This window comes from Arachis ipaensis, chromosome B4 (genome assembly GCF_059453495.1).
Source record: "Arachis ipaensis isolate K30076 ecotype BB chromosome B4, ASM5945349v1, whole genome shotgun sequence".
In the NCBI taxonomy this organism is placed as follows: domain Eukaryota; kingdom Viridiplantae; phylum Streptophyta; class Magnoliopsida; order Fabales; family Fabaceae; genus Arachis; species Arachis ipaensis.
The window spans coordinates 72,263,920-72,336,008 of NC_142439.1; the positions used below are offsets into that span (position 1 = coordinate 72,263,920).

A 72,089-nucleotide genomic window follows, 5' to 3' on the forward strand; every position below is an offset into this window, starting at 1 on the left:
ATGACGATTGAAGAGGCTAAACCAACAAAGATGGCCCTACAACTGGCAGACAGATCGTTCAAGTTTCCTCATGGCGTAGTAGAAGATTTGCTGGTGAAAGTGGAAGATTTCATCTTTCCAGCAGACTTTGTAGTGCTGGACATGCAAGAGGAAACTAAGGCTTCCATCATCCTGGGAAGGCCGTTCTTGGCCACTGTTGGAGCAGTCATTGATGTACAAAAGGGGGACCTCACCCTGAGATTACACAATGAAACGATGACATTCAATGTGTTCAAAGCCATGAGTTACCCACCAGAATAATTGGGAGAACGTATGAGGTTGGACTCACTTGAAGATGCAGTATAGGAGAGTTTTGAAGAAGAAGAACCTGAAGGATTAACAGAGGAGGAGTCAACATTTAGTGAAGAAGTTGCAACAACAGAGATTCATATACAAGGGGCATCGAAAGAAGAGAATGAAAAGTCAGAAGCACCCAAACATGAACTCAAAGCACTACCACCCACTCTCAAATATGCATACTTAGGAGAAAATGAAAGTTACCCAGTGATCATAAGCTCGTGCCTCAGCCAAGATCAAGAGGATGAACTACTCAAAGTATTGCGAAAGCACAAGGATGCCATTGGATGGACTCTTGCTAACATGAAAGGAATAAGTTCAGCCATATGCATGCATAAGATACTACTGGAAGATGATGCCAAACCATCCATTCAATCCCAAAGGAGGATGAACCCAATCATGAAGGAAGTGGTACAGAAAGAAGTTATGAAGTTATGGCAGGGAGGGGTAATCTACCCGATCTCAGACAGCCCCTGGGTCAGCCCCGTGCATGTCGTGCCCAAAAAGGGAGGAATCACTGTAGTTCCCAACGAGAAGAACGAACTAATTCCTACAAGGACCGTCACAGGATGGCGGATGTGCATAGACTATCAGAAACTCAATGAGGCTACACAAAAGGACCATTTCCCCTCCCATTTATGGATCAGATGTTGGAAAGACTCGCAGGACATGCATATTACTGTTTTCTTGATGGTTATTCAGGATATAACCAAATAGTGGTTGATCCCAGAGACCAAGAGAAAACTTCATTTACTTGTCCATATGGAGTATTTGCCTACAGGCGCATGCCATTTGGGCTATGTAATGCACCTGCAACTTTCCAATGCTGCATGCTTTCTATCTTCTCAGATATGATAGAGAAATTCATCGATGTTTTTATGGATGATTTCTTGGTATTCAGAGATTCCTTTACTAGCTGCCTGAGTCACCTTGCCTTAGTATTGAAAAGGTGCCAAGAGACCAATCTGGTCTTGAACTGGGAGAAATGTCACTTTATGGTGACAGGAGGAATAGTCCTTGGCCATAAGGTTTCTAACCAAGGCATTGACGTGGACAGGGCTAAAATGGAACTTATTGAAAAACTGCCTCCACCCAGTGATGTCAAGGCAATTAGGAGCTTTTTAGGGCATGCTGGCTTTTACAGAAGATTTATTAAAGATTTTTCAAAGATAGCCAAGCCCTTAAGCAATCTCCTTGTATCTGATACACCATTTATCTTCGATGAATCATGCATGCTAGCATTTGAAAATTTGAAAATAAGGTTGTCCTCTGCTCCTATCATTTCCCCACCTGATTGGAACTTACCATTTGAATTGATGTGTGATGCATCTGATTTTGCAGTTGGGGCAGTGTTAGGATAGAGGAAAGATAACTTAGTCCATGTGATATACTATGCTAGCAAAGTCCTCAATGATACTCAAAGAAATTATACCACTACTGAAAAGGAGTTGCTAGCAATAGTTTTTGCATTTGACAAGTTTAGATCATACCTCATCGGTGCTAAAGTGATTGTTTTCACAGATCATACAGCACTTAAATACTTGTTTGCCAAGCAAGAATCAAAACCAAGACTAATAAGATGGATCTTATTGTTGCAGGAATTCAATATTGAAATCAGAGACAAGAAAGGAGTAGAGAACAAGGTAGCAGATCACCTATCCAGAATCCCACATGAGGAAAGTGGAACACATGATACAAGTGTGAACGAGCTCTTCCCTGATGAGCAGCTGATGACAGTTCACAAAGCACCATGGTTCGCAGACATTGCCAACTTCAAGGCAACTGGGGCCTTACCTCCAGAGATCAATAAACATCAAAAAAGGAAGCTCATGAATGATACAAAATACTTTGTCTGGGATGAGCCATATCTCTTCAAGAAGTGTTCAGATGGAATCCTTAGAAGATGTGTTTCGGAAGAAGAAGGACGAGAGGTCCTATGGAATTGCCACGGCTCATGCTATGGAGGCCACTTTGGAGGGGACAGAACTGCAGCAAAGGTGTTACAAAGTGGATTCTTTTGGCCCACCCTTTTCAAGGATGCCAAAGAACTAGTAAAGAGCTGTAATGAATGCCAAAGATCTGGAAACTTGCCCAAAAGAAATGAGATGCCACAAAATTTTATCTTGGAATTGGAACTGTTTGATGTGTGGGGAATCGATTTCATGGGACCATTCCCAACCTCATATTCAAACAAGTACATCTTGGTAGCAGTGGATTACGTTTCCAAGTGGGTAGAGTCTATTGCAACCCCAACAAATGATAACAAGGTGGTCATGAACTTCCTCAGGAAGAATATCTTTAGCCGGTTTGGAGTCCCACGAGCACTCATTAGTGATGGAGGGAGCCATTTTTGTAACAGACCACTAGAAGCTCTTCTCCTACGATATGGGGTAAAACACAAGGTGGCTACGCCTTACCATCCCCAAACAAGTGGGCAAACGGAGATATCCAACAGAGAGCTAAAGAGGATTTTGGAAAAGACCGTGGGTGCATCAAGAAAGGATTGGTCAAAGAAGCTGGATGATGCTCTTTGGGCATACAGAACAGCATTCAAAACTCCACTTGGAATGTCCCCATATCAACTGGTGTATGGGAAAGCTTGTCATTTACCACTGGAGCTGGAACACAAAGCTCTCTGGGCTCTCAAGATACTAAATTTTGACAGCATTGCTGCTGGTGCAAAGAGGATCCTGTAACTGCAAGAGATGGAGGAATTTATATCTCAAGCCTATGAAAATGCCAAGATTTATAAAGAAAAGGCAAAGAGAAGACATGACCTGCATCTGGCACCAAGGAGTTTTGAAAAGGGGCAACAAGTACTCCTTTACAACTCCAAATTGAGACTGTTCCCTAGCAAATTCAAGTCAAGGTGATCAGGACCCTTCCTTGTCACAAATGTCTCCCCATATGGCCACATAGAAATCATGGATAAAGGTTCAGAGAGGACGTTCACTGTGAACGGACAAAGACTCAAACATTATATGGGCAACATGGAGGAAAAACCCAGAGTAAAGTATCATCTCAATTAATTGAGGAATCGTCGAGCTAGCGACGATAAAAGAGTGCTCTGTTGGGAGGCAACCCAATCTCAGGTAGTTTCCTTTTCATCTTTATTTCAATAAAGGTCACAAGTTGTTTCCCATGCATTGCGAGGAGCTAAGTTTGGTGTTCCACACCAAATCAATCCAAAAGTGAAAGTGTAATTCTAAGTTTGGTGTTCCACCAAAGGATCTTAGTTAGAATCACACTCCACTCCCAAAACACATTGCTAGCTCCAACCAATCAAGGGAAACCACTTAGATGTAGTTAGACTTTAGTTAATAATTGTTTTGTTAATAACAAGATATGAGATTCTCTGCATATATGCAAGGTTTTGTACTGGGCAAAGAACTAAGTTTGGTGTAAGTTCAGAAGTCACAAGCATACATGCAAGCTAACTATTTCTCAAGTGCTTTGGGAACAAGCAACTTCCAATAACTTTGCAGGAATCTTATGAGGAAATGGTGCACCTTCACCCAAGGAAGTGAGGTAGCAAAGACTAGGATGATGACAAAAAGAGGGCAACTAGAAACCATCACCCGAAGGTTGTATTGTTACTTAATTCCATAAACTTAGAATGTTGAAAGTTGGAAGTCCGAATGCACTTTTGATTAATAGTTACTCGTTAGTTGGAACCCTTTTAAATTCTGTCTTTTAAGCTTTTTGTTGAATAGGTCTATGCTTGCTAGTCTTTATGTCACTGCCTCCTTACTTTGCTTACTTGTATGCTTGTCCTTTTGAATCAAATGAAACGAGAATGAGTGTTTTATAAAAGACCAGAGTGGAGTTCATACTACGGAGTAAGTTCCTGAGTTTGTGGTGTGGTCATAAGTTAGCTAAGTTGGTTCAACCACAAGGTGGGAAGACAACTATCTGTCATGAATACTATGCTTTGAACATACCCATGAGACTAGCTAAATAATAAGATCCTAATAAGAAAAAGGGAAAGAACAATCAAAGTTGAAGAATAAAAAAAAATAGCAAGAAAAGAGGCTAGGCACCAAGGGTTTGAGTCTTGAGGGATGTGTCTGTGGTGTTCCTGTACCAAGGATCTGCTTGGATTACTAAGTTCTCAGGGGTGCTTTATCACCTGGTAACTTGGGTTAACTAACTCAGGATTATCAGTTGAAAGTCCACCATCAAGAGCAATCTTTGCTACAGAACATTTAGTAGCCCAAAGAGGTGCTGGACACCAAGACCTCAAGGAAAGAAAATAAACAAACCATGTGCCTGTGGTGTTTATGTATGGGGGAGAGACTTGAGGAAGTAAGTCCTTAGGGGTGCTTCAACACCTAGCACCTTGAACCAACTGGTTCGGGAGTGTTGGCTGAAAGCTTATTTTAAAGAGTTGCCCCCTTACAGCGCACTTAGCCTGAGAACACAAATAAGCCCTGAAATGACAACAAAAGGATCAATGAATAAAAGTCTCATGGGATGCAATCACAGTGAGTATTCTAGGACATGATAAAGGTCTGAAAGCCAGTGAAAGAATGAACCTAAGTTGCTATGCATGAAACCACCATAAAACCAGAAACATGACTTCCACAAGAATGACTCATTTCTCTTGGCATTCCATTCATCATTCTCTTGTTCTAGTAATTGCTTAGGGACAAGCAAGCTTTAAGTTTGGCGTTGTGATGCCAGGGCATTTTGGCCAGTTTCACAGACCTTTTCTTTACTGTTTTTAGGGCAGTTTCATGCATTTTCTTAGAAAATAAGCTAGTTTTGGGTAGATATTCACTTACATCTTGATTCAAGCATACATTGTGCATTTTACATGATTTTATGAGAATTTTGCATGAATTATATGATAAATTGGATGATGCATGACTCATGACTTGGACTAGAACTTTGATGCACTTTGTTGCTTGATTTCAGGACAAAGGAAGCAAAGAAGAACCACGTTAGCAGTCACGTTAGTCCCACTAACGTGACCTCTAACGTGGAATGGGTGCTAACTTGGAAAGTTAATGAGAAAGGTAATCGCCAATAACGCCCTCGAAGCCATCACAAGCCCACGTTAAGAGTCACGTTAACTAAGTTAACGTGAACTCTAACGTGGAAGAAGACAATAAGGCCAACATTAGTAACACTCCCCTTTGTCACTAACGTTGGACCAAGCTCATAATTGGCCACGTTAGTTGCCACGTTAACTTAGTTAACGTGGCTTCTAACGTTAAGAAGCAAAAGGGAAGCCAACGTTAGTGACATTCACCTTTGTCACTAACGTTGGCCAAGCTTCCATAAGCCACGTTAACTCCCACGTTAACTTAGTTAACGTGGAAGCTAACGTGGAGAGAGCAATTGGTCGCCAACGTTAGTGACACTTACCTTTGTCACTAAAGTTGGGGTGAACCACCAAGAGCCACCATGAGCAACGTTAACTCCCACGTTAACTTAGTTAACGTGAAAGCTAACGTGGATAAAGAGATGAGGAGCCAACGTTAGTGACACTCACCTTTGTCACTAACGTTGGAGATGGCTAGCATGACTACGTTAGAGCCCACGTTAACTAAGTTAACGTGGACTCTAACGTAGGGAAGGGGGAAGCTTATCAACGTTACTGGGAAAGGTAAGTCCCAATAACGTGTGCGAAGGACCAAGAGGCAACGTTAGTGGTAACGTTTGTGCCACTAACGTTGAGGTTAACGTGGCTCATACTTGGGTGAGCAACGTTAGTGAAAAAGGTGATTGTCACTAACGTTCTCGAACCTACACTTTCACTTAACGTTAACACCACTAACGTCCTGAGCTAAAAGTCCCTGCCTACTTCACACTTTCTCTCTGCAAGCAAAGCTAAGCCCAATGAAGAAGATAACTGCTTCAAACTCAGGATCCAAAGGCCCATACCCAAGACTTGAAGAGCCAACTAGAAGATCAGAAGAGTAGTATATATAGGAGTAGCTTTGAATTAGTTAAGGGAGCTGGAAACTTTAGGGAGCCTTTGGCATAGAACTACTCTCTGTATTTACTTTCTCTACACTTCTAGTTTTACTTTCAGCATGTATTCTCCATCTTTGTTTTCATTTTCCAGAGCTATGAACAACTAAACCCCTTTCATTGGGTTAGGGAGCTCTGTTGTAATTTGATGGATCAATTTTAGTTTTCATTCTCGTTCTTCTATCTTTTCTCTTGATTTTACTAGAAAGCTTTCAATCTTCATCCAATTGGATAGTTATCTTGGAAAAGAAGCTATTCATACTTGGATCTCTTCTGAACCTTGAAAGAGAAATGAAGGGATCATTCTAGAAAAGCTTTCTCATGCTGGACCAAATTGGGTTTGGATGGATATGTGACTATAATCCTTCCAACACTTGATTTGGGAAATGCATGTGGTATAATCAGTGACCATACTTCATCTCTTCTCATGAGCAATTGACCAAGGAATTGGCTATTGATCAAGATTGGAGAGATTGAATTACAAGGAATTGTAATTAAATCACTTAAGATTGCCAAGGAGATCAATGAATGCATTGATTGAGGAAGAGATGAAAATGAACTTGATCCGGAGAATGCAACATCTCCTTAGCTCAATGAACTCCCCATTTCTGATCTTACCCATTCTCTTTAATTTCTGCCATTTACTTTTATGAGCAATTGCCCCATTCCCATTTAAGATTCTGCAATTTACTTTTCGCCATTTACATTCAGCTCTTTATTTCTAGCATTTACTGTTTCTACTATTTACTTTCCCGCCATTTAATTTTCTGCAATTCTCAACTCAAATTTTGGTTCGCTCAACTAGAACATTCCTTTAATTAAAGTTGCTTGATCAATCAATCTCTGTGGGATTCGACCTCACTCTATTGTGAGTTTTTACTTGACGACGAATTCGGTACACTTGCCGAAGGAAATTTGTTGCAAGACAAGTTTTCAGCGTATCAAGTATAGACTTAGTTGCTGCTATGGACCTTCAATGAATAAATATCCTTAGAAAAAAAAATCAAAATGGAAAAGAAGAAAAGCCAAGAATTGGCAACAAAAATGAAAGAAACAAATAAGAAAGCTAGACACCAATAGCTTGGACCTTAGGACACATGCCTGTGGTGTCTTTGTATTAGGATCTGCTTGGATAATTAGGTTCTAAGGAGTATTTTAAAACTCGGTAACTTGGATTAACTAATCCGGGATTATCAACCAAAAATCCACCATCAAGAGCAACCTAATTACAAGACATTCAGTAACCCAAAGAGGTGATGGGCATCAATGTCTTTAAGAAGAATTCTAAGCTAAATTGAGCCAAAAGGGTGCTGCAACACTTGACACTGAGCTACAATTGAAAAATAAGTTTCTAAAGCAAAGAGAAGAAAGAAAATCTAACAAAGATCAATAAAGAATAAGGCCTTATAGCAACAACTCTAGTTAACACTCAAAGGGACATTTCACCTTTGGAAGTTCACAATAATTGAGCTGCATTCTGTCTGTATAAAACCCCATGAACCAAATTCAATCACCTGCTAATAAGGACATATATGCTTATCTGTCTTCATTCCCTTTTCTCATGTTTTAGTGCTTTCTTGGGGACAAGCAAGATTTAAGTTTTGTGTTGTGATGACAAGTCATCTTATGCTAGTTTAACTAGAAATTTTCATTTGTTTTCATTAGGTATCATTCACTTTCTTGCACAATAAGTAAGTGATTGGAGTGGAATTTCATGTTTATCTTGATTCAATCAAACATCATTAATTTTATACAAAATCATGAGATTTATGCAAGAATTAGGTGATTATTATGAATGATGCAAAACCTTATGATTTTGCTGAGACTTTGATTGCATGTTTGGTTGATGCGTACATGTGGATGTAATTGGCGCTCATTTGCAAAGAGAGCGCTACGTTACCTAATTGAGTGCCCACGACAAAATTTAAATTTGGAATTGAAATTTTGCAACCGACGCGCACGCGTATATGACGCGCACGCGTATATGACGTGCACGCGTCGATGAGGAATCTGGGATGAAGCATGCAAATACGTGGGTGGCACGGAAGCTTGGAATTGACATTTTTCCACCCACGCGCATGCGCAGAGGACGCGCACGCGTGGGCAATGTTCATGGCGCGAACGTAGCGCTCATTTAATGAATGCTATCAGGGACGCGGACGCGTGAATGGTGCGCGCAAGCATGGTGGAGGCTGAAGATGGTAATGACGCGTACGCGTCGATGTGCAAAAATGCAAAGGGACGCATGGGCATGAATCACGCGTATGCCTCATGATCATTCAGCGAGCAAGGACGCTGGTGCACGAAATCGTGATCATCAATGGTGCCAACAGCTTGGTACGCACAATTGTAATCACAACTTCGCAGAACTAACCAGCAAGTGCACTGGGTCGTCCAAGTAATAAACCTTACGTGAGTAAGGGTCGATCCCACGGAGATTGTCGGCTTGAAGCAAGCTATGGTCATCTTGTAAATCTCAGTCAGGCATATTCAAAAGGTTATGGAGAATTGATAATTAAAATATGAATAAAACATGAAATAAAGATAGAGGTACTTATGTAATTCATTGGTGAGAATTTCAGATAAGCGTATAAAGATGCTTTGCTCCTTCTAAACCTCTGCTTTCCTATTGCCTTCTTCCAATCATTCATACTCCTTTCCATGGCAAGCTTATGTTGGGTTTCACCGTTGTCAATGGCTACCTCCCGTTCTCTCAGTGAAAATGGTCCAAATGCGCTATCACCGCACGACTAATCAGCTGTTGGTTCTCGATCATGTTGGAATAGGATCCATTGATCCTTTTGCGTCTGTCACTACGCCCAACAATCGCGAGTTTGAAGCTCGTCACAGTCATCCCTTCCCAGATCCTACTCGGAATACCACAGACAAGGTTTAGACTTTCTGGATCTCTGGAATGGCTGCCAATAATTCTAGCATATACAATGAAGACTCTGATCTCATAGAATGGAAGACTCGGTTGTCAGGCGAGGCAACCATGCGTCATGAATTAGGAGGCTAAGAGATACGCACTTAAGCTATTGCAAGTAGAACAGAGGTGGTTGTCAGGCACGTGATCATAAGTGAGAATGATGATGAGTGTCACAGATCATCACCTTCATCAGGTTGAAGAACGGATGTATATCTTAGAGAAGAAGTAGGCATGAATTGAATAGAAAAACAATAGTACTTTGCATTAATTTATGAGGAACAGCAGAGCTCCACACCTTAATCTATAGTGTGTAGAAACTCTACCATTGAAAACACATAAGAACAAAAGGTCTAGGCATGGCCGAATGGGCAGCCTCCCAAAGCGTGAACATACAAGTTCTAAGATGAAAAGTATGATCCAGTATATCAAATATAATAGCAAAAGGTCCTATTTGTAGAAAACTAGTAACCTAGGGTTTACAGAAATGAGTAAATGATGCAGAATCCACTTCCGGGCCCACTTGGTGTATGCTTGGGCTGAGCATTGAAGCTTTCACGTGTAGAGAGTTTTCTTGGAGTTAAACGCCAGCTTTTGTGCCAGTTTGGGCATTTAACTCCAGCTTTTATGCCAGTTCTGGTGTTTTGATGCCAGAATTTCTATGCTGACTTGGAACGCCAGTTTGGGCCATCAAATCTCGGGAAAAGTATGAACTATTATATATTGCTGGAAAACCCAGGATGTCTACTTTCCAACGCAATTGAGAGCGCGCCAATTGGGCATCTGTAACTCCAGAAAATCTACTTCGAGTGCAGGGAGGTCAGAGTCCAAAAGCATTTGCAGTCCTTTTTCAGCATCTGAATCAGATTTTTGCTCAGGTCCCTCAATTTCAGCCAGAAAATACCTGAAATCACAGAAAAACACACAAACTCATAGTAAAGTCCAGAAATGTGATTTTTATTTAAAAACTAATAAAAACATAATAAAAACTAACTAAAACATACTAAAAATATACTAAAAATAATGCCAAAAAGCATATAAACTAATGCTCATCACAACACCAAACTTAAATTGTTGCTTGTCCCTAATAAACCCCGATTTTGTGGTTTATCTTGTGCTTATTTTTGGGGATTTTATCAATATTTCTCACACTTATTCGCAAGAAATACATGGTTTTGTGTTCACTTTCCAATAGTGCTCCATGATGGAAAACATGCTTATTTTGCCTTAAAATTGCCATATTTTAATCCTCTTCTATTGCCATTCGATACCGTGATGCATTTGTTGAGTGATTTCAGGAATTATAGGATAGGAATGACCTAGAAGAGAGGAGGAAAGCATGTACAAAAAGGGAGGAACATGAAGAATTGAAATCTTGGGAGGAGCAGTAGTGGCGCGCCCGCGCACTCCACGCGCACGCGTGGATGAGGTGGCTAGAAGCGGCGTACAAGGATGGACGTATTCGCGCGGATCAGAAGATTCCTATCGACCCGCACGCGCGCACGCATGGCACGCACGCGTGGGAAGCTGCACGTGACCTCATTAAAGGAAATCGTGCCTGGAGATTTCTGAGGCTCATGAGGCCCAATTTCAAGCTATTTCTGCATGGAAAAGACCCAAGGATGCTAGGGGAAAAGGGGGATCAATCATTTTACACTAAGAAACAATTCTAGAGAGTTTTTTTGGGTTCTTTTGTTATTCTAGAGAGAGAAACCCTTGTTCCTCTCTAGATCTAGTTTTAATTTGATCTTCCCTTGTTGGATTGTGAATTGGATTTTGTTAATTACTAGTTTTAATTGTTTAATTTGAATTCCTTGTTACAATTTTGCTCATATCTAGTGATAGTTTTATGAATCCTTGTTAATTGTCATTTTATACCCATTTCATGAATGTTGTGAATCTTGACTTGTTGATATTACATTGATGATTTCAATATTTAGTTTTGTTGTTTGGATGATTGTATGTTGATAATTGTTAGTGGGTACTTGTAGATTTCAATTTAATTGCTATTTTGAACATGACTTTTGTCAATGCTTACCATGTGTTTGATGAATTGTTTACTTTGATTATGGAGTAGTCTTCTTCACTCTTGGCCTAGATCAAGGGAATTGGGTAAACTTGAGTCATTGGGTCTAATGGATTTGATGATTTGGGAGCCCTTAGTGGTCAATTTGATACTCATTGACACCAACCCACTACTAATCTAATTAGTAGGTAGGTTGGGACTTATGGGTTGATGTGATCAAAGCCATTTGACGTACTTCAAGTTTAGGATTAGATATTACGTGCTTAAGACTTTTGGCAAGTAGACTTAATGAGCTTGGTTCCTCATAATTGTAAAGATATGGTTGTTAGACAAGGATGGTGACCCCAATTCTCATGCCTAGCCAAGAGTTGCTTTTATTATTCATATTTGAAAACCAAATTTCTCAACTCTTTGCCTTAGTTATAGTTACTTGTTTGGTTTATAATAGAATTAAGTGGAATGTTGCTTGTTCATTGGAATTGCTCATGTTTTGCTTAGTTAATTGAATTAGTTTGTCGCAACTTAAGATTACTTGCTTGTTAAGACTGCCATTTATTTTCTTGCTCATAACTCACAACCCCAGATTTCTAACCAATGTTGAAGCACATGTTTGCCCATTCCTTGTGAGACGACCCTCTTCTAAATTTGACACCCAAGGATTGTTGTTGGTAGAGCTATACTTGCAATGCAATTTTATTGAAGATAATCTTTACCAATACACCCTTGGGAGCCCGTCAAATTTTTGGCGCCGTTGCCGGGAAATGGTTGCAACATATGCCTTGATATTGGTTATGTTAATATGTGAATATTGTAGATATTTTACTTCTTTCAATACTTAGCTATAGTTTAGATTTCTTTTCCATTTGTGCTATGACTTTCAAGTTTGATGACTCGGTCTCAACCGAATTCTAGCTTAGCCAATTTTGATCCCGAGATTGAAAGAACTTTGTTACATACTCGGCAAGCTAGACGGCGGTTGGACTATACGCCTAGTACTTCTGCCTCTCTTGAGGAAATACCGAATCACTAGACGTCACCGAGAGTGACTTGGAGTCCGCTACTTCCTATTCTTCTATTGACACTACTAATACATCTTTGCATCCTACAGGTGAGCCACACATGGCAGAGCCACGCCGGATCACTTTGCATGAGCAAGGAGCAAGGAGCTCCAGACATTTGAAGGATTTTCAAGTTGCTTGTTCTATGGCTCGAAGGTATGGAGCCGATGAGGTGGCTATCATGGTTTTTGCCTTCCCTTTCTCTCTTGAAGCGCAAGCAAAAAGATGGTTTTATTTGCTACCGGATGAGATTGTGACTAATTCGGATTTCTTGAGAAGAGAGTTTCTTGATAAGTTCTTCCCATCGGAGAAGACCGACTACATCCGGAAAGAGATTTTGGGTATAATGCAAAAAGACCAAGAGAGTTTGTACGAGTATTAGTCTCGGTTCAAGAGGCTATTGGAGTCATGTCCACACCACAGAATGACCACTCACTTGCTTATTAGCTACTTTACCGGAGGTCTTTGTGCGGAAGATAGAAGATTGCTCACCTCTTCTAGTGGAGGTTCCCTTTCGAAAAACAAGACGGAGGGAGAAGCTTGGAATTTGATAAAGGATGTTGCCAAAGCTACACAACACACAAGGGTGAGAAGTAATCCTCTCAAGAGTGTGGTAGAACCATCCCCTTCCGAATCAAGTCTAGCCAAAGCACTTGGAGATATGACCACCATCCTTACACAAATCCAAAAAGATCAAAAGGAATACTACTCCATCCAAGCCATCCAAGCCCCACCTCCGGTTGCTCAACTTGAAGGCCCTCCTAGGATTTGTGGTTTGTGCTCTAGCACCACACATTACACCGATCAATGCCATCAAATTCAAGAGGAACATGCTCTTGTGGTGGCCAATGTGAATTACAACAACCGTCCACCCTACCCTCCTCAAGGTCAAAACAACTACCATCAAGGTGGTAATCAACATCAATGGTGGAGGGATAATGCACAAAGAAGCAATCAAAACCAAAGGTGGAACAACTCTCCTTCTCATCACAACAACAACCAATCTTCATCCCAATACCACCATAACAACACCAACTACCAAGCCAAACAAGGCCACTCAAACCAAAACCAAAACAACTACACCAAGTACCAAGCACCACACCATAGACAACAAAACCAAAACCAAACTCCTCCATCTTCTAACAATCAAGTTGATGAGCTTAGAGCTGCCATGGAAAAATAAGATGAGAGCAACAAGGCTCAATTCGATACCTTGAATACTCAATTGGCCAACCTCACCAAGATGCTTTCAAAGATGAACATTTCAAGCCAACCACCAACTCCCAATAACAACACCAACCAACCCTCAAGTTCCTCTAACCTTCCATCCCAACCCCAACCAAACCCAAGAGGCGGTCTCAACGCCATCACTCTACGGTCGGGGACTACATTAGAGGAGAGGGTTATGGGAGAAATTCATGAGGAAGAGGTATTTGTTGAAGCTCCACATGAAGAAGAGGTGGTAGACAAAAGGCATGAAGAAGAAGGAGTAAACCTCAAGGAACCCAAGAGGAAAGCTATAGTGGATGAGTCCATTCCTATCCCATTCCCTTCTATGGTGAAGAAGGCAAAGAAAATACCGGAATTTGATTTGAACATTCTTCAAGTGTTCAAAAAGGTTGAGGTAACCATACCACTTTTTGATGCTATTCAACAAATTCCAAAGCATGCAAAATTTTTGAAAGACTTGTGCACACAAGGATAGGATAGGAGAATTGGAGACATTATCCTTGGGTAGTTCAATTTCTTCCTTGATGAAACCTATTCCAAGAAAATATGGTGACCCTGGACCGTGCTTAGTGTCTTATTGTATTGGTGGACACACTTTTCATGATTGTATGTGTGACTTGGGAGCTTGTGTAAGCATCATGCCACTTTCTATCTATCTATGTGCGGTTGAATTTAGCTCTATTAAAGAAGTCGGTGGCGAGGTTTGCCTTAGCCGATAAAAGTGTGATCACAGTGATGGGAATAGCGGAAGATGTACTCGTGGCAATTAAGGATTTGGTTTTTCCGGTTGACCTTTACATCCTTGAAATGCCTGCAGCAGAAAATAGAAGCTCATCCTCCGTTCTACTTGGTAGACCCTTCCTCAAAACCTCCAAATTCAAGTTGGATGCCTTCACCGGCATATATTCCTTTGGGGTTGTAGACAAGATTATCAAGTTCAATTTAGAGGAAGCCATGAAACATCCTCCCAAAGAACATTCCGTGCTCCGATGTGATGTGATTGATGAAGTGGTAGCGGAAGTGCAAGAAGAAGACCATGACAAGTTGTGCTACCCCATTGTTGAGGAGACGGATGACCAAAAGGATGAACATGAGGAAGTTGTCAAGAATGAGTCCCATGAGCTTTATGAAAAGGAACCTCATCTTGAAACAAAAAGTGAACTGAAGCCCCTTCCATCTCATTTGAAGTATGCTTTCTTAGAGGATAACCAAAGGTTTCCGGTCATTATTGCTAGTGAGCTCTCAAGTGAAGAAGAGGGAAAGCTCCTAGATGTTCTAAGAAAGTACAAGAAAGCAATAGGATGGAGCCTAGCGAATATTGTGGGAATTGACCCCTGCAAGTGCATGCATAGGATATTTCTCCAAGATGGAGCTAAGTCGGTTAGGCAACCGCAAAGGAGGCTCAACCCAACCATTCTCGATGTAGTAAAGAAAGAGGTCACTAGTTTACTGGATGCGGATATCATATACCCAATCTCGGAGAGTGAGTGGGTGAGCCCGGTCCAGGTTGTCCCCAAGAAGCCGGGCATCACAACGGTCAAGAAGGATGACAGTGAAATGGTCACTAAAAGAGTACAAAATGCGTGGCGAGTATGTATTGACTACAGAAGATTGAACGCCACCACACAGAAGGACCATCACCCCTTACCCTTCATCGAACAGATGCAAGACCGCTTGGCAGGTAAATCTCACTACTACTTTCTTGATGGATTTACTAGCTACTTCCAGATACATATTGCTCCTGAAGATCAGGAGAAGACCATGTTTACTTGTCCATTTGGCACCTTTGCCTATAAAAGTATGCCATTTGGACTATGTAATGCACCCGCTACTTTTCAGCGGTGCATGACGAGTGTCTTCTCCGATCTAATGGAGAATTGTCTGGAAGTCTTTATGGATGACTTCAGCGTTTATGGTACTTCATTCGATTGTTGTTTAGATAACTTGGCCAATGTCCTGGCTAGATGTGTTGACACTAACCTTGTCTTAAATTTTGAAAAATTTCACTTTATGGTACAATAAGGTATAGTGTTAGGACATGTAGTATCTCATGAAGGCATTTCTGTAGACCCGGCCAAGGTCGATGTTATCACCACTTTGCCTCACCCCTCATCCGTGAGGGAGGTTTGCTTGTTTTTGGTACATGCAGGATTCTATAGGCGCTTTATCAAGGACTTCAGCAAGATTGCTTTGCCATTGTTGCGCCTACTCCAAAAAGATGTGGATTTTGAGTTTGATAGTGAATGTGTAAAAGCTTTTGTAGAGCTAAGGAGAGTTTTTACCACGGCACCAATTGTGCGAGGCCCCAACTGGACGTTGCCATTTGAGATAATGTGCGATGCGTCAAACCATGCCGTAGGTGTCGCGCTTGCACAGCGCGATGGTAAACTCCCTTATGTCATTGCTTACTCTTCTAAGACACTAGATGCAACACAATCCAACTATACCACTACTGAAAAAGAACTCCTAGCTATTGTTCATGCTTTAGATAAATTTAGATCTTATTTGCTAGGATCAAAGATAGTGGTATACACGAATCATGGAGCTTTAAAGTACTTATTGACAAAGAATGAGTCAAAGCCTAGACTTAGACTCATACGTTGGATCTTGCTTTTGCAAGAATTCGACATTGAGATTAGGGACAGGAGTGGATCTCAAAACCTGGTTGCGGATCATTTAAGCCGCATTGAGAATCTAAAAATTGATCCATTTCCGATCAATGACTCATTCCTATTGGATAGTTTGCATGCTGTGTCGGATAGCTCTCCTTGGTTTGCCCCAATGACAAACTACTTGGTTGCGAAAATCTTCCCTCCCAACTTTTCGAAAAACCAAAGGGACAAGTTGAGGAGTAATTCCAAATACTATATTTGGGATGACCCTCACTTGTAGAAGAGGAGCGTAGACCAAGTAATTCGAAGATGTGTCCCGGAGTCTGAATTCCAACCAATTCTTGAGGCTTGTCATTCGTCCGAATGTTGTGGCCACTTTGGCCCACAAAGGACTGCTAAAAAAGTGTTGGATTGCGGATTCTGGTGGCCAACCTTATTCAAGGATGCTAACCGGTTATGTGTGTCTTGCCATTAGTGTCAGAGGTCAGGAAACGCATCCCAAAGGGATGAAATACCTCAGCAACCTATGTTATTCTGTGAGATATTTGATGTATGGGGCATTGACTTTATGGGACCGTTTCCCAACTCTAGTGGGTATTTGTATATTCTGTTAGCAGTTGACTACGTGTCAAAGTGGGTAGAGGCTATACCTACCCGCCTTGATGACACCAGTGCCGTTGTGTCTTTCATTAGAAATCACATTGTATGCCATTATGGGTCGCCACGAACAATCGTGAGCGACCAAGGATCCCACTTTTGTAATAGGAAGGTAGAAGCATTGCTCAAGCACTATGGAGTGTCGCATAAGGTTGCTACTGCTTATCATCCGCAAACAAATGGACAAGCGGAAGTGTCCAACCGGGAAATCAAGAGAATCTTGGAGAAAGTGGTCAATCCACAAAGAAAGGATTGGAGCCTCCATTTAGGAGATGCATTATGGGCGTATGGAACGGCCTACAAGACTTCGATAGGGGTGAGTCCTTTCCGGATTGTCTATGGTAAGGCATGCCACCTTCCAGTAGAGATTGAGCATCGAGCCTATTGGGCGGTAAAGCAGTGCAACATGGTTTTAGCCAAGGCGGGTGAAGCTAGGAAGTTACAACTAAAGGTGCTTGAGTGTTTGAGGAACGAGTCATATGAGAATGCCTGAATCTACAAGGAAAAGACTAAAGCATTCCATGACCATCACATCCGGAAGAAGGACTTTCAAGAAGATGATGAGGTCCTCCTCTACAACTCAAGGCTCCGATTTATGCCTGGCAAGCTCCGTTCTAGATGGGAAGGACCTTTCAAGGTGAAGTAGATAAAGCCCTACAGAGTGGTGGAATTATTTGATCCCAAGAGTGAAGCAACTTTCAAAGTGAATGGACATAGAGTGAAGAAGTATCATGGTTGCAAGCCCCCAAAAGAGCTAGAGGTGTATATATTGGAGGATGCACCAACGAGAGAGGAATCTTAAGAAAGGACCGTCCAACTTAAGGACGTTAAAGAAAAGTGATTGGTGGGAGGCACCCCACCGTGGTAAGATCTTCCTTGTTTATACCAACTTGTTTGTATCCTTAGTTTCTTGTGATTTTTTTTGATCTCTTGATGATTGCTTGAGTGCATAGGAATGCTAGCTTTGTTGATTTTTTTGGATAGATAGGATGTTCATATAGATAGGATGTGAAAAAAGATAAATAAAAGAAAAAAATTCTTTGAAGAAGGGCACCGACGTGCCAGCGCACAGTGCGCACGCGCGTCGGTGGCGCGATTCCATCTCTTGGGCCAAATACCCGAGAGTCATCCCCACTTCGTGCCCAACTCGCGCCAAGCACCCACACATTCGCGCACTTGCCGCCTGCACGCACCATTGTAATTCAACCATCGACGCGCAAGCGCACAGTGCGCGCGCGCGCCGATGGAGATATGTGGATCCTCTGGTACAGAGACCAGAGAGTTGTGCCACAATTGGGCCAACCTTGTGCCAAAATTGACGCATTCGCGCGTTGTGCGCATCCGCGCCAGTCGCAAAATCTCTCAAGCACGCGTCTGCGCAAAGTTTGCGTCCGCGCGCCTGCCCCCCTGATTCACTCTGGTACAAAAACCAGAGACTTGAGCCAACTTTGTGCCACTTCTGTGCCAGAAGCACAACTTCCCTCGCGCGCGCGCACCACTGACACGCACGCGCCCTGTTCTGTTTTCTTTCTCTCAACCCCTTTTCTTTCTTAGTTTTTTTTCCTTCTTCCTCTACCATCTCCCTCCTCTTCTTCTTCTTCCCTAATCCACCACCACTGACTCCGGCGACTCACTGGCGACAACCACCTTTTGCGGTGGCACTACACTTCCCCTATTTTCTTCCTCATCTTCACAAAAGAAGATTCAACCTTGTTCCTTCATACTTTTCAAGGTTTCACTTCTTCTACCTCTCTTCTTCTATTTTCCCTTGCATTATTTCTTCTAGTTAGATGCTTCTTATTGCTTTACTTAGTTTCTCTTTTACTTGCATGATGATGTTTCTTACTTTTTGTGTGCTTACTTTTCCTTTTTCCTTATTTCTCCATGGATGTTGAATTTGAGTTTAATTTGCGTTAATAGATCTTTTGTCATTCTTTTTCTTATCTTTGCCATTGTGTGATGTTTATGTGATGATTGATGTTCCATTTTGGACTTTGAATTGGTTTAGTATCTCATAATTGCTCATTGCATGATTATTGCACGCCAAGTGTTCGAGGAAATGCACATATACCATTTTGGCTCATTTTAGTCATACACTTTCAAATTGGTGCTCCCTCCTCATTTACTTGCTTTCTTTTAAATGCATTGAGTCTACTTTGCTTGCTAAAAGTTTATACTTGCCAATTAGATATTAGTTGAACATGACTTGCTCTTTATTATGGATGCTTGAGACTACTCTTCTCATGCCATTGCATGCTTTACTTCCTCTTGCATCCCATGCCAAGTGTTATGACCCTTGCTTCTACATTAACCATAGGCACTACAATCCACTTGCATGTTCTTGTCAAATTGATTCTTGGGTTTAATGTTTTCCTTTCTTCCCTTCCTTTTTAGGATGGCCACCAAGAAAGGCAAGGAGATAGCTTCGAGGAAACCGGCCGCAAAAAGGGCACCCCAAAGGTCAAACTCTAAGAAAGGGAAGACACCTGCGCGCTCTTCATTAGGAGCCAAACCCCTATCTAAGAAAGGGAAGACACCTGCTCCTATTAATGAGAATGAAAAGGGCAAACCGGCGAAAGATTCTTCAAGGTTCCCCAACTGCTTCTGTGAACTTATGTTCCCCTCCATAGCTGAAGGAACTATCATCTTGAGCATCTACTCGCTCCGCCGGACAAGGTTGCTCCTTATATTTTGCCCCGCATTGAACAGCGAGGATGGGAGTTTCTTTTGAGGAAACCAAGGGAAACCAACCTCTCTTGGGTGGAAGAATTCTACACTAACTACCATTTCTCCTCCCTTCAATCGGTATACATGCGCCGCAAGCAAGTCTCGGTTTCAGAAGAGGTTATTCAGCAAGTGCTTAATGTCATACCGGTGCCAAGTGACATGGATGGCTACCAAGAAGTCTTACGTCAGCGAGAGAAGTTTGCATTTAATTGGGACTCGATCCTCCGAGTCATTGCTGAACCAGAGGCATTTTGGATCCAAGGTCGACTCCGGATGAGGCCCAAGAGCATTGACGCTCGCTTCCTCACTGTGGAAGCTAGAGCTTGGGCCCAGATCCTATCTCACTATGTGCTACCTAGCACCCACAAGTCGTCCTTCACGGCGGATCTCGCCTTGCTTGTTTGGTGTGTTCTCATGGAGAGGCCGGTGAACATTCCGTCTCTTATCAAGCAAGCGATGAGTCAAGTCCACGCCCGGAGTAATTTGTCATTTCCAGCATTGGTGTCTGACTTAGTTGCTGCTGTGGGTGTTTCTTGGGAAGCGAAGGACAAAAAGATTATAGTTCCGGCTAAGGGCGATGTGGTCCCAAGCGGAAAATACCTGCACCTTCCCATGAACAAACCAAGCCTCGACATGGCCCCGCCACTTCTTTTTCCTTCTAGCTCATCATCACCACCACTAAGATCCACACATCAAAGGATAGAAGATCTCCACCGGAGGCTTGATAGATATGAGCGGCGCAACCACCGCCGGTACACTTACATCAAGAAGCTTCTAGGTTATGTTACCCCTAGCATGGAGGAACCCAAAATATTCACATCTACCTCAAACCCAAGTGATGGGAGCTCTGGTGAAGGGGATAGTGAAGGTTCCGGTCCTGACCATCCCTTGCGTATTGTTCGTAGCACGGAAGACCGTGCTAATTTCTAAAGTATGGGGAGGTCGTTTGACCGATCTCCATGGGTAAGAATCTCTTCCCTTCAATACCCATGGATTTATCTTTTTCTTAGAAGTTAGTATATTGCATGTGTAGTTAGTTTTGCTTGTAAATACCCTTTGCATGATAGTTAGTTTCTATAGAGTTACTTGGTCAAAACAATAACTCCCTTTCCACGAAACTGTGTTTTGGGTGACCTACCAAAATTCTGAAATCTTTTTTTGTAGTAAACTTGCTTTAAGAATGTATTTTGGAACATAGTGATTGAGCTAAGAACACAAGCATAAAAGTTTTGAGCCTATTGCATGGTTACATCTTCTAACCATTATTTCCATTCTTGTGTGCATATCTCTTTCTATGATTGCGATCCTTGCTTTGTCTGATTCTATATGTCCATTGCTTTGTGTATGAATGCATTTATATGATTGAGGCCATCATTTCAATAGTCACTTTTCCCAAATGGCCTTAACCCTTTTATCTACCATTGCTAACCAATTTTGAGCCTATGATAAACCCTCTTTGTTCTTGAAATGAGCACATCAACAACCCTAAGTGAAAAACCATGAATGTCCCTAAATTTGAATCTATAATTAGCTTAGGTAAGTTAGGATGTGTATCATTCAAATAGAAGGGTATACTTGGGAAATTTGGGTAGATATATAGGTGTGTAATTGTAGTGTAATTGAAAATTTTAGGATTTGGAAACATACTCATGTGTTGAATGATTAAACTGTATGTATTGAAACTTTTGTTCACAAAGAAACCCCAAGAAAAGGGGATAAAAAAAAGGAGAAAAACAATATATAATAATGAACAGCAAAAGGGGACAAAGAAACCCCAAGACTAGTAAAGAAGAAAACAATGCATATGGGTGTGAATTGAAAAAAATGTGTGAGCATGCAAAAAGAGTAAAAGTTAAGGGCAGCTAGGTAATGTATTGTAGTTGTATAGGTTGTTCTCTGTGTCTCGTGGATCCTAGGTTGATCAAGGACACAAATTTTAAGCCCACTTGGCCATATACATCCTTACCTTCACCCTAGCCCCGTTACAACCCATGAATAAGACCTCATGATACTTGTAAGCATGCATTAAGTAATTGTTGATTGTTAGATGAAAGACAAATCTTGGAAAGCATGATTAGGAGAAGATTGAGTGACGAACCCTATACACTTGAGCGAATAGAGCGGATACACTTTCAGTGAGGGTTCGATGCTCAATGCTTGTTCCCGGCTTTCACAAGCGTTTGTTTAGCAAGTCATATGCACTCCTTAGTGGTATTCAATTAGGTAAGATTCATGAATCACATACTATTTTCACCCTATATGTTCACACGTATTTTTGGAGGATAGATTTACTCTTGACCAAGTAGGTAGATGATTTTACATTAGTTGCATGCATCCACTTAGGTAGTTTGCATTTCATAAACCCTTTCTCATCATGATCTTTGGTCTTTTTATTTTAAGCATGAGAACATGCTTGGTTTAAGTGTGGGGAGATTTGATAAACCCCGATTTTGTGGTTTATCTTGTGCTTATTTTGGGGGATTTTATCAATATTTCTCACACTTATTTGCAAGAAATGCATGGTTTTGTGTTCACTTTCCAATATTGCTCCATGATGGAAAACATGCTTATTTTGCCTTAAAATTACCATATTTTAATCCTCTTCTATTGCCATTCGATGCCGTGATACATTTGTTGAGTGATTTCAGGAATTATAAGGTAGGAATGACCTATAAAAGAGGAGGAAAGCATGTACAAAAAGGGAGGAACATGAAGAATTGAAATCTTGGGAGGAGCAGCAGTGGCGCGCCCGCGCATTCTATGCGCACGCGTGGATGAGGTGGCTGGAAGAAGCGCGCAAGGATGGACGCATTCGCACAGATCAGAAGATTCCTATCGACACGCACGCGCACTTGGCGCGCACGCGTGGGAAGCTGCACGTGACCTCATTAAAGAAAATTGTGCCTAGCAATTTCTGAGGCTCATGAGGCCCAATTTCAAGCTGTTTTTGCATGGAAAAGACCCAAGAATGCTAAGGGGAAAAGGGGGATCAATCATTTTACACTAAGACACAATTCTAGAGAGTTTTTTTGGGTTCTTTTGTTATTCTATAGAGAGAAACCCTTGTTCCTCTCTAGATCTAGTTTTAATTTGATCTTCCCTTGTTGGATTGTGAATTGGATCTTGTTAATTACTAGTTTTAATTGTTCAATTTGAATTCCTTGTTACAATTTTGCTCATATCTAGTGATAGTTTTATGAATCCTTATTAATTGTCATTTTATACCCATTTCATGAATGTTGTGAATCTTGACTTGTTGATATTACATTGATGATTTCTATATTTAGTTTTGTTTTTTGGATGATTTAATGTTGATAATTGTTAGTGGGTACTTGTAAATTTCAATTTAATTGCTATTTTGAACATGACTTTTGTCAATGCTTACCATGTGTTTGATGAATTATTTACTTTGATTATGGAGTAGTCTTCTTCACTCTTGGCCTAGGTCAAGGGAATTGGGTAAACTTGAGTCATTGGGTCTAATGGATTTGATGATTTGGGAGCCCTTAGTGGTCAATTTGATACTCATTGACACCAACCCACTACTAATCTAATTAGTAGGTAGGTTGGGACTTATGGGTTGATGTGATCAAAGCCATTTGATGTACTTCAAGTCTAGGATTAGATATAACATGCTTAAGACTTTTGGGAAGTAGACTTAATGAGCTTGGTTCCTCATAATTGTAAAGATATGGTTGTTAGACAAGGATGGTGACCCCAATTCCCATGCCTAGCCAAGAGTTACTTTTATTATTCATATTTGAAAACCAAATTTCTCAACTCTTTGCCTTAGTTATAGTTACTTGTTTGGTTTATAATAGAATTAAGTGGAATGTTGCTTGTTCATTGGAATTGCTCATGTTTTGCTTAGTTAATTGAATTAGTTTGTTGCAACTTAAGATTACTTGCTTGTTAAGACTCCTATTTATTTTCATGCTCATAACTCACAACCCCGGATTTCTAACCAATGTTGAAGCACATGTTTGCCCATTCCTTGTGAGACGACCCGAGGTTTGAATACTTCGGTTATTTCTATTGGGGTTGAACTTGTAACAACCAAATCCCTCTTCTAAATTTGACACCCGAGGATTGTTGTTGGTAGAGCTATACTTGCAACACGATTTTATTGAAGAAAATCTTTACCAATACACCCTTGGGAGCCCGTCAGTCCCCAAGCAACTGAAAATCAAATAGGATAAAAAGAATAGAATATACAATGAATTTCAAAAACATCTATGAAGATCAGTCTTAATTAGATGAGCGGGGGTATTAGCTTTTTGCTTCTAAACAGTTTTGGCATCTCACTTTATCCTTTGAAGTCCAGAACGATTGGCATCTATAGGAACTCAGAATTCAGATAGTGTTATTGATTCTCCTAGTTCAGTATGTTGATTCTTGAACACAGCTACTTTATGAGTCTTGGCCGTGACCCTAAGCATTTTGTTTTCTAGTATTACCACCGGATACATAAATGCCACAGACACATAACTGGGTGAACCTTTTCAGATTGTGACTCAGCTTTGCTAGAGTCCCCAATTAGGGGTGTCCAGAGCTCTTAAGCACACTCTTTTTGCTTTGGACCACGAGTTTAACCGCTCAATCTCAAGTTTTCACTTGACACCTTCACGCCACAAGCACATGGTTAGGGACAACTTGGTTTAGCTGCTTAGGCCAGGATTTTATTCCTGTGGGCCCTCCTATCCACTGATGCTCAAAGCCTTGGATCCTTTTTATTTTACCCTTGCCTTTTGGTTTAAAGGGCTATTGGCTTTTTCTGCTTGCTTTTCTTTCCCCTTTTTTTTTCGCAAGCTTTTCACTGCTTTTTCTTGCTTCAAGAATCATTTTTATGATTTTTCAGATTATCAATAACATTTCTCCTTTTTCATCATTCTTTCAAGAGCCAACAATTTTAACATTCATAAACAACAAATTCAAAAATATGCACTGTTCAAGCATTCATTCAGAAGAACAAAAAGTATTGCCACCACATCAAAATAATTAAACTATTTTAAAATTCAAAATTCATGTACTTTTTCTTTTTGCAATTAAAAATATTTTTCATTTAAGAAAGGTGATGGATTCATAGGACATTCATAACTTTAAGACATAGACTCTAAGACACTAATGATCATGTAATAAAGGCACAAACATAGATAAACATAAAGCATAAAAATTCGAAAAACAGAAAAATAAGGAACAAGGAAATTAAAGAATGGGTCCACCTTAGTGATGGCGACTAGTTCTTCCTCTTGAAGATCTTATGGAGTGCTTGAGCTCCTTAATGTCTCTTCCTTGTCTTTGTTGCTCCTCTCTCATTATTCTTTGATCTTCTCTAATTTCATGAAGGAGGATAGAATGCTCTTGGTGTTCCACCCTTAGTTGTCCCATATTGGAACTTAATTCTCCTAGGGAGGTGTTAATTTGCTCCCAATAATTTTGTGGAGGAAAATGCATCCCTTGAGGCATCTCAGGGATTTCATGATGAGGAATTTCCTCATGCTCTTGTCCATGAGTGGGATCTCTTGTTTTCTTCATCCTTTTCTTAGTGATGGGCTTGTCCTCATCAATGAGGATGTCTTCCTCTATGTCAATTTCAGTTGAATTGCAAAGGTGACAAATGAGATGAGGGAAGGCTAACCTTGACAAAGTAGAGGACTTGTCCGCCACCTTGTAGATTTCTAGGGATATAACCTCATGAACTTCTACTTCCTCTCCAATCATGATGATATAGATCATGATAGCCCGGTCTATAGTAACTTCAGACCAGTTTGCTAGTGGGAATGATTGAGCGTTGGATGAACTCCAACCATCCCCTAGTCACGGGCTTGAGGTCATGCCTTCTTAGTTGAACTGGCTTCCCTCTTGAATCTCTTTTCCATTGAGCGCCCTCTTCACAAATGTCTATGAGGACTTGGTCCAACCTTTGATCAAAGTTGACCCTTCTAGTGTAGGGGTGCATCTCCTTGCAGCATTGGTAAGTTGAATGCTAACCTTACATTTTCTGGACAGAAATCTAAGTATTTCCCCCGAATTATTGTAAGCCAATTCTTTGGGTCCGGGTTCACACTTTGATCATGGTTCTTGGTGATCCATGCATTGGCATAGAACTCTTGAACCATTAAGATTCCAACTTGTTGAATGGGGTTGGTGAGAACTTCCCAACCTCTTCTTCGAATCTCATGTCGGATCTCCGGATATTCACCCTTTTTGAGCTTGAAAAGGACCTCGGAGATCACTTTTTTCTTGGCCACAACTTCATAGAAGTGGTCTTGATACACCCTTGAGATGAATCTCTCCATCTCCCATGACTCGGAGGTGGAAGCTTTTGCCTTCCCTTTCCTCTTTCTAGAGGTTTCTCCGGCCTTTGGTACCATAAATGGTTATGGAAAAACAAAAAATAACGCTTTTACCACACCAAACTTAGAAGGTTTGCTCGTCCTCGAGAAAAAGAAGAAAGAAGAGAGTAGAGGAAGAAGAAATAGAGGAGATGGAAGGGGGTAGTGTTTCGGCCAATGGGGTGAAGTAGTGTCTAAGATGTGTGAAAATGAAGGAGTGAAGATGGGTTTATATAGGAGTAGAGAGGGGGGCTTGGGTTCGGTCATGTATGGGTGGGTTTGGGAGGGAAAGTGGTTTGAATTTGAATGGTGAGGTAGGTTGGGTTTTATGATGGATGGATGTAGATTGGTGAAGGGATTATGGAGAAGAGGGTAGGATTTGATAGGTGAGGGGTTTTTGGGGAAGAGGTATTGAGTTGATTGGTAAAGGGTATTTGGGGAAGATTATTATGAAAAGGTGTGAAGAAGTGAGATAGAGTGAGTTGAGGTTGGTGGGGATCCCGTGGGGTCCACAGATCCTGAGGTATCAAGGATTTCTCATCCCTGCACCAATTAAGCGTGCAAAACACCCTCTGCTGCCAATCCTGGCGTTAAACGCCAGGTTGCTACCCATTTCTAGCATTTAACGCCAGCTTCTTGCCCTTTTCTGGCGTTAAACGCTAGTCTGGTGCCCATTTCTAGCGTTAAACGCCCAGAATGGTGCCAGACTGGGCGTTTAACGCCCATTCTGCTGCCCTTACTAGCATTTAAACGCCAGTAGGCTTCTCTCATTCTGTTTTTCAGTTTGTTTTTGCTTTTTCAATTATTTTTGTGACTTCACATGATCATCAACCTATAGAAAACATAAAATAACAATGGAAAATAGACATTTAACATAGATGAGTAAAAATTGGGTTGCCACCCAACAAGCGCTTCTTTAATGTCAATAGCTTAACAGTGGGTTCTCATAGAGTCTCACAGATACTCAGAGCATGATAATGGCCTCTCAACACCAAACTTAGAGTTTGGTTGTGGCCTCCCAACACCAAACTTAGAGTTTCAATGTGGGGATTTTGTTTGACTCTGCATTGAGAGAAGCTTTTCATGCTTCCTCTCCATGGTTACAAAGGGAAATCCTTGAGCTTTAAACACAAGGGAGTCTTCATTCACTTGAAGGACCAATTCTCCTCTGTCAACATCAATCACAGCTTTTGCTGTGGCTAGGAAGGGCCTGCCAAGGATGATGGATTCATCCATACACTTCCCAGTGTCTAGAATTATGAAATCAGCAGGGATGTAGTGGCCTTCAACCTTTACCAAGACATCCTCTACAAGTCCATAAGCCTTTTTCTTGAATTGTCTGCCATCTCTAGTGAGATTCTTGCAGCTTGTACCTCAAGGATTCTTAGCTTCTCCATTACAGAGAGAGGCATGAGGTTTATTCTTGACCCTAGGTCATACAGAGCCTTCTCAAAGGTCATAGTGCCTATGGTACAAGGTATTGAGAACTTTCCATGATCCTGTCTCTTTTGAGGTAATCTCTGCCTAGTCAAGTCATCCAGTTCTTTGGTGAGCAAGGGGGGTTCATCCTCCCAAGTCAATAGCTTGGCATTTAACTTCATGATTGCTCCAAGGTACTTAACAACTTGCTCTTCAGTAACATCTTCATCTTCTTTAGAGGAAGAATACTCATCAGAGCTCATGAATGGCAAAAGTAAATTCAATGGAATCTCTATGGTCTCTGTATGAACCTCAGATTCCCATGGTTCCTCATTAGGAAACACCTTGGAGGCCAGTGGACGTCCATTGAGGTCTTCCTCAGTGGAGATCACCGCCTCTTCCTCCTCTCTAGGTTCGGCCGTGTGGGTTATGTTGATAGCCTTGCACTCTCATTTTGGATTTTCTTCTGTATTGCTTGGAAGAGTACTAAGAGGGAGTTCAGTAACTTTCTTGCTCAGCTGACCCACTTGTGCCTCCAAATTTCTAATGGAGGACCTTGTTTCAGTCATGAAACTTTGAGTGGTTTTAATTAAATCAGAGACTACAGTTGCTAATTCAGAGTAGCTCTGCTTAGAATTCTCTATTTGTTGCTGAGAAGATGATGGAAAAGGCTTGCTATTGCTAAACCTATTTCTTCCACCATTGTTGTTGTTGAAGCCTTGTTGAGGCCTCTGTTGATCCTTCCATGAGAGGTTTGGATGGTTTCTCCATGAAGGATTATAGGTGTTTCCATAGGGTTCTCTCATGTAATTCACCTCTTCCATTGCTGGGTTCTCAGAATCATAAGCTTCTTCTTCAGATGAAGCTTCTTTGGTACTGCCTGTTGCTGCTTGCATTCCAGACAGACTCTAAGAAATCATATTTACTTGCTGAGTCAATATTTTGTTCTGAGCCAATATGGCATTCAGAGTATCAATCTCAAGAACTCCTTTCTTCTGACTTGTCCCATTATTCACAGGATTCCTTTCAGAGGTGTACATGAATTGGTTATTTGCAACCATTTCAATGAGTTCCTGAGCTTCTGCAGGCGTCTTCTTCAGATGAAGAGATCCTCCAGCAGAGCTGTCCAATGACATTTTGGACAATTTAGATAGACCATCATAGAAAATACCTATGATGCTCCATTCTGAAAGCATGTCAGAAGGACACCTTCTGATCAATTGCTTGTATCTTTCCCAGGCTTCATAGAGGGATTCATCTTCCTTCTGTCTGAAGGTTTGGACTTCCACTCTAAGCTTGCTCAATTTTTGAGGTGGAAAGAATTTTGCCAAGAAGGCATTGACTAGCTTTTCCCAAGAGTTCAGGCTTTCTTTAGGTTATGAATCCAACCATATTCTAGCTCTGTCTCTTACAGCAAAGGGAAAAAGCATAAGTCTATAGACCTTGGGATCAACTCCATTGGTCTTGACAGTGTCACAGATTTGCAAGAATTCTGCTAAGAATTGATGAGGATCTTCTAATGGAAGTCCATGAAACTTGCAATTCTGTTGCATCAGAGAAACTAATTGAGGCTTAATCTCAAAGTTGTTTGCTCCAATGGCAGGGATTGAGATGCTTCTCCCATAGAAGTCAGGAGTAGGTGCAGTAAAGTCACCAAGCACCTTCCTTGCATTGTTGGCATTGTCGTTGTTTTCGGTTGCCATGGCTTCTTCTTTTTTGAAAAGTTCTGTTAGGTCTTCTATAGAGATTTATACTTTAGCTTCTCTTAGCTTTCTCTTCAAGGTCTTTTCAGGTTCAGGATCAGCCTCAACAAGAATGCCTTTGTCCTTGCTCCTGCTCATATGAAAAGAGAGGAGAAGAAAATATGGAATCCTCTATGTCACAGTATAGAGTTTCCTTGAGGTGTCAGAGGTAAAGAAGAATAGAAGGAGAAGGTAGAGAAGAAAGAATTCGAACTTATCAAGAGGGATAGAGTTCAAATTGTACATTGAGGAGGAGTGTTAGTCCATAAATAGAAGGATGTGAGAAGAAGGGAGGAATTTTCAAAATTAAAGTAAAAAGATTTTGAAATAATTAAGAAAAATTTTGAAAATTTGGTAAATGATTTTCGAAAACTAAGATTGGGAAAGGAATTAAGTGATTTTTGAAAAAGATTTTGAAATTAGAAATCAAAAAGATATGATTGAAAATTATTTTGAGAAAGATGTGATTGAGAAGATATGATTGAGAATCAAATTAAAAAGAAGAAAGTTTTTAAAATTAAAGTTGATTACTTGACCAACAAGAAATTAAAAGATATGATTCTAGAATTAAAACTTTTGATCCTTTCTTAATAGGCAAGTAACAACTTGAAAATTTTGAATTAAATCACTAATTGTAGTGAGGATTTTCGAAAATAGTGATAAATAAAAAAATTTAAAAGAAATTGATTTTGAAAAGATATGATTGAAAAGATATAATTTGAAAAAAAATTGATTTTGAAAAATTATGAAAATTTGAAAAAGATTTGAATTAAAAACAAAATCTTCCCTCTAGTGTCCTCCTGGTGTTAAACGCCCAGAATGGCATCCATTCTGGCGTTTAACGCCCAAAATGCTACCTTTTTGGGCGTTTAACGCCTAGCCAGGCACCCTGGCTGGCGTTTAAACGCCAGTTTTCCTTCTTCACTGGGCGTTTTGAACGCCCAGATTTTTCTGTGTAATTCCTCTGTTGAATGTTCTGAATCTTCAATTCTCTGTGTTATTGACTTGAAAAGACACAATTTTAAAATTTTTTTTTGAATTTTTAATGATGAGAAACAATAAAAAAAATGCAACTAAGATCAAATAAACAATGCATGCAAGACACCAAACTTAGAAGTTTGTATACTACGGTCTATAACAATTTGAAAATGCATGTAAGAAACAACAAAAGACACAAAATAAGAGAAATTAAAGATCAGAGCAATGAAATCATCAAGAACAGCTTGAAGATCAATGAAGAACATATGCATATATTCGAAAAATGCAAGATGAATAAAGACATGCAATTGACACCAAACTTAAAAATTGACACTTAACTCAAACAAGAAACACAAAATATTTTTGGTTTTTATGATTTTATTATTTTTTTGTGATTTTTCAAAAATTATATGGAAAAAGAGAAAAAGGACTTCAAAATTCTTAATGAGAATTCCAGGAATCATGCAATGTTAGTCTAAAACTCCGGTCCAGGAATTAGACATGGCTCACTAGCCAGCCAAGCTTTCAGTGAAAGCTTCAGTCCAAAACACTAGACATGGTCAATGGCCAGCCAAGCTTTAGCAAATTAATACGTTCAACAGCAAGATTGATAGAAATCAACAAGCCCTTGTGATGATAAGTTGAAACCTTGGTCCAAAAGTTTAGACATGGCTTCACAACCAGCCAGACTTCAACAAATCATCATGAAACTCTAGAATTCATTCTTAAAAGTTTTGAAGAACAAAATAGAAATAAAAAAAAATATATTTTTTTGAAATTTTTCAAAAATTAAAAGGTAAGAATCTTAAACATAAAATAAAATTACCTAATCTGAGCAACAAGATGAACCGTCAGTTGTCCAAACTCGAACAATCCCCGGCAACGGCGCCAAAAACTTGGTGCACAAAATTATGATCATCAGTGGCGCCAATAGCTTGGTACGCACAATTGTAATCTCAACTCCTTGTCACAACTCCGCACAACTAACCAGCAAGTGCACTGGGTCGTCCAAGTAATAAACCTTACGTGAGTAAGGGTTGATCCCACGGAGATTGTCAGCTTGAAGCAAGCTATGGTCATCTTGTAAATCTCAGTCAGGTAGATTCAAATGGTTGTGGAGAATTGATAATTCAAATATGAATAAAACATAAAATAAAGATAGAGGTACTTATGTAATTCATTGGTGAGAATTTCAGATAAGCATATGAAGATGCTTTGCTCCTTCTGAACCTCTGCTTTCCTATTGCCTTCTTCCAATCATTCATACTCCTTTCCATGGCAAGCTTATGTTGCGTTTCACCGTTGTCAATGGCTACCTCCCGTCCTCTCAGTGAAAATGGTCCAAATACGCTGTCACTGCACAGCTAATCAGCTGTAGGTTCTCGATCATGTTGGAATAGGATCCATTGATCCTTTTGCGTCTGTCACTACGCCCAACAATCACGAGTTTAAAGCTCGTCACAGTCATCCCTTCCCAGATCCTACTCAGAATACCACAGACAAGGTTTAGACTTTCCGGATCTCAGGAATGGCCACCAATAATTCTAGCTTATACCACGAAGACTCTGATCTCATGGAATGGAAGACTCGGTTGTCAGGCGAGGCAACCATGCGTCATGAATCAGGAGGCTAAGAGATACGCACTCAAGCTATTGCAAGTAGAACAGAGGTGGTTATCAGGCACGTGTTCATAGGTGAGAATGATGATGAGTGTCACGGATCATCACCTTCATCAGGTTGAAGAACGAATGTATATCTTAGAGAAGAAGTAGGCATGAATTGAATAGAAAAACAATAGTACTTTGCATTAATTCATGAGGAACAGCAGAGCTCCACACCTTAATCTATGGTGTGTAGAAACTCTACTGTTGAAAATACATAAGAACAAAAGGTCTAGGCATGGCCGAATGGCCAGCCTCCCAAAGCGTGAACATACAAGTTCCAAGATGAAAAGTATGATCCAGTATATCAAATACAATAGCAAAAGGTCCTATTTGTAGAAAACTAGTAACCTAGGGTTTACAGAAATGAGTAAATGATGCAGAATCCACTTCCGGGCCCACTTGGTGTGTGCTTGGGCTGAGCATTGAAGCTTTCACGTGTAGAGACTTTTCTTGGAGTTAAACGCCAGTTTTGTGCCAGTTTGGGCGTTTAACTCCAGCTTTTATGCCAGTTCTGGCGTTTTGACGCCAGAATTTTTATGCTGACTTGGAACGCCGGTTTGGGCCATCAAATCTCAGGCAAAGTATGAACTATTATATATTTCTGGAAAGCCCAGGATGTCTACTTTCCAACTCAATTAAGAGCGCGCCAATTGGGCTTTTGTAGCTCCAGAAAATCCACTTCGAGTGTAGGGAGGTCAGAGTCCAACAGCATCTGCAGTCCTTTTTCAGCCTCTGAATCAGATTTTTGCTCAGGTCCCTCAATTTCAGCCAGAAAATACCTGAAATCATAGAAAAACACACAAACTCATAGTAAAGTCTAGAAATGTGATTTTTATTTAAAAACAAATAAAAACATAATGAAAACTAACTAAAATATACTAAAAACATACTAGAAACAATGCCAAAAAGCGTATAAAAATCCGCTCATCAGACGCGCACGCACAGTAGACGTGTACGCGTCGGTGAATGAACGTTATGCTCTCTGTTAGAATGCTTGATGAATGGATTTCTGCCAGTAAAAAAATTCACAATTAAATTCTTGTTGAAAGTATAGCTTCTAAACCAACAAGGAATATTTTCGTACAAAAGTTTTGTTGTCACAAGTAACAAACCCCTAGTAAAATTGATAACCGAATTGTTTAAACCTCGGGTCGTCTCTCAAGGAATTTCAAGGAAGTGTGTTTATTATTGGTTACGAAATTGTATCTTTTGGGGTTTTGGATCGGAGACAGGGAAAGTAAATTGTAGAGAGAATAAAATAATAACAATAAAAAGCCTTGACTAGGAGAGATTAATCGGAAGTTCTATCCTTGTTGAATTTTCTCAAGTGGAATAGCAAGAGGTTATTATTTTCACTTAGTTAACCTTTACTAAATAAAGGAAAGTCAAGTGATTGAGCTAACTCTTATTTGCAAATCCTAATCCTCTCCCTTGGGAAGAACTAGCGTTAGTAAATAGAGAATTAGCCAACAACTTCCAATTTAACTAATCACTTGAGCATTCCACTTAATTAGTAACAGGTTGTTGTTTTCACTTAGTTAACCCTTACTAAATAAAGGAAAGTCAAGTGATTGAGCTAACTCTTATTCGCAAATCCTAGTCCTCTCCCTTAAAATTGACGAGAGGTGGAAGTCAGCCAATTAAGAAATCAATATAAGAAATACGTTGCGAGTATAGTTCTTAACCAGCAAAAATCAGCTCATCAATTTAGAAAGGTTGTCACAAAATTAGAATAAATATACTGGGAGTATAAATCCCAGGTAGTCCCCCAACGAGTTGACAAAAGGGTGCTATCTTTTTAATCAGGAGTTTTTCGAGAAATTTTGAGAGTTGAATGACAGAAAATAAATAATTGTAAATTAAGGCAATGTAAATTAAAAGAGATTTATATAATCAAATAAAAAGCCTTGACTGGGAAAATAATTAATTAGAAGTTCTATCCTTGTTGGAATTCTCTCAAGTGTAGCATTAAAGGTTGTTGTTTTCACTTAGTTAACTCTTACCAAATAAAGGAAAGTCAAGTGATTGAGCTAACTCTTATTCGCAAATCCTAGTCCTCTCCCTTGGGAAGGTCTAGCGTTAGTAAATAGAGAATTAGCCAACAACTTCTAATTTACTAATCACTTGAGCATTCTAACTCAAGTGTTTCCTTTTAATCAACCCCCATGTCAAGTTGGGAATCTACTCCATTGACATGAAAATAACTTGCATAGAATTAAAAAGAGAATAAAAGGAAGACATGATAGACATTAACTACAAATCAATTAAAAGTAAATGTAATCCTTTGCATAAATAAATTCTAAAAACAATCCAATTGTAAATCTAAACAAGAATTAAGAATATGGAATAGCAAGGGAATAAGAAAACAAACTAGAATAGTAACTTCAACGGAGGTGATGACTCTTCTCAACATCCAAAAGTAAAAGCATAAAACTAGAAATCTATGAATGTAAAGAAAACCTAGAGGAAGAGTAATTTTTTCTCTCTAGATTCAGATCTAAAACTAAAACTATGCTAATGAGAACGTGTGTTGAGTCTCTGCATGTCCCCTGGCTCTAGTCTGTGTTTCTGGGCCAGAAACTGGGTTAAAACTCAGCCCAAAATCTCCCCCAGCGTTTTCCGTTAATTCCGCAGATCACGCATGTCACGCGTACGCGTCACTGGTCATCTTCGCGTGTCACGCGTACGCGTCAGGCACGCGCACGCGTCGTCTTGCATAACTCATATCCATGCGTACGTGTGATGCACGGAAACTTATCTCTCAACAAATTCCCCTTCGGCAAGTATACCGAATTATCGTCAAGTAAAAACTCACAATAGAGTGAGGTCGAATCCCACAGGGATTGATTGGTCAAGCAAATTTAATTGGAAGAATGTTCTAGTTAAGCTAAGCAGAAATTGGGTTGAGAATTGCAGGAAATTAAATGGCGGGAAAGTAAATTGCAGAAAATAAATGACGGAAGGTAAATTGCAGAATCTTAAAGGGGGAAGGGGAGTTTAACATGAAAGTAAATAGCATAAAGTAAAGAGAATGGGTAAGATCAGAAATGGGGAATTCATTGGGCTTAGGAGATGTTGCATTCTCCGGATCAAGTTCATTTTCATCTCTTCCTCAATCAATGCATTCATTGATCTCCTTGGCAATCTTAAGTGATTGAATTCCAATTCCTTGGTAATTCAATCTCTCAAATCAGATCAATAGCCAATTCCTTGGTCTAATTGCTCATGAGAAGAGATGAAGTGTAGTCACTGATTATACCACATGTATTTCCAAATCAAAGTATTGGGAGAATTATATGTCACCATATCCGCCCAAACCCCAATTTGGTCCAACATGAGAAATTATTTCTAGCATGATCTCTTCATCCCTTTTCCAAGGTTCAGAAGAGATCCAATTATGAATAGCTTCTTTTCCAAGATAACTACTCAATTGGATGAAGATTGAAAGCTTTCTAGTAAAATCAAGAGAAAAGAAAGAAGAAGAATAATGAAAACTATTATTGATCCATCAAATTACAACAGAGCTCCCTAACCCAATGAAACGGGTTTAGTTGTTCATAGCTCTGGGAATGAAAAGCATAGATGGAGAGTACATTCTGAAAGTTAAACTAGAAGTTGCAGAGAAAGTAAAATACAGAAAAGTAATTCTAATAATGCCAAAAGCTCCTTTTCTAGTTCAAAGCTCTCCCTATTTATACTACTCTTCTGATCTTCTAGTTGGCTCTTCAAGTCTTGGATATGGGCCTTTGGATCTTGTGTTGAAGCAGTTATCTTCTTCAGTGGGCTTAGCTTTACTTGCAGAGAGAAAGTGTGAAGTAGGCAGGGATTCTAGTTTAGGATGTTAGTGGCGTTAACATTAAGTGAAAGTGTGGGTTGAGAACGTTAGTGACAATCACCTTTTTCACTAACGTTTCTAACCCAAGAATGGTCCACGTTAACTTCAACGTTAGTGGCACCAACGTGACCACTAACGTTGCCTCTTGGTCCTTCGCACACGTTATTGGGACTTACTTTTTCCAATAACATTGAGAGACTTCCCTTCCCCCTACGTTAGAGTCCACGTTAACTTAGTTAACGTGGCTCTTAACGTAAGCTTGCCAATCCTTCGAGAACGTTAGTGACACTTACCTTTGTCACTAACGTTCCAATGTGCCCCTACTTCCCACGTTAGAGTCCACGTTAACTAGGTTAATGTGGCTTCTAACATAGTAATGCTAGCCATCTCCAACGTTAGTGACAAAGGTGAGTGTCACTAATGTTGGCTCATCATCTCTCTTATCCACGTTAGCTTCCACGTTAACTAAGTTAACGTGGGAGTTAATGTGGCTCATTGTGGCTTGGCCAACGTTAGTGACAAAGGTAAGTGTCACTAACGTTGGCTTCTCTTTTGCTTCCCAACGTTAGAGTCCACGTTAACTGAGTTAACGTGGCTCTTAACGTGGCCACTTATGAGCTTGGCCCAACGTTAGTGACAAAGGTGAGTGTCACTAATGTTGGCTCCACTTTCTTTCTTCCACGTTAGAGTTCACGTTAACTTAGTTAACGTGACTCTTAACGTGGGCTATGATGGCTTCGAGGACGTTATTGGCGATTACTTTTCTCATTAACGTTGCAAGCTAGCTCCCATTCCACGTTGGTGGTCACGTTAGTTAGACTAACGTGGCTGCCAACGTGGCTCTTTCTTGCTTCCTTTGTCCTGAAATCAAGCAATACAGTGCATCAAAGTTCTAATCCACATCAAGAGACATGCATCATCCAATTTGTCATCTAATTCATGCAAAATTCTCATGAAATCATGTAAAGTGCTCAATGTATGCTTAAATCAAGATGTAAGTGAAATTCTACCCAAAACTTGCTTATTTCCTAAGAAAATGCATGAAACTACCCTAAAACAGTAAGGAAAAGGTCAGTGAAACTGGCCAAAATGCCCTGGCATCACAACACCAAACTTAAAGCTTGCTTGTCCCTAAGCAAGTACTGGAACAACAGAATGATGAATGGAATGCCAAGAGGAATGAATCATTATTGTGGAAGTCATATCCTTGGTTTTATGGTGGTTTCATGCATAGCAACTTAGGTTCATTCCTTCACTGGCTTTCAGACCTTTATCATGTCCTGGAATACTCACTTGATTGCTCCCTATGAGACTCTTATTCACTGATCCTTTTATTATTTTTCAGGGCTTATTTGTGTTTTTAGGCTAAGTGCTCTGTGAGGGGGCGACTCTTTAAGATAAGCTTTCAGCCAGCACTCCCGAACCAGTTGGTTCAAGGTGCTAGGTTTTAAGACACCCCTAAGGACTTACTCCCTCAAGTCTCTTTCCCCCATACATATACACTACAGGCACATGGTTTGTTATTTCCTTTCTTGAGACCTTGGTGTCTAGCACCTCTTTGGGTTACTAAATGTTCTGTAGCAAGGTTGCTCTTGATAGTGGATTTTCAGTTGATAATCCCGGGTTAGTTAACCCAAGTTACCAAGTGATGAAGCACTCCGACGAACTTATTCATCCAAGCAGATCCTTGGTACAGGAGCATCACTGACACATCTCTCAAGTTTTAAACCCTTGGTGCCTAGCCTTATTCTTTATTAACTTTTCTTTCTTTTTCAACTCTTATTGTTCTTTTCCCCTTTTTCTTATTAGGATCTTGTTATTTAGCTAGTCTCATGGGGTGTGTTTCAAGCATATGATTCAGGACAGATAGTTGTCTTCCCACCCTTGTTGGTGAACCAACTTAGCTAACTTATGACCACCTCACACACTAAGGAACTTACTCCACAATATGAACTCCACTCTGGTCTTTGATAACAATCGTTCTCTTTTTATTTGATTCAAAAGGAGACAAGCAACACAATAAGCAGGATGGAATTGAAAACAAGCAACTTGACTAGTAGTCATAGACCTAGACAAGTAGAATACTAAAAACAGAATTGAAGATCCTAAACTATCATGGAAGCATGTTCTATTTCATACATGATTTTCCTTATTTAATGCTTGAAAAAGATGGAACAAAGAGGAAACTCCACCACCTTTTACTCATGGGGTTGCCCATGCTCTTCCTCTTGCTTGTCCTCTTTGTGTTTCCCTTGAGTGCTTGTACTCCCACTTCCCTTGCCTTTTCCAATCAACTTCTTCCAAAAACCAGTATCTTCCATTTTCTTTTTCAGTGTTTCCTTCTGCTGTTTCACCTTCCTTTCTTCTTGTTCCACAAAATCTTTTTGGACCTCATCATATGTAGGGATGGCATAGTGTAGATTATGCATATGACTAGACATGTAGTTCAACTTGGCTTGAGTGTTTATGTTGAACTCCTCCCTATGTAGTTGCCGTCCTTCATTAAGTACACTGAACTCATTGAATGCCTTTGTCTGAGCTAGCTGGCGTTGGTTGAGTTCTTAAAAGAGCTTATCTTGACGCTCTTGCCTTTCAGACACTTGATTGATAGCTTGAGTGAGCTGGGAATAATGTTCCATTTGCTGTTTCTGCCACTCCCCTTGTTGATTCATCCAATTAGAAAGGAGTTCTTCTTGACGATCCATCCTTTGAGCTTGAACATGCAGTTGTTGTTCTTGTCCCTCCATATAACTCCTTGCTAGTTCCTCAATGGCTCCATGAATGTGATTCAGGTTTATGTTGGTTGGGTCATAATATTCTCTTTGTTGGTGTTCTTCCTGATGAGATTCTTCTTGGTGGGCTCCTTCTTTTGGTTTTCGCTTTCCTATTTGAGGTCTTCTTTGTTGTTGGGCGGGCGTAGTATAGATCAGACGTTGAAGTGTAACTAGCCTCCCAGGGTTCACCCAGTCTGGATTGCTATCCTTAAAGACTACCTTGGCCTTTGTACACAATCTGAGAATGGTGCTGGGGTACCAAAGCCTAGCACCCGAATCAACCTTCTCAGCTGACTCTTGAATCCCCTCAGCTATGAGTTCATGCACATTGATTTCTCCACCCTGTACTAGGCAATGTACCATAGTCGCTCGATTAATATTGACCTCTGAATTATTTGTAGCTGGGAGGATAGACCTTCTCACGAGTTCAAACCATCCCTTGGCTTCTGGGCTAAGGTCTCCCCTCTTGATGAACCGGGGTCTCTTATCCGCATACCTTTTCCAGTCAGCTCCTATGACACATATGTCAGTCACTATTTCTTCGAGTTCATCAATGTCAGGGCTCTTACTTATCCTTGCATGATAACTAAGCTCATCAAAATGTGGTGATTTCAGCTGAAGAGTTCTTGTTATAGCATTTGGGATGAAGTCCACCTCTCTCCCACTTACGTAACTTTTGAAGGTGGGGGCCTTGGTTTTGTCTTCTCTGACCACGTTTGCATAGAACTCTTTGATGAGGTTTGCATTTATCTTCCCCTCCGGGTTCGTAAGCCTTTGCCAACCCCTTTGTTCAATCTTCTCTCGAATCTGTGGGCACTCATCCTCGTCAATTTGGAACGTTAACTCAGGCAGTATCTTCTTGAGCTTTATCCGTTCAAATTCGAGTTCATGGAATGCAGTTTTGAATCTGTTCTCATCGAAAGGAATGCTCTTCACTGGTTCCTTCCTCTTTTTCCTCTTGGAGCTTGATGATGCCATGAGTTTGAGTCGATGTGTGAAGAGGGTGGATGGTATGGATAGATGAGGAATTCGGTTGGTTAGGACAAGGTGTGATGAGGGGGAAGAGTGTTTGGTTTTGAGAATGAGAAGTGTGGGGAGTGAAATTGGAATGTTAAGGGTGTACTTAGTGCGAATCACTTATATAGAGAAGTGGTGTGTGGATGAAAGGTGTGGATTGATGGGGTTGGTGTATGATGAACGGATGGGGTTCTGCAGGGGATGAGCACAAGGATCATCATCTTTATGAGGGAGATTGGTTCGGTCTTCAAGGGTCTCATTCTTTCAATATTGCATGGCGCATTTCCCAATTCATTTCCCCTTGAGACACGTGTGTATTCTCCCTTCATGAAGTGGCCGAACCCTCCTCATTTAATTGTCCACTCAATCCACTTTAATACCCCTTTCTTCTCTCCTACAAAATGAAAGAATTGTGATAAAAAAAATATGTGTGGAAAGTGGCGGCAAAAAAAAAATAACTATTCTTTTAAAGTTTTTGTTTTAACTAACTAAGTGTCATTCATTAGAGCAAACCAACTGACTAACTCAACATCCATGTGTGCAACATTGGCAACACCAAACTTAGTTTGGTGCCGTATGGTGTACAAGATTTGTTCAAGGCCCCTAAGAGTGACATGATATGGGTTACATTGATGTTCTCTTAGTGTGCCTTGAACACCAAACTTGTTCTTCACTATATGCTGCACACAAGGATTCATTCAAGTCCATGTTATGTTGATTTGAAATCCTTGAACCTTGCATTATTAACTACTTTTAAAAGCATGTAAAACATGGGTTGCCTCCCATGAAGTGCTTCTTTAGCGTCACTAGCTTGACGTTTTGCCTTTGTCATGGTGGTTGGTAATGCTTCAGATCTTCCCCTCTTGTAGTAGACCTATATCCATTGGCTTCATCAAGGATCTCTACATGTTCTAAGGAAAGAACTCTGTTGATGGTGAAGACCTTAGGTAACTGAGATGGGATAGTGGGGAGATGAGGTGGAATATCTGGGAAGTAGGCTGAGATCACTTTGTCCCCCGGAGAAAAGTCCTCTGTAGGGATCTTCTTGTTCCTCCACCTCCTTGGTGCCTTCTTCTTTGTCCCTTTTGATGTTGCCTTACTCTTTGTGACCTCCTCTTCTAAGGGAATTTTGTTACTGGTCTCATATGACTCTGGTAGTTTAGGTTTCTCCTTATTTTCCATGAGCTGTGACAGCTGCTGATTGCCTTGTTCTTCAACCAAGTGGTTTCCCAGAGGTGTTGGTTGTGCTTCAGTGCTTGCCTCCTCCCTCAGTATCTCATTATGATCTGTTTCTTGTGAGAGTTTGAAGACATTGAAGCTGAGTTGTTCATCATGGATCCTCAAAATTAGCTCCCCTCGCTCTACATCTATGAGTGCTCTGGCTGTAGCTAAGAACGGTCTTCCCAATATGATTGGGTGAGTGTGACTTTCTTCCATGTCCAAGATGACAAAGTCTGTGGGAAGGAAGTATTTTCCCACCTTCACCAGCACATTTTCAACCACTCCTACTGCTTGTTTTTGAGTTTTATCAGCCAGCCTGATAATTACATCTGTGGGTATTATCTCATTGATCTGCATCCTTTTCATAAGGGATAAAGGCATTAAGTTGATGCTTGCTCCCAAATCGCAGAGTGCTTTATCAAACATTGTTTCTCCTATGGCACAGGGGATGTGAAAACTCCCGGGGTCCTTCCTTTTTATAGGCAAATCTGGTTAAATGAGAGCACTGTACTCCTTATTCATCACTATTGTTTGTCCTCCCTTGAGTGAGCTTTTTCTGGTCAGCAGCTCCTTCATATACTTAATGTATGATGGCATTTGTTGGAGAGCCTTGATGAATGGTATGTTTACATGGAGGGATGCAAACAGGTCAAGAAACCTTGAGTATATTCTCTTCTCTACAGCACCATTGAGTAATTGGGGAAAAGGTGCATAGAGTTTCAGCAGCTCCTTCTGTGTCAGCTCTTTTGTGAAATTTTGGTTTCTTGATGATCCTTTTCCTATTTCTCTGCTGATGTCTCTCCATGTTGTTCTAATGGCTTGTTTTGCTTTTCCTCAGCCTCCTTACTACTTATAGTAACCATCTTGCAATCTTCCCATCTGACTTTCTTTGCTTCACCTCTCGGATTTTTCTCTATGTCACTTGGGAAGCTACCAGTAGGTTTGGGAATCTTTTCAGATAAGTATCCCACTTGAAATTCCAGCCTCTTGATGGTGTCCCCCTGGTTCTTGATACTAGCTCGCACCTCCTCTTTGACTACCTTATTATCTTGAATCTCTTTGCATATGCCTTCAAGCAGAGTCTCAATTTTGGAGAGTCTTTCTTCAGATGATGGTGAGTTGAGAGTGGATGGGTGAGTTGGGTCATTTTGGTTTTAGTATGGATGTGGAGAGGTGTTGTTATGGTGGTGCTGATATGATCTCTGTGTTGAATGTTGGTGAGCTACATTGTTGTTGTGGTTGTGACGTCTCTGATCTTGGCTTTGATCTTGTTGATTTCCCCACCCAAAGTTTGGGTGATTCCTCCAACCAGGGTTGTAGGTTTTGGAGTATGGATCATGGGTCTGCCTGGGTGAGTTTCCAATGTAGTTGGCTTGTTCTTAGTCCTCCTCTGCCTCAGCATTCACTCCCTCTTGGGTTGTTGATGAGGTGGTGATTGCTGCTACTTGGTTCCTCTCCATCTTCTTGGTGAGGTCGGCTAGTTGCTTGGTAATAAGCTTGTTTTGGGCCAGCAGTGCATCCACATTGTTTAGTTCTATCACTCCTCTAGTGTTGCCTCTTTCAGAAGCATAGAAATAGTCATTCTCTGCTACAGTTTCAATGACATCTATGGCCTCCTCAATGGTCTTCTTCTTGTTCAAAAATCCCCCGGATGAATGGTCTACTGCCTTCTTTGATTCATAAGAAAGGCCTTCATAGAAAATGTGTAGCTGCACCCATTCATTGAACATATCTGGTGGGCACCTTCTTGTTAGGTCCTTGAACCTCTCCCATGCTTCATATAGAGTCTCATCATCCTGCTGCCTGAATGTTTGCACCTCAGCTCTCAGCCTGTTGATCCGTTGAGGAGGATAGAATCTTGCCAGGAATTTGTTCACCACATCTTCCCAAGTTGCTAAACTCTCCTTTGGGAAGGATTCCAGCCATTTAGATGCCTTGTCCTTAAGTGAGAAAGGGAACAGAAGTAGTCTATAGGTGTCAGGATGAACACCATTAGACTTCACAGTATCACATATCCTCAGGAAGGTGGTTAGATGTTGATTGGGGTCTTCCTGGACACCTCCTCCAAATGAACAGTTATTCTGAATAAGGGTGATGAGCTGTGGCTTTAGTTCAAAGTTGTTGGCATGTATGGTTGGCCTTTGGATGCTACTCCCACAGTTTCCTGGGTTTGAGTTGATGTAAGAGCCTAGAACTCTTCTCTCTTGCCCAGCATGATTTGCTAGACCTTCTCTGCCATGGTTGTGAGCCTCTTCTTCATGATGGTTCTCCATGTTTTCATCCATATCTGGTTCAAAGTACTCCTCCTCTTCCTCAGCACCAACTACTCTCTTTCCTCTTGCTTCCCTCCTTAATCTAAGGAAGGTCCTCTCAGGTTCAGAATCAAAGGAAGTTAAAGCCCCGCTTCTTCTCCCTGTCATACAACCAATAAGGCAGAAGCAAGGAAATAATTGCAGAAAGTACTCTTGTTAAAAATTGCTGTTAGTGTGAGTGATGCAATATATCAAACAGTTAGTGGGTTAGTGAACTAAATATTAAATAACTATGAAAAGGAGTAGTGGGGAAGGGAGAAAAAAATAACTAAAACTGAAAGTAATTAACTCAAACAGAAATTTAAATCAAACAAAAGAAAAATGCTCAATCTAGTTATCCTCCAATTTAATCATTGTTGATACAAAATCAATCCCCGGCAACGGCACCATAAACTTGAAAGCATGGAAACTTGTCTCTCAACAATTTTCCTTCGGCAAGTATACTGATTGTCGTCAAGTAAAAACTCACAATAGAGTGAGGTCGAATCCCACATGGATTGATTGGTCAAGCAACTTTAATTAGAGGAATGTTCTAGTTGAGCGAAGCAGAATTTGGTTTGAGAGTTGCAGAAAATTAAATGGCGGGAAAGTAAATAGCAAAAAATGTAAATTGCTGGAAATAAAGAGCTGAATGTAAATGGCGGAAAGTAAATTGCAGAATCTTAAATGGGAATGGGGAAGATGCTCATAAAAGTAAATTACAGAAATTAAAGAGAATGGGTAAGATCAGAAATGGGGAATTCATTGGGCTTAGGAGATGTTGCATTCTCTGGATCAAGTTCATTTTCATCTCTTCCTCAATCAATGCGTTCATTGATCTCCTTGGCAATCTTAAGTGATTGAATTACAATTCCTTGTAATTCAATCTCTCAAATCTTGATCAATAGCCAATTCCTTGGTCAATTGCTCATGAGAAGAGATGAAGTATGGTCACTGATTATACCACATGCATTCCCAAATCAAGTGTTGGTAGAATTATAGTCACCATATCCATCCAACCCCAATTTGGTCCAACATGAGAAAGCATTTCTAGCATGATCTCTTTATTCCTCTTCCAAGGTTCAGAAGAGATCCAAGTATAAATAGCTTCTTTTCCAAGATAACTACCCAATTGGATGAAGATTGAAAGCTTTCTAGTAAAATCAAGAGAAAAGATAGAAGAAGAGTAATGAAAATTAGTATTGATCCATCAAATTACAACAGAGCTCCCTAACCCAATAAAAGGGGTTTAGTTGTTCATAGCTCTGGAAATGGAAAACAAAGATGGAGAATACATCATGAAAACTAGAACTAGAAGTGCAGAGAAAGTAAATTATACAGAGAGTAGTTCCCAATTTCCAATCCCCCAAAAAGCTCCTTTCTAATTCAAAACTACCCCTATATATACTACTCTTCTGATCTTCTAGCTGGTTCTTCAAGTCTTGGATATGGGCCTTTGGATCTTGAGTTTGAAGCAGTTATCTTCCGCAGTGGGCTAAGCTTTACTTGCAGAGAGAAAGTGTGGAGTAGGCAGGGTGTTTAGCTCAGGACGTTAGTGACGTTAACGTTAAGTGAGAGTGTGGGTTCGAGAACGTTAGTGGCAATCACCTTTTTCACTAACGTTCCTTACCTAGGGATAATCCTCGTTAACTTCAACGTTAGTGGCACTAACGTGACCACTAACGTTGCCTCTTGGTCCTTCGCACACGTTATTGGGAATCATCTTTTCCAATAACGTTGAGAGACTTCCCTTCCCCCTACGTTAGAGTCCACGTTAACTTAGTTAACATGGCTCTTAACGTAAGCTTGCCAATCCTTCGAGAACATTAGTGACACTTACCTTTGTCACTAACGTTCCAATGTGCCCCTACTTCCCACGTTAGAGTCCACGTTAACTAGGTTAACGTGGCTTCTAACGTAGTAATGCTAGCCATCTCCAACGTTAGTGACAAAGGTGAGTGTCACTAACGTTGGCTCATCATCTCTCTTATCCACGTTAGCTTCCACGTTAACTAAGTTAACGTGGGAGTTAACATGGCTCATTGTGGCTTGGCCAACGTTAGTGACAAAGGTGAGTGTCACTAACGTTGGCTTCTCTTTTGCTTTCCAACGTTAGAGTCCACGTTAACTGAGTTAACGTGGCTATTAACGTGGCCACTTATGAGCTTGGCCCAACGTTGGTGACAAAGGTGAGTGTCACTAATGTTGGCTCCACTTTCTTTCTTCCACGTTAGAGTTCACGTTAACTTAGTTAACGTGACTCTTAACGTGGGCTATGATGGCTTCAAGGACGTTATTGGCGATTACTTTTCTCATTAAAGTTGTGATGAGCGGATAATTTATACGCTTTTTGGCATTGTTTTTAGTATGTTTTTAGTAGAATCTAGTTACTTTTAGGGATGTTTTCATTAGTTTTTATGTTAAATTCACATTTCTGGACTTTACTATGAGTTTGTGTGTTTTTCTGTGATTTCAGGTATTTTCTGGCTGAAATTGAGGGACTTGAGCAAAAATCAGATTCAGAGGTTGAAGAAGGACTGCTGATGCTGTTGGATTCTGACCTCCCTGCACTCAAAGTGGATTTTCTGAAGCTATAGAACTCAAAATGGCGCACTTCGAATTGCGTTGGAAAGTAGACATCTAGGGCTTTCCAGCAATATATAATAGTTCATACTTTGGCCGAGTTTAGATGATGCGAAAGGGCGTTGAACGCCAGTTCTATGCTGCAGTCTGGAGTTAAACGCCAGAAACACGTCACAAGCCAGAGTTGAACGCCAGAAATATGTTACAAACTGGTGTTCAACTCCAAGAATGACCTCTCCACGTGTAAACTTCAATCTCAGCCCAAGCACACACCAAGTGGGCCCCGGAAGTGGATTTATGCATCAATTACTTACTTCTGTAAACCCTAGTAACTAGTTTAGTATAAATAGGACTTTTTACTATTGTATTAGACATCTTTGATCAGTTTTATGCTATCTTAGACTTGCATGGGGGCTGGCCATTCGGCCATGCCTGGACCATTATCACTTATGTATTTTCAAACGGTAGAGTTTCTGCACTCCATAGATTAAGGTGTGGAGCTCTATTGTTCCTCATGAATTAATGCAAAGTACTACTATTTTTTTATTCAATTCAACTTATTCCGCTTCTAAGATATTCATTCGTACTCCAACATGAATGTGATGAACGTGACAATCATCATCATTCCCTATGAACACGTGCCTGACAACCACTTCCGTTCTACCTTAGATTGAATGAGTATCTCTTGGATCTCTTAATCAGAATCTTCGTGGTATAAGCTAGATTGATGGCGGCATTCATGAGAATCCGGAAAGTCAAAACATTGTCTGTGGTATTTTGAGTAGGATTTAGGGATTGAATGAATGTGACGGACTTCAAACTCGCGAGTGCTGGGCGTAGTGACAGACGCAAAAGGAGGGTGAATTCTATTCCAGTATGATCGAGAACCTCAGATGATTAGCCGTGCCGTGACAGAGCATTTGGACCTTTTTCACAAGTGGATGGGATGTATCCATTGACAACGGTGATGCCCTTACATAAAGCCAGCCATGGAAAGGAGTAGGATTGATTGGATGAAGACAGCAGGAAAGCAGAGGTTCAGAGGAACGAACGCATCTCTATATGCTTATCTGAAATTTCCACCAATGAATTACATAAGTATTTCTATCTTTATTTTCTATTTATTTATTATTAATATTCGAAAACTCCATAACTATTTGATATCCGCCTGACTGAGATTTACAAGATGACCATAGCTTGCTTCATACCAACAAGCTCCGTAGGATCGACCCTTACTCACGTAAGGTTTTATTACTTGGACGACCCAGTGCACTTGCTGGTTAGTTGTGCGAAGTTGTGAAGTTATGTCTGGACCATGGTGTTGTGCACCAGTTTTTGGAGCCATTGCCAGGGAGAGAATGAACAACAATTTTACAACCTCAGAGTAACAATTTTGCATACCAAGCTTTTTGGCGCCGTTGCCGGGGATTGTTTGAGTTTGGAGAACTGACGGTTCATCGTGTTGCTCAGATTGGGTAATTTTCTTCTTATTTTATTTTCAAAAAGTTTTCAAAAATTTTTCAAAAATATTTTCTTCTTTTTCGTTTTTCCCAATTAATATTAAAAAAAAATTATTTTTTTAAAAATATATTTTTCTTCTGAATTTTTAAGAATGAATTCTAGTGTTTCATGATGATTTGTTGAATCCTGACTGGCTGTAAAGCCATGTCTAAATTCCTTTAGACTGAGGATTCAACTAATCACTTTAATGCATGTAATAGCATACTAAAGCTTGGCTGGCTATTAAGCCTTGCCCAACCCTTGGATTGGAGCTTTAGGCCAACATTGCAAGATTCTTGGGATTCTTATTAAAAATTTTGAATTTCTATTTTCTTTTTCCTATATGTTTTTCGAAAAAATTAAAAGAAAATCCAAAAAAAATTAATAAAATCATAAAATCAAAAAATATTTTGTGTTTCTTGTTTGAGTCTCGAGTCAATTGTAAGTTTGGTGTCAATTGCATCTCCATTTGCACTTTTCGAAAAATGCATTCATGCATTGCATTCATCATGATCTTCAAGTTGTTCTTGATAAACCCTCTTGATTGATCTTCATATTTTATTGTTTTGTGTTGTATGGTGTTTTTCATATGCATTTTTGCATTCATAGTGTCTGAACATGAAAGATTTCTAAGTTTGGTGTCTTGCATGTTTTTCTTTTCTCAAAAATTTTTCAAAAAAAATAAGTTCTTGATGTTCATCATGATCTTCATAGTGTTCTTGGTGTTCATCTTGACATTCATAGTGTTCTTGCATACATTCATTGTTTTGATCTAAAAATTCTCATGCATTGAGTCTTTTTCATGTTTTTCTCTTTCATCATTAAAAATTCAAAAATAAAAAAAATATCTTTCCTTTTTTCTCTCATAAATTTTGAAAATTTGAATTGACTTTTTCAAAAATTTTAAAATTCAATTGTTTCTTATGAGTCAAATCAAATTTTCAATTTGAAAATCTTATCTTTTTCAAAATCATTTTCAAAAATCAAATCTTTTTCATTTCTTTTCTTATTTATTTTCAAAAATTATAAAAATATTTTTTAAAAATCTTTTTTTTTATTTTATCTCATAATTTTCGAAAATATCATCAACAATTAATGTTTTGATTCAAAAATTTCAAGTTTGTTACTTACTTGTTAAGAAAGATTCAAACTTTAAGTTCTAGAATCATATCTTGTGATTTCTTGTGAATCAAATCATTAATTGTGATTTTTAAAAATCAAATCTTTTCAAAACTAATATCAATCATATCTTTTCAAAAATATCTTTTCATCTTATCTTTTTCAAAATCATATCTTTTTAATCATATCTTTTTAAAACATATCTTTTTCAAAAAATTGATTTTAAAATATCTTTTCTAACTTCTTATCTTCTTATCTTCTTATCTTTTCAAAATTGATTTTCAAATTTGTTTCAACTAACTAACTAACTTTTTGTTTGTTTCTTATCTTTTTCAAAACCACCTAACTACTCTTCCCTCTCTAATTTTCGAAAATATCTCCCTCTTTTTCAAAAATTCTTTTTAATTAATTAATTGTTTCAATTTTTAATTTTAATTTGATTTCATTCCTAATTTTTGAAAATCACTAACCCATTTTTCAAAAATAATTTTCGAAAATCCTTCTCTCTCATCGCCTTCTATTTATTTACTCATCTACTAACACTTCTCTCCCATCCAAAAATTTGAACACTACCTCCCTCTCTGTGTTCGAGTTTTTCCTCTTCTCTTCTTTACATTACATTCTTTTCTTCTTCTACTCACACAGGGGAACCTCTATACTGGGCAAAAAGGATCCCTATTATTATTTTTCTGTTTCCTCCTTTTTCATATGAGCAGGAGCAAGGACAAGAACATTCTTGTTGAAGCAGATCCAGAACCTGAAAGGACTCTGAAGAGGAAACTAAGAGAAGCTAAATTACAACAATCCAGCAAGCACCTTTCAGAAATTTTCGAACAGGAAGAGGAGATGGCAGCCGAAAATAATAATAATGCAAGGAGGATGCTTGGTGATTTCACTGCACCTAATTCCAATTTAAATGGAAGAAGCATCTCCATTCCTGCCATTGGAGCTAACAACTTTGAGCTGAAACCTCAATTAGTTTCTCTGATGCAGCAGAACTACAAGTTTCATGGACTTCCATCTGAAGATCCTTTTTAGTTTTTAACTGAATTCTTACAGATATGTGATGCACGGAAAACTTGTCTCTCAACAAATCTCCCTTCGGCAAGTGTACCGAATTTGTCGTCAAGTAAAAACTCACAATAGAGTGAGGTCGAATCCCACAGGGATTGATTGATCAAGTAACTTTAGTTAGAAGAATGTTCTAGTTGAGCGAATCCAAAATTTGGGTTGAGAGTTGCAGAAAATAAAAATGGCGGGAATGTAAATAACAGAAAAGTAAATGCTAAAATTAAAGGACTGGAAGTAAATGACTGAAAATAAATTGCAGAATTGTAAATGGGAATGGGGGATTTGCTCATAAAAGTAAATGGCAGAAATTAAAGAGAATGGGTAAGATAAGAGATGGGGAGTTCATTGGGCTTAGGAGATGTTGCAATTCTCCGGATCAAGTTCATTTTCATCTCTTCCTCAATCAATGCACTCATTGATCTCCTTGGCAATCTTGAGTGATTGAATTACAATTTTTTGCAATTCAATCTCTCTAATCTTGATCAACAGCCAATTCCTTGGTCAATTGCTCATGAGAAGAGATGAAGTATGGTCACTGATTATACCACATGCATTTCCCAAATCAAGTATTGAGAGGGTTATAGTCACATACCCATCCAAACCCAATTTGGTCCAGCATGAGAAAGCATTTCTAGCTTGATCTCTTCATTCCTCTTTCAAGGTTCAAAAGAGATCCAAGTTTGAGTAGCTTCTCTTCCAAGATAACTACTCAATTGGATGAAGATCGAAAGCTTTCAAGTAAAATCAAGAGGAAAGATAGAAGAAGAATAATGAAAATTAGTATTGATCCATCAAATTACAACAGAGCTCCCTAACCCAATGAAAGGGGTTTAGTTGTTCATAGCTCTTGAAAATGAAAACAAAGATGGAGAATACATCATAAAACTAGAAATTGCAAAGAAAGTAAAATACAGAGAGTAGTTCTCTTTTTTCCAGCCTCCAGAACTCCTTCTCAATTCAAAGCTACTCCTATATATACTACTCTTCTCAACTTCTAGTGTGATTCTTCAAGTCTTGGGCCTTTGGATCTTGAGTTTGAAGCAGTTCCTTTCTTTATTTGGGCTTGGCTTTACTTGCAGAGAGAAAGTGCGAAGTGGGCGGAGACTTTAGTTCAAGACGTTAGGGGTGTTAATATTTAGTGAGAATATAAGTTCGAGAACGTTAGTGACACTTAACATTGTCACTAACGTTCCAATGCACCCCTTTGCCTCACGTTAAAACCCACGTTAACTAGGTTAACGTGACTTTTAACGTTGCCTTGTTAACCTTCGAGAACGTTAGTGACACTCAACATTGTCACTAACGTTCCAGTGTGCCCCTTCTTGCTTCACGTTAAAGCCCACGTTAACTAGGTTAACGTGGCTTCTAACGTGGCCCTTGCCATCCTTCGAGAACGTTAGTGACATTCAACATTGTCACTAACGTTCCAATGTGCCCCTAGGTCTCACGTTAGAGTCCACGTTAACTAGGTTAACGTGGCTTCTAACGTGGCCATCTTTAGCCATCCCAACGTTAGTGACAATGTTGAGTGTCACTAACGTTGGCTCATTCTTCATTCCTCATCGTTACCTTCCACGTTAACCAAGTTAACGTGGAAGTTAATGTGACTCTTGGGGGTTGTGTGGTTGCTTCAACGTTAGTGACAATGTTGAGTGTCACTAACGTTGTCGACAACTCTTCATCCCTTACGTTAGTTCCCACGTTAACCAAGTTAACGTGGGAGTTAACGTGGTACTTTGCACCATAGGCCAACGTTAGTGACAATGTTGAGTGTCACTAACGTTGGCTTCTCTTCTCCTCTTAACGTTAGAGGCCATGTTAACTAGGTTAACGTGGCTTCTAACGTGGCCACTTATGAGTAATTGCCAACGTTAGTGACAATGTTAAGTGTCACTAACGTTGGCTCAACTTCTCTTCTCCACGTTAGAGTTCACATTAACTTAGTTAACGTAACTCTCTAACGTGGGCATTGATGGCTTTTTGAGAGTGTTATTGGCAATCACTTTTCTCATTAATCTTGCAATTTACCTCCCCTTTTCTTGCTTCCTTTTGGTCCTGAAATCAAGCAATAAACTGCATCAAAGCTCTAATCCAAGTCTTGAGTAATGCAACATAATATTTGTCACTAAACTTATGCAAAATCCTCAAGAAATTATGTAAAATGCACAATGTATGCTTGAATCAAGGCATAGGTGAATATCTACCCAAAACTAGCTTATTTCCTAAAGAAATGCATGAAATTAACCTAAAAACAGTAAAGAAAAGGTCAGTGAAACTGGCCAAGATGCCCTGGCATCAATATGTGATACTGTAAAGACTAATGGAGTAGATCCTGAAGTCTACAGGCTCATGCTTTTCCCTTTTGCTGTGAGAGACAGAGCTAGAATATGGTTGGACTCTTAACCTAAGGATAGCCTGAACTCTTGGGATAAGCTGGTCAAGGCTTTCTTAGCCAAGTTCTTTCCTCCTCAAAAGCTAAGTAAGCTTAGAGTGGATGTTCAAACCTTCAGACAGAAAGAAGGTGAATCCCTCTATGAAGCTTGGGAGAGATACAAAGAACTGACCAAAAAGTGTCCTTCTGACATGCTTTCAGAATGGACCATCCTGGATATATTCTATGATGGTCTGTCTGAATTAGCTAAGATGTCATTGGATACCTCTGCAGGTGGATCCATTCACCTAAAGAAAATGCCTGCAGAAGCTCAAGAACTCATCGACATGTTTGCTAATAACCAGTTCATGTACACTTCTGAGAGGAATCCTGTGAGTAATGGGACGCCTCAGAAGAAGGGAGTTCTTGAAATTGATACTCTAAATGCCATATTGGCTCAGAACAAAATATTGACTCAGCAAGTCAATATGATTTCTCAGAGTCTGAATGGAATGCAAGCTGCATCCAACAGTACTCAAGAGGCATCTTCTGAAGAAGAGGCTTATGATCCTGAGAACCCTGCAATAGCAGAGGTAAATTACATGGGTGAACCCTATGGAAACACCTATAACCCCTCATGGAGAAATCACCCAAATTTCTCATGGAAGGATCAACAAAAGCCTCAACAAGGCTTTAATAATGGTGGAAGAAACAGGTTTAACAATAGTAAACCTTTTCCATCATCCACTCAGCAACAGACAGAGAATTCTGAGCAGAATCCATCTAGCTTAGCAAGTTTAGTCTCTGATCTATCTAAGGCCACTGTGAGTTTCATAAATGAAACAAGGTCTTCCATGAGAAATTTGGAAGCACAAGTGGGCCAGCTGAGTAAGAAGATCACTGAAACTCCTCCTAGTACTCTCCTAAGCAATACAGAAGAAAATCCAAAAGGAGAGTGCAAGGCCATTGAAATGACCATCATGGTCGAATCCAAGGAGGAAGGGGAGGACGTGAATCCCAAGGAGGAAGACCTCCTGGGACGTCCAGTGATCAATAAGGAGTTTCCCTCTGAGGAACCAAAGGAATCTGAGACTCATCCATAGACCATAGAGATTCCATTGAACCTCCTTATGCTATTCATGAGCTCTGATGAGTATTCCTCTTCTGAAGAGAATGAGGATGTTACTAAAGAGCAAGTTGCCAAGTTTCTTGGTGCAATCATGAAGCTGAACGCCAATTTATTTGGTAATGAGACTTGGGGAGATGAACCTCCCCTGTTCACCAATGAACTAAATGCATTGGATCAACTGAGATTGCCTCAGAAGAAACAGGATCCTGGAAAGTTCCTAATACCTTGTACCATAGGCACCGTAACCTTTAAGAAGGCTCTATGTGACCTTGGGTCAAGAATAAACCTCATGCCACTATCTGTAATGGAGAAACTGGGAATCTTTGAGGTACAAGTTGCTAAAATCTCATTAGAGATGGCAGACAATTCCAGAAAACAGGCTTATGGACAAGTAGAGGACATATTAGTAAAGGTTGAAGGTCTTTACATCCCTGCTGATTTCATAATCCTAGATACTGGGAAGGATGAGGATGAATCCATCATCCTTGGAAGACCCTTCCTAGCCACAACAAGAGCTGTGATTGATGTTAACAGAGGTGAACTATTCCTTCAATTGAATGAGGACTCCCTTGAGTTTAAAACTCAAGGACATCCTTCTGTAAACATGGAAAAGAGGCACAGTAAGCTTCTCTCAAAATAGAGTCAACCAGAGCCCCCACAGTCAAACTCTAAGTTTGGTGTTGGGAGGCCACAACCAAACTCTAAGTTTGGTGTTGAACTCCCATATCCAAACTCTAAGTTTGGTGTTGGGGAGTCTCAACAATGCTCTGAACATCTGTGAGGCTCCATGAGAGCCCACTGTCAAGCTATTGACATTAAAGAAGCGCTTGTTGGGAGGCAACCCAATTTTTATTTAATCATATTTTTTATTAGTTATATGTCTTTATAGGTTCATGATCATGTGGAGTCACAAAAACAACTGAAAAAATTGAAGAAAAATCAAAAACAGCATAAAAAAAACAGCACACCCTGGAGGAGGAGTTCACTGGCGTTCAAACGCCAGTAAGGAGCATCTGGCTGGCGTTCAACGCCAGAACAGAGCATGGAGCTGGCACTGAATGCCAAAAACAAGCATGAAGCTGGCATTCAACGCCAGAAACATACTGCATCTGGGCGTTGAACGCACAGAACAAGCATCAGTTCGGCGTTTAAACGCCAGAATTGCATGCAAAGGCATTTTACATGCCTAATGGGTGCAGGGATGCAAATCCTTGACACCTCAGGATCTGTGGATCCCACAGGATCAACTCAGCATCTGTGGACCCCACAGGATCTCCACCTACCAGCACTCACTCTCTTCCCTCTTCTCAATGTTCATCCTCTCTTCCCAATAAACACTCTTCCCCAAAACTCTTCACCAATCACCTCAATCTCTCTTCCTTATCACCACTTCACCACTCACATCCATCAACTCTTCCCCATAAACCTACATCATAAACTCCACCTACCTTCAAAATTCAGAACCAATTCCCCACCCAAACCCACCCTATATGGCCGAATCTTAACCCCCCCTCCCTTCCCTATATAAAGCCCTCCACTCTTCTTCATTTTCATACAACACAACCCTCTCTTCCTCTTCTTGGCCGAATACACCTCTCCTTCCTCTCCTCCATATTTTCTTCTTCTTCTTCATCTATTCTTTCTTCTCTTGCTCGAGGGCGAGCAATATTCTAAGTTTGGTGTGGTAAAAGCATAAGCTTTTTGTTTTTCCATTACCATTGATGGCACCCAAGACCGGAGAATCCTCTAGAAAAGGGAAAGGGAAGACAAAAGCTTCCACCTCCGAGTCATGGGAGATGGAAAGATTCATCTCCAAAGCTCATCAAGACCACTTCTATGATGTTGTGGCCAATAAGAAGGTGATCTCCGAGGTCCCTTTCAAACTCAAGAAAAATGAGTATCCGGAGATCCGACATGAGATCCATAGAAGAGGTTGGGAAGTTCTAACAAACCCCATCCAACAAGTCGGCATCCTAATGGTTCAAGAGTTCTATGCCAATGCATAGATCACTAAGAACCATGATCAAAGTAAGAACCCGAATCCAAAGAATTATATTACAATGGTTCGGGGGAAATACTTAGATTTTAGTCCGGATAATGTGAGGTTGGCGTTTAACTTGCCTATGATGTAAGGAGATGCACGCCCCTACACAAGAAGGGTCAACTTTAATCAAAGGTTGGACCAAGTCTTCATGGACATATGTGTGGAAGGAGCTCAATGGAAGATTGACTCCAAAGGCAAGCCGGTTCAATTAAGAAGACTGGACCTTAAGCCTGTGGCTAGAAGATGGTTGGAGTTCATCCAACGCTCCATTATCCCCACTAGCAACCGATCTGAAGTTACTGTGGATCGGGCCATCATGATTCATAGCATCATGATTGGAGAGGAAGTAGAAGTTCATGAAGTCATCTCCCTTGAACTCTACAAAATAGCCGAAAAGCCCTCCCCTTGGGCAAGGCTAGCTTTTCCTCATCTTATTTGCCATCTATGTTACTCAGCTGGAGCTTTCATAGAAGGAGACATTCCCATTGAGGAAGAGAAGCCCATCACTAAGAAAAAGATGGAGCAAACAAGAGAGCCTGCTCATGGAGCTCAAGAAACACATGAGGAAGCTCACCATCAAGAAATCCCTGAGATACCTCAAGGGATGCACCTTCCTCTACAAAACTTTTGGGAGCAAATCAACACCTCCCTAGGAGAATTAAGTTCCAACATGGGACAATTAAGGATGGAACATCAAGAGCACTCCATCATCCTTCAGAAGATCAAAAAGCAATGAGGGAGGAGCAACAAAGACAAGGAAGAGACATAGAAGAGCTCAAGGACATCATTGGTTCCTCAAGAAGGAAACGCCACCATCACTAAGGTGGACTCATTCCTTGTTCTTACATTCTCTGTTTTTCGTTTTCTCTATGTTAAGTGCTTATCTATGTTTGTGTCTTATTACATGATCATTAGTAGTTAGTAACTATATCTTAAAGTTATGAATGTCCTATGAATCCATCACCTCTCTTAAATGAAAACTGTTTTAATTCAAAAGAACAAGATGTACATGAGTTTCGAATTTATCCTTGAACTTAGTTTAATTATATTGATGTGGTGACAATGCTTCTTGTTTTCTGAATGAATGCTTGAACAGTGCATATGTCTTTTGAAGTTGGTGTTTTAGAATGTTAAATATGTTGGCTCTTGAAAGAATGATGACAAGGAGACATGTTATCTGATAATCTGAAAAATCATAAAATTGATTCTTGAAGCAAGAAAAAGCAGTGAATACAGAAAGCTTGCAAAAAAAAAAAAAGAGAAAAAAATGGCAAAAAAAAAATAGAAAAAGAAAAAGCAAGCAGAAAAAGCCAAAAGCTCTTAAAACCAAGAGGCAAGAGAAAAAAGCTAATAACCCTTAAAACCAAAAGGCAAGGGTAAATAAAAAGGATCCTAAGGCTTTGAGCATCAGTGGATAGGAGGGCCTAAAGGAATAAAATCCTGGCCTAAGCGGCTAAACCAAGCTGTCCCTAACCATGTGCTTGTGGCGTGAAGGTGTCAAGTGAAAACTTGAGACTGAGTGGTTAAAGTCAAGGTCCAAAGCAAAAGAAGAGTGTGCTTAAGAACCCTGGACACCTCTAACTGGGGACTTTAGCAAAGCTGAGTCACAATTTGAAAAGGTTCACCCAGTTATGTGTCTGTGGCATTTATGTATCCGGTGGTAATACTGGAAAACAAAGTACTTAGGGCCACGGCCAAGACTCATAAAGTAGCTGTGTTCAAGAATCAACATACTGAACTAGGAGAATCAATAACACTATCTGAACTCTGAGTTCCTATAGATGCCAATCATTCTGAACTTCAATGGATAAAGTGAGATGCCAAAACTATTCAAGAGGCAAAAAGCTACAAGTCTCGCTCATCTGATTGGAGCTATGTTTCATTGATATTTTGGAATTTATAGTATATTCTCTTCTTTTTATCCTATTTGATTTTCAGTTTCTTGGGGACAAGCAACAATTTAAGTTTGGTGTTGTGATGAGCGGATAATTTATACGCTTTTTGGCATTGTTTTTAGTATTTTTTAGTAGAATCTAGTTACTTTTAGGGATGTTTTCATTAGTTTTTATGTTAAATTCACATTTCTGGACTTTACTATGAGTTTGTGTGTTTTTCTATGATTTCAGGTATTTTCTGGCTGAAATTGAGGGACTTGAGCAAAAATCAGATTCAGAGGTTGAAGAAGGACTGCTGATGTTGTTGGATTCTGATCTCTCTGCACTCAAAGTGGCTTTTCTGGAGCTATAGAACTCAAAATGGTGCGCTTCTAATTGCGTTGGAAAGTAGACATCCAGGGCTTTTCAGCAATACATAATACTCCATACTTTGGCCGAGTTTAGATGACGCAAAAGGGCGTTGAACGCCAGTTCTACGCTGCAGTCTGGAGTTAAACGCCAGAAACACGTCACAAGCCAGAGTTGAACGCCAGAAATATGTTACAAACTGGCGTTCAACTCCAAGAATGACCTCTCCACGTGTAAACTTCAAGCTCAGCCCAAGCACACACCAAGTGGGCCCCGGAAGTGGATTTATGCATCAATTACTTACTTCTGTAAACCCTAGTAACTAGTTTAGTATAAATAGGACTTTTTACTATTGTATTAGACATCTTTGATCAGTTTTATGCTATCTTAGACTTGCATGGGGGCTGGCCATTCGGCCATGCCTGGACCATTATCACTTATGTATTTTCAAACGGTAGAGTTTCTGCACTCCATAGATTAAGGTGTGGAGCTCTGCTGTTCCTCATGAATTAATGCAAAGTACTACTGTTTTTATATTCAATTCAACTTAGTCCACTTCTAAGATATTCATTCGTACTCCAACATGAATGTGATGAACGTGACAATCATCATCATTTTCTATGAACGCGTGCCTGACAACCACTTCTGTTCTACCTTAGATTGAATGAGTATCTCTTGGATCTCTTAATCAGAATCTTCGTGGTATAAGTTAGATTGATGGCGGCATTCATGAGAATCCGGAAAGTCTAAACCTTGTCTGTGGTATTCTGAGTAGGATTCAGGGATTGAATTACTGTGACGGACTTCAAACTCGCGAGTGCTGGGTGTAGTGACAGACGCAAAAGGAGGGTGAATCCTATTCCAGTATGATCGAGAACCTCAGATGATTAGCCGTGCCGTGACAGAGCATTTGGACCTTTTTCACAAGAGGATGGGATGTAGCCATTGACAACGGTGATGCCCTTACATAAAGCCAGCCATGAAAAGGAGTAGGATTGATTGGATGAAGACAGCAGGAAAGCAGAGGTTCAGAGGAACGAACGCATCTCTATATGCTTATCTGAAATTCCCACCAATGAATTACATAAGTATTTCTATCTTTATTTTCTGTTTATTTATTATTAATATTCGAAAACTCCATAACTATTTGATATCCGCCTGACTGAGATTTACAAGATGACCATAGCTTGCTTCATACCAACAATCTCCGTGGGATCGACCCTTACTCACGTAAGGTTTTATTACTTGGACGACCTAGTGCACTTGCTGGTTAGTTGTGCGAAGTTGTGAAGTTATGTCTGGACCATGGTGTTGTGCACCAGTTTTTGGAGCCATTGCCAGGGAGAGAATGAACAACAATTTCGCATACCACGTTGCAAGCTAGCTCCCCTTTCACGTTGGTGGTCACGTTAGTTAGACTAACGTGGCTGCCAACGTGGCTCTTTCTTGCTTCCTTTGTCCTGAAATCAAGCAATACAGTGCATCAAAGTTCTAATCCACATCATGAGACATGCATCATCCAATTTGTCATCTAATTCATGCAAAATTCTCATGAAATCATATAAAGTGTTCAATGTATGCTTAAATCAAGATGTAAGTGAAATTCTACCCAAAACTTGATTATTTCCTAAGAAAATGCATGAAACTACCCTAAAATAGTAAGGAAAAGGTCAGTGAAACTGGCCAAAATGCCCTGGTATCAGACGCCAAAGACTTGGAGCTCTCAAACGTGAATCACACTTTGTCACAATTCCGCACAACTAACCAGCAAGTGCACTGGGTCGTCGAAGTAATAAACCTTACGTGAGTAAGGGTCGATCCCACGGAGATTGTCAGCTTGAAGCAAGCTATGGTCATCTTGTAAATCTTAGTCAGGCGGATTCAAATGGTTATGGAGTTTAAGGTGATGAAAATAAATATAAAATAAAGATAGAGATACTTATGTAATTCATTGGTGGATTTCATATAAGCGTATGAAGATGCTTTGTTCCCCTTGAACCTCTGCTTTCCTATTGCCTTCTTCCAATCATTCATACTCCTTTCCATGGCAAGCTTTATGTTAGGCATCACCGTTGTCAATGGCTACATCCCGTCCTCTCAGTGAAAATGGTCCTGATGCTCTGTCACAACATCGGCTAATCAGCTGTCGGTTCTCGATCATGTCGAAATAGGATCTATTGATCCTTTTGCGTCTGTCACACGCCCCACAATCGCGAGTTTGAAGCTCGTCACAGTCATCCCTTCCTAGATCCTACTCGGAATACCACAGACAAGGTTTAGACTTTCCGAATCTCAGGAATGGCCGCCAATAATTCTAGCCTATACCACGAAGGTTCCAATCTTAGATTAGAAACCCAAGAGATACGCATTTAGGCCATTGCTAGTAGAACAGAGGTGGTTGTCAGGCACATGTTCATAGGTAAGAATGATGATGAGTGTCACGGATTATCACATTCATCAAGTTGAAGAACGAATGAATATCTTGGAGAAGAAATAGACTTGAGTTGAATAGAAAAACAATAGTATTTTGTATTAATTCATGAAGAACAGCAGAGCTCCACACCTTAATCTATGGTGTGTAGAAACTCCACCGTTGAGAATACATAAGAACAAGAGGGTCTAGGCATGGCCGTGAGGCCAGCCCCAAATGTGAAAAGGTCTATCAAAGTCTGAGTAAAAAGATAGATGAAAAGTATGTATCAAAATACAATAGAAAAAGGTCCTATTTATAGAAAACTAGTAGCCTAGGGTTACAGAAATAGGTAATTAATGTAGAAATCTTCTTCCGGGCCCACTTGGTGTGTGCTTGGGCTGAGCATTGAAGCATTTTCGTGTAGAGACTTTTCTTGGAGTTAAACGCCAGCTTTTGTGCCAGTTTGGGCGTTTAACTCCAGTTTTTGTGCCAGTTTTGGAGTTAAACGCCAGAATTCTTGAGCTGACTTGGAACGCCAGTTTGGGCCATCAAATCTCGGGAAAAGTATGGACTATTATATATTGCTGGAAAGCCCAGGATGTCTACCTTCCAACGCAATTGAGAGCGTACCAATTGGGTATCTGTAGCTCCAGAAAATCCACTTTGAGTGCAGGGAGGTCAGAATCCAACAGTATCTGCAGTCCTTTTTCAGCCTCTGAATTAGATTTTTGCTCAGGTCCCTCAATTTCAGCCAGAAAATACCTAAAATTACAGAAAAATACACAAACTCATAGTAAAGTCCAGAAATGTGATTTTTTAAATAAAAACTAATAAAAATATAATAAAAACTAATTAAAATATACTAAAAATATACTAAAAACAATGCCAAAAAGCGTATAAATTATCCGCTCATCACTAGGCTCATCAAAATGTGGTGATTTCAGCTGAAGAGTTCTTGTTATCGCATTGGGGCTGAAGTCCACCTCTTTTCCTCTTACTTAGCTTTTGAAGGTGGGGGCCTTGGTTTTGTCTTCTCTGACCACATTTGCATAGAACTCTTTGATGAGGTTTGCATTTATCTTTGCTTCTGGGTTCGTGAGCCTTTGTCAAACCCTTTGTTCAATCTTCTCTCGAATCTGTGGGCACTCTTCCTCATTAAGTTGAAATGTTAACTCAGACAGTATCTTTTTGAGCTTTATTTGTTCAAATTCGAGTTCATGGAATGCCGTTTTGAATCTCCTTTCATCGAAAGGAATGCTCTCCACCGGTTCCTTCCTCTTTTGCCTCTTGGAGCTTGATGATGTCATGAGTAGGAGTTGATGTGTGAAGGTGGTGGAAGGTATGGATAGATGGGGTGGTTGTGTGATGGACGGATGGGGTTTAGCATGGGATGAGCATAAGGATCATCAACTTTATGATGGTGTTGGTTCAGTTTCCAAGCTTGTTCTTCTTCCAATGTTGCATGGCAACAATTACCAATGCAATCCCCTTGGAGACACGTGTATAGTCCTCTCCTTTTGTGGTAGCCGAACCCTTCAATTGTCCCACCAATTCTCCTACAAAATAAAAGAAATATGATTAAAAGAAAACTTGTGGAAAGTGGTGGCAAAATTAAAAGAATAACTACTTTTTAAAGTTTTTGTTTCTAACTACTAAGTGCTGTTCATGAGTGCACACCAACTGACTACTCAACATCCATGTATGCAACATTGGCAACACCAAACTTAGTTTGGTGCCATGTGGTGTAAAAGATTTTTTCAAGACCCCTAAGAGTGACATGATATGGGTTACATTTATGTTCTCTTAGTGTGCCTTGAACACCAAACTTGTTCCTCACTATATGTTGCACAAAAGGATTCATTCAAGTGCATGTCAAGTTGAGTTGAAATCCCTGAACCTTGCTTTATTAACTACTTTTAAAAGCATGTAAAACATGGGTTGCCTCCCATGAAGCGCTTCTTTAGTGTCACTAGCTTGACGTTCTGCCTTTGTCATGGTGGTTGGTAATGCTTCAGATGTTACCCTCTTGCAGTAAACCTATATCCATTGGCTTCATCAATGATCTCCACATGTTCTAGGGAGAGAACTTTGTTGATGGTGAAAACCTTAAGTAACTGAGATGGGATGGTGGGGAGATGAGGTGGGATATCTAGGAAGTAAGCTGAGATCACTTTATCCCCTGGAGTGAAATCTTCTGTAGGGATCTTTTTATTCCTCAATCTCATTGGTACTTTTTTCTTTGTTTCTTTTGCTGTTATCCTGCTCTTTGTGGTCTCTTTCCCTAGGAAGATTTTGTTGCTGGTCTCATATGATTCTGGTGGTTTTGGATCCACTTGAGTTTCCTTTAGCTGTGACAGCTGCTGATTCTCTTGTTCATCACCCAAAGGAATTCCAGGGTGTACAGCTTGTGCTTTAATGCTTTTTTCTCCCACCATTGCTCTGTCATGCTCTGCCCTTAGTTCCTTGCCTTCCTGACTTGCTTCTTGTGAGGGTTTGAAGACGTTGAAGGTGAGTTGTTTGTCATGTATCCTCAGTATTAGCTCTCCTCACTCCACATCTATGAGCGCTCTGGCTGTAGCTAAGAATGGTCTTCCCAATATGATTGGGTGAAGGTGACTTTCTTCCATTTCCAGTATGACAAAGTTTGTGGGAAGGAAGTAGTTCCCAACCTTCACCAGCATGTTTTCAACCACTCCAATTGCTTGTTTTTGAGTTTTGTCCGCTAGCCTGATGACTACGTCTGTGGGCATCAGCTCATTAATTTGCAGCCTCTTCATAAGGGATAAAGGCATTAAGTTGATGCTTGCTCCCAGATCACAGGGTCCTTTGTCAAAAGTTGTTTCTCCTATGGCACAGGGGATGTGAAAACTCCCTGGGTCCTTTCTTTTTGTAGGCAGCTCTGGTTGAATGAGAGCACTGTACTCCTTGTTCATCACTATGATTTGTCCTCCCTTGAGTGAGCTTTTCCTGGTCAGTAGCTCCTTCATATACTTGATGTATGAGGGCATTTGTTAGAGAGCCTTGATGAATGGTATGTTTACATGGAAGGATGCAAATATGTCCAGAAACCTTGAGTATATTCTCTTCTCTACACCACCATTTAGTAATTGGGGAAAGGGTGCATAGAGCCTCAGCAACTCTTTCTGCATAATTGTGGTTTCCTGAGGATTCTCTTCCTGCTTTCCTGCTGATGTATCTTCAGATTATTCTGATGGTTTATTCAGCTCTTCCTCAGTCTCCTTATCACTTATAGTAACCATCTTGCAATCTTCCCATCTGACTTTCTTTGCTTCACCTCTCGGATTTTTCTCTGTGTCACTTGGGAAGCTATCAGTAGGTTTGGGAATCTTCTCAGATAGGTATCCCACTTGAAATTCCAACCTCTTGATGGTGTCTCCCTGATTCTTGATATTGGCTCGCAACTCCTCTTTGAACACCTTGTTATCTTGAATTTCCTTGCATATGCCTTCAAGTAGGGTTTCAATCCTGGAGAGTCTATCTTCAGATGATGGTGAGTTGAGATTGGAGGGGTGAGAAAGGCCATTTTGACTTTGGTATGGATGTTGAGGTGTGTTGTTAGGTGGGTGCTGATATGATCTCTGTGTGGAATGTTGGTGAGTTGCATTGTTGTTGGGGTTATGGCGTCTCTGATCTTGGCCTTGGTCTTGTTGATTTCCCCACCCAAAGTTTGGGTGGTTCCTCCAACCAGGATTATATGTTTTGGTGTATGGGTCATGGTGCTGCCTAGGTGAATTTCCAATGTAGTTGGCCTGTTCCTGATCACCCTCTGCCTCTTCATTCACTCCTTCTTGAGTTGCTGCTGAAGTGGTGATTGCTGCTACTTGATTCCTCTCCATCTTCTTGGTGAGGTCAGCTAATTGCTTGGTAATCATCTTGTTTTGAGCTAGCAGTGCATCCACGTTGTTCAGCTCCATCACTCCTCTAGTGTTGCCTCTTTCAGAAGCATAGAAATAGTCATTCTCAGCTACAGTCTCAATGACATCTATGGCTTCTTCAATGGTCTTCTTCTTGTTCAGAGATCCCCCGGATGAGTGGTCTACTGCTTTCTTTGATTCATATGAAAGACCTTCATAGAAAATGTGCAACTGCACCCATTCATTGAACATATCCGGCGGGCATCTTCTTGTCAGGTCCTTAAACCTCTCCCATGCTTCATATAGAGTCTCACCATCTTGCTGCCTAAAGGTTTGTACCTCAGCTCTCAACCTGTTGATCCGTTGAGCAGGATAGAATCTTGCCAAGAATTTGTTCACCACATCTTCCCAGGTTGCTAAACTCTCCTTTGGAAAGGATTCCAGCCATTTAGATGCTTTGTCCTTGAGTGAGAAAGGGAACAGAAGTAATCTATAAGTGTTAGGATGAACACCATTAGACTTCACAGTATCGCATATCCTCAGGAAGGTGGTTAGATGTTGATTGGGGTCTTCTTGGACACTTCCTCCGAATGAACAATTGTTCTGAACAAGGGTGATGATCTGTGGCTTTAGTTCAAAGTTGTTGGCATGTATAGTTGGCCGTTGGATGCTACTTCCATAGTTTCCTGGGTTTGGATTGATGTAAGAACCCAGAACTCTTCTCTCTTGCCCAGCCTGATGTGCTGGACCTTCTCGGCCATGGTTGTGAGCCTCTTCTTCATGATGGTTCTCCATATTCTCATCCATATCTGGTTCAAAGTACTCCTCCTCTTCCTCAGCACCAACTACTCTCTTTCCTCTTGCTTCCCTCTTTAATCTAAGGAAGGTCCTCTCAAGTTCAGAATCAAAGGAAGTTGAAGCCCTGCTTCTTCTACCTGTCATACAACCAACAAGGCAAAATTAAGAAAGATAGATGCAGATAGTAATTTCTACAGAAATGCTGTTAGTGTGAGTGATGCAATATATCAAACAGTTAGTGGGTTGGTGACTGAATTGTAAACAACTAAGAAAAATGGGTAGGGGAAAGGGAAGAAAATAACTAAACAGAAAGTAAATTACTCAAATGAACTTAAATCAAACAAAATAAAAACAAATGCTCAATCTAGTTATCCACCAATTTAATCATTGTTGATACAAAATCAATCCCCGGCAACGGCGCCATAAACTTGATGTATGGAAACTTGTCTCTCAACAAATTTCCCTTCGGCAAGTATACCGAATTGTCGTCAAGTAATAACTCATAATAGAGTGAGGTCGAATCCCACAGGGATTGATTGGTCAAGCAACTTTAATTGGAAGAATGTTCTAGTTGAGCTAAGCAGAAATTGGGTTGAGAATTGCAGGAAATTAAATGGTGGGAAAGTAAATTGCAGAAAATAAATGACGGAAGGTAAATTGCAGAATCTTAAAGGGGGAAGGGGAGTTTAACATGAAAGTAAATAGTAGAAAGTAAAGAGAATGGGTAAGATCAGAAATGGAGAATTCATTGGGCTTAGGAGATGTTGCATTCTCCGGATCAAGTTCATTTTCATCTCTTCCTCAATCAATGCATTCATTGATCTCCTTGGCAATCTTAAGTGATTGAATTCCAATTCCTTGGTAATTCAATCTCTCAAATCATATCAATAGCCAATTCCTTGGTCTAATTGCTCATGAGAAGAGATGAAGTGTGGTCACTGATTATACCACATGTATTTCCAAATCAAAGTATTGGGAGAATTATATGTCACCATATCCGCCCAAACCCCAATTTGGTCCAACATGAGAAAGCATTTCTAGCATGATCTCTTCATCCCTTTTTCCAAGGTTCAGAAGAGATCCAATTATGAGTAGCTTCTTTTCCAAGATAACTACTCAATTGGATGAAGATTGAAAGCTTTCTAGTAAAATCAAGAGAAAAGAAAGAAGAAGAATAATGAAAACTATTATTGATCCATCAAATTACAACAGAGCTCCCTAACCCAATAAAACGGGTTTAGTTGTTCATAGCTCTGGGAATGAAAAGCATAGATGGAGAGTACATTCTGAAAGTTAAACTAGAAGTTGCAGAGAAAGTAAAATACAGAAAAGTAATTCTAATAATGCCAAAAGCTACTTTTCTAGTTCAAAGCTCTCCCTATTTATACTACTCTTCTGATCTTCTAGTTGGCTCTTCAAGTCTTGGATATGGGCCTTTGGATCTTGAGTTGAAGCAGTTATCTTCTTCAGTGGGCTTAGCTTTACTTGCAGAGAGAAAGTGTGAAGTAGGCAGGGATTCTAGCTTAGGACGTTAGTGGCGTTAACATTAAGTGAAAGTGTGGGTTGAGAACGTCAGTGACAATCACCTTTTTCACTAACGTTTCTAACCCAAGAATGGTCCACGTTAACTTCAACGTTAGTGGCACCAACGTGACCACTAACGTTGCCTCTTGGTCCTTTGCACACGTTATTAGGACTTACTTTTTCCAATAACGTTGAGAATCCTCCTTTCTCCCTATGTTAGAGTTCACGTTAGTGTGGCTAACGTGACCTTTAACGTAGGCTTGCCACATCTTCGAGAATGTTAGTGACACTTATCTTTGTCACTAACGTTCCAAAATGCCCCTACTTCCCACGTTAGAGTTCACGTTAACTAGGTTAACGTGACTTCTAACGTGGTATTGCTAGCCATCTCCAACGTTAGTGACAAAGGTGAGTGTCACTAACGTTGGCTCATTATCCCTTTTACTCACGTTAGCTTCCATGTTAATGTAGTTAACTTGGGAGTTAACGTGGCTCATAGTGGCTCATCCCAACGTTAGTGACAAAGGTGAGTGTTACTAACGTTGGCGATTCTTTGCTCCCTCCACGTTAGAGTCCACGTTAACTGAGTTAACGTGGCAACTAACGTGGCTCAAAGTGGCTTAGCTCAACGTTAGTGATAAAGGTGAGTGTCACTAACGTTGGTCATTCTTTTTTTTCCCACGTTAGAGTCCACATTAACTGAGTTAACGTGGCTCTTAACGTGGCCAATATGAGCTTGGTCCAACGTTAGTGACAAAGGTGAGTGTCACTAACATTGGCTTCATTTTCTTCTTCCATGTTAACTACCACGTTAATGTAGTTAACGTGGCAATTAACGTGGGCTATGATGGCGTCGAGGATGTTATTGGCGATTACTTTTCTCATTAACGTTGCAAGCTAGCTCCCCTTCCACGTTAGAGGACACGTTAGTTAGACTAACGTGGCTGCTAACGTGGTTCTTCCTTGCTTCCTTTGTCCTGAAATCAAGCAATAATGTGCATCAAAGTTCTAGTCCAAGTTATGAGACATGCATCATCCAATTTGTCATTCAATTCATGCATAATTCTCATGAATTCATATAAAAATCACAATGTTAGCTTGAATCAAGATGTAAGTGAAATTCTACCCAAAACTTGCTTATTTCCTAAGAAAGTGCATGAAACTACCCTTAAACCATAAAGAAAAGGTCAGTGAAACTGGCCAAAATGCCCTGGCATCAACGTGATGAACGGACTTTCGTGTGGTTTAGAATTCACAAATGAAAGCTCATTGCAATATAGTTTCTAAACCAACACTAATCATTTCATACAAAAATTTGTTTGTCACAAGTAACAAATCCCTAAAATCTATAAACCGAAGTATTGAACCTCGGGTCGTTCTCCCTAGGAATTGCAACAAAGTGTCTTGTTATTGGTTATGAGTTGTATTTTGGGGTTTTTAAGGTATTAGACATAAAATGTAAATGGCAATGAAAATAAACTAACAACTAAAAAGGTCTTGGCAAGGTTTGGTGGTCAAGGATCTCTATCCTAATCAGTAATCACTAACCACAACATGAGAATTGGCAAGGATCAACCCCATTAAGTCATCCTCTAACTAATAAAGGAAAGTCAAATGAGCTATGTCAATCCAAGTCCATAAGTCCTAGTTCTCCACCAATTCAATTGGTGAGATCTAGAGTTAATGGCTCCCAATCGTCAATCACTTTGACATTAGTAACTCAAGAGTTCCTAAGTTACCTTCCCAAGCCAAGACAAACAAAATCCATTCTAAAATCCTTCCAAGCATTTTATCAAACACTTGGAAGTCATAAAAGGAAAGCATAGTAAAGTTGCAAGGAGAGTAAATCTACACTATTCAAATGCAAGGAATTGAACAACAACAATTCAATTGAACAATAAAAGGAACATGAAAACATAAATTGCATTAAAAGGAAAAAGAAAGAACAAAAGTGCATCAACATAAAAGTAGAGAATTGCGAGAATTAAAGGAATCTACAACTAAAAAAGCAAGAGATTAACAATAGAAAGGCAAAACAATTATGAAACAAGAAAGAACTTACCAATTGCATTGAAGAAGAAATGCAGATCTACAAAAGAAAGTTCATAAGCTACAACTAACAATGCAAAGGAATTACAAGAGAAGTAGAATGCTACAATTACAAGAGAATAATTAAGGATGAAATAGGAAAATTAAGAGAGAAGAAGAAGAAGTAGATCTAGATATAAACCTAATCCTAATCCTAGAGAGAAGTGAGAGCTTCTCTCTCTGAAACTAACTTTCCCTCCAAAAATTAAACTAAACTAAACTAATGTGTGAAAGTATGTAAAACTTGTCTTGATTCCCCTTCAATCCTTTGCTTAAATTGCATCAGAAATGAGTTGGATTGGGCCCACAAGGCTTTAGAATTCGCTGGCCACGTATTGCTTTAAGTGGATCATATGGCAGCAACGACGCGTTCGCGTACAGTGCACGTACGCGTCACCATACGTGTAGCAATGGTACGCGGAATCGTGATTACACTTTAATTATGTAAAATTCATTGCTCTTTCTTTCCCTGGAAATGGCGCCAAAAACATGATGCCAAGACCATGGTTCACAACTCCGTGTAACTAACCAGCAAGTGCACTGGGTCGTCCAAGTAATACCTTACGTGAGTAAGGGTCGAATCCCACGGAGATATAAATTGATATAAATTGATATAAATTGATAATGGTGTTTTCGAATAATAATTAATAGAATAGGGATAGAAATACTTATGTAATTCATTGGTGAGAATTTCAGATAAGCGAATAGAGATGCTTTCGTTCCTCTGAACCTCTGCTTTCCTGCTATCTTCATCCAATCAGTCTTACTCCTTTCCATGGCTGGCTTTATGCAAGGGCATCACCGTTGTCAGTGGCTACATCCCCTCCTCTTAGTGAAAAATATGCTCACATGCTCTGTCACAGCACGGCTAATCATCTGTCGGTTCTCGATCATGCTGGAATAGGATTCACCCTCCTTTTGCGTCTGTCACTACGCCCAGCAATCACAAGTTTAAAGCTCGTCACAGTCATTCAATCATTGACTCCTACTCGGAATACCACAGACAAGGTTTAGACTTTCCGGATTCTCTTGAATGCCGCCATCATTCTAGCTTACGCCACAAAGATTCTGATTAAGAGATCTAAGAGATACTCATTCAGTCGAAGGTAGAACGGAAGTGATTGTCAGGCACGCGTTCATAGGGAATGATGATGATTGTCACGTTCATCACATTCAGAGTGAAGTATGAATGAATATCTTAGAAGCGAAACAAGATGAATTGAATAGAAAACAGTAGTACTTTGCATTAATCTTTGAGGAACAGCAGAGCTCCACACCTTAATCTATGGAGTGTAGAAACTCTACCGTTAAAATTACATAAGTGAAAGGTCCAGGCATGGCCGAGATGGCCAGCCCCCAAAACGTGATCAATAGATCAAAAGATAATCCAAAGATGTCTAATACAATAGTAAAAGGTCCTATTTATAATAAACTAGTCACTAGGGTTTACAGAAGTAAGTAATTGATGCATAAATCCACTTCCGGGGCCCACTTGGTGTGTGCTTGGGCTGAGCTTGAGTGTTGCACGTGTAGAGGTCCTTCTTGGAGTTGAACGCCAGTTTTTGTGCCAGTTTGGGCGTTCAATTCTGGTTTTGGCTCCTTTTCTGGCGCTGGACGCCAGATTTAGGCAGAAAGCTGGCGTTGAACGCCATTTTACATCATCTATTCTTGGCCAAAGTATATACTATTATATATTTCTGGAAAGCTCTGGATGTCTACTTTCCAACTCAATTGGAAGCGCGCCATTTCGAGTTCTGTAGCTCCAGAAAATCCCCTTTGAGTGAAGGGAGGTCAGAATCCAACAGCATCAGCAGTCCTTCTTCAACCTCTGAATTTGATTTCTGCTCAAGTCCCTCAATTTCAGCCAGAAAAAACCTGAAATCACAGAAAAACACACAAACTCATAGTAAAGTCCAGAAATGTGAATTTAACATAAAAACTAATGAAAACATCCCTAAAAGTAACTAGATCCTACCAAAAACATACTAAAAACAATGTCAAAAAGCGTATAAATTATTCGCTCATCACAACACCAAACTTAAATTGTTGCTTGTCCCCAAGCAACTGAAAATCAAATAGGATAAAAAGAAGAGAATATACTATAAATTCCAAACTATCAATGAAACATAGCTGCAATCATATGAGCGGGACTTATAGCTTTTTGCCTCTTGAATAGTTTTGGCCTCTCACTTTATCCATTGAGGTTCAGAATGATTGGCATCTATAGGAACTCAGAGTTCAGATAGCGTTATTGATTCTCCTAGTTCAGTATGATGATTCTTGAACACAGCTTCTTTATGAGTCTTGGCCGTGGCCCTAAGCACTTTGTTTTCTAGTATTACCACCGGATACATAAATGCCACAGACACATAATTAGGTGAACCTTTTCAGATTGTGACTCAGCTTTGCTAAAGTCCCCAATTAGAGGCGTCCAGGGTTCTTAAGCACACTCTTTTTTTGCTTTGGACCTTGACTTTAACCGCTCAGTCTCAAGTTTTCACTTGACACCTACACGCCACAAGCACATGGTTAGGGACAGCTTGGTTTAGCCGCTTAGACCAGGATTTTATTCCTTTAGGCCCTCCTATCCACTGATGCTCAAAGCCTTGGGATCCTTTTTATTTGCCCTTGCCTTTTGGTTTTAAGGGTTATTGGCTTTTTGCTCTTGCCTCTTAGTTTTAAGAGCTTTGGCTTTTTCTGCTTGCTTTTTCTTTTTTTTTTCTTTCTATATTTTTTTTTGCCTATTTATTTATTTATTTTTTTTTTGCAAGCTTTGTTCTTTGCTGCTTTTTCTTACTTCAAGAATCATTTTTATGATTTTTCAGATTATCAAATAACATGTCTCCTAGTCATCATTCTTTCAAGAGCCAACATATTTAACATTCTTAAACAGCAACTTCAAAAGACATATGCACTGTTCAAGCATACATTCAGAAAACAAGAAGCATTGTCACCACATCAATATAATTAAACTAAGTTCAAGGATAAATTCGAAACTCATGTACTTCTTGTTCTTTTGAATTAAAACATTTTTCATTTAAGAGAGGTGATGGATTCATAGGACATTCATAACTTTTAAGACATAGTTACTAATTACTAATGATCATGTAATGAAGACATAAACACAGATAAGCACATAACATAGAAACGAAAAACAGAAGAAATAAGAATAAGGAATGAATCCACCTTAGTGATGGTGGCGTTTCCTTCTTGAGGATCCAATGATGTCCTTGAGCTCTTCTATGTCTCTTCCTTGTCTTTGTTGCTCCTCCCTCATTGCTTTTTGATCTTCTCTTATTTCATGGAGCATGATGGAGTGCTCTTGATGTTCCACCCTTAGTTGTCCCATATTGGAACTCAATTCTCCTAGGGAGGTGTTGATTTGCTCCCAATAATTTTGTGGAGGAAAGTGCATTTGAGGCATCTCCGGGATCTCATGGTAATGAGCTTCTTGTGCCTCTTGAGCTCCATGAATGGGCTCTCTTGCTTGCTCCATCTTCTTCTTAGTGATGGGCTTGTCCTCTTTAATGAGGATATCTCCCTCTATGTCAATCCCAGCTGAATTGCATAGGTGGCAGATGAGGTGAGGAAAGGCTAACCTTGCCATAGTGGAGGACTTGTCAGCCACCTTGTAGAGTTCTTGAGGTATAATCTCATGAACTTCCACCTCTTCTCCAATCATGATGCTATGGATCATGATGGCCCGGTCTATAGTAACTTCAGACCGGTTGCTAGTGGGAATGATTGAGCATTGAATGAGCTCCAACCATCCTCTAGCTACATGCTTGAGGTCCACTCTCCTTAGTTGAACCGGCTTGCCTTTGGAGTCAATCTTCCATTGAGCTCCTTCCACGCATATGTCCATAAGGACTTGGTTCAACCTTTGATTAAAGTTGACCCTTCTTGTGTAGGGGCGTTCATCTCCTTGCATCATGGGCAAGTTAAACACCAACCTCACATTCTCCAGACTAAAATCTAAGTATTTCCCCCGAACCACTGTAACATAGTTCTTTGGATCCGGGTTCTTACTTTGATCATGGTTCTTGGTGATCCATGTATTAGCATAGAACTCTTGAACCATTAGGATGCCGACTTGTTGGATGGGATTTGTTAGAACTTCCCAACCTCTTCTTTGAATTTCATGTCGGATCTCCGGATACTCATTTCTTTTGAGTTTGAAAGGGACCTCAGGGATCACCTTCTTCTTGGCCACAACATCATAGAAGTGGTCTTGATGGGCTTTGGAGATGAATCTTTCCATCTCCCATGACTTGGATGTGGAAGCTTTTGTCTTCCCTTTCCCCTTTCTAGAGGATTCTCCGGTCTTAGGTGCCATCAATGGTAATGAAAAAACAAAAAGCTTATGCTTTTACCACACCAAACTTAGAATTTTGCTCGCCCTCGAGCAATAAAAGAAAGAATAGAAGAAGAAGAAGAAGAAATGGAGGAGAGGGAGAGTGGGGAGTGTTTCGGCCATATGGGTGGGTTTGGGTGGGAAATTGGT

General features: G+C 40.1%; 4 non-coding genes across 4 annotated transcripts; 3 read left to right on the forward strand and 1 right to left on the reverse strand.

Annotated features, from left to right (window-relative positions):
* The first annotated feature begins 28,495 nt into the window (after nucleotides 1–28,495).
* LOC148567890 (small nucleolar RNA R71) lies at nucleotides 28,496–28,603 on the forward strand. The gene has a single exon (XR_015882627.1). It is a non-coding gene; the product is annotated as a small nucleolar RNA R71 (small nucleolar RNA).
* Nucleotides 28,604–42,261: 13,658 nt separating this feature from the next.
* LOC148567891 (small nucleolar RNA R71) lies at nucleotides 42,262–42,368 on the forward strand. Its single transcript, XR_015882199.1, has one exon. It is a non-coding gene; the product is annotated as a small nucleolar RNA R71 (small nucleolar RNA).
* Nucleotides 42,369–51,581: 9,213 nt separating this feature from the next.
* On the reverse strand, nucleotides 51,582–51,689 carry LOC148567892 (small nucleolar RNA R71). Its single transcript, XR_015882957.1, has one exon. It is a non-coding gene; the product is annotated as a small nucleolar RNA R71 (small nucleolar RNA).
* An 11,733-nt stretch (nucleotides 51,690–63,422) lies between these two features.
* Nucleotides 63,423–63,529, forward strand: LOC148567893 (small nucleolar RNA R71). Its single transcript, XR_015881554.1, has one exon. It is a non-coding gene; the product is annotated as a small nucleolar RNA R71 (small nucleolar RNA).
* The last annotated feature ends 8,560 nt before the right edge of the window (nucleotides 63,530–72,089 follow it).